At 51.5% G+C, this 70,382-nt stretch overlaps 5 protein-coding genes across 5 annotated transcripts; 3 read left to right on the top strand and 2 right to left on the bottom strand.

The window, feature by feature from the left end:
- Positions 1–7,757: 7,757 nt before the first annotated feature.
- Positions 7,758–8,702, top strand: LOC132245883 (olfactory receptor 1K1-like). The gene has a single exon (XM_059719095.1). It carries the CDS (start codon positions 7,758–7,760, stop codon positions 8,700–8,702), a length of 945 nt encoding a protein of 314 aa, XP_059575078.1.
- Positions 8,703–15,694: 6,992 nt separating this feature from the next.
- Positions 15,695–16,639, bottom strand: LOC106740043 (olfactory receptor 1K1-like). Its single transcript, XM_019497618.2, has one exon. It carries the CDS (start codon positions 16,637–16,639, stop codon positions 15,695–15,697), a length of 945 nt encoding a protein of 314 aa, XP_019353163.2.
- Positions 16,640–25,896: 9,257 nt separating this feature from the next.
- Positions 25,897–26,841, top strand: LOC132245882 (olfactory receptor 1K1-like). The gene has a single exon (XM_059719094.1). The coding sequence runs from the start codon at positions 25,897–25,899 to the stop codon at positions 26,839–26,841; it is 945 nt and encodes a 314-aa protein (XP_059575077.1).
- A 10,342-nt stretch (positions 26,842–37,183) lies between these two features.
- LOC102572631 (olfactory receptor 1K1-like) lies at positions 37,184–38,128 on the top strand. Its single transcript, XM_006267841.2, has one exon. The coding sequence runs from the start codon at positions 37,184–37,186 to the stop codon at positions 38,126–38,128; it is 945 nt and encodes a 314-aa protein (XP_006267903.2).
- Positions 38,129–54,389: 16,261 nt separating this feature from the next.
- LOC132245881 (olfactory receptor 1E1-like) lies at positions 54,390–55,367 on the bottom strand. Its single transcript, XM_059719093.1, has one exon. The coding sequence runs from the start codon at positions 55,365–55,367 to the stop codon at positions 54,390–54,392; it is 978 nt and encodes a 325-aa protein (XP_059575076.1).
- Between the last annotated feature and the right edge of the window lie 15,015 nt (positions 55,368–70,382).

Genomic DNA, 70,382 nt, shown 5'->3' with positions numbered 1-70,382 from the left:
AGACCTCAACATTTGATTAGTGAGGATGAAGCTGAACCAATTAACCTTTCGCTTACTGTGAGGTAAGAGCAAACACCTGGACATTCACAACACATTGGTTGCTCTATGGTTAGCCCTGGTCACCTTTTGCTCAATATTTTTAGATCAGGCACCCACAGGGGTAGAGAGAACACCTGAAAGGACTGCAAGGCTATTGAAAGTCTTGGGTGGGATGAGAGAGTTGGGGCTGGTCCTGCTTTAAGTAGGGGGTTGGACTAGATGTCACCTCCAGAGGTCCCTTCCAACCCTCATTTTCTAGGATTCGATGAATTCATATTCATGAAGGAATTCATAGGGTCCCAGATTTCATAGACTCCTAGAAAATGAGGGTTGAAGGGCCCTCAGCAGGTCACATCTAGTCCAAACCCCTGCTCAAATCAGGACCAGCTCCAACTATCTTATCCCAGCCAAGGCTTTGTCTGCCTGGGTCTTAAAAACCCCCAAGGACGGAGACTCCACAACCTCTCTGGGTAACCTTTTCCATTGCTTTACTACCCTCCTAATAAGAAAGCTTGTCCTAATATCTAACCTCAAGCTCCCTGTCTGCAACTGGAGCCCATTGCTCCTTGTTCTGTCATCTGTCACCACTGGGAACTGCCCAGCTCCATCCTCTCTGGAGCCCCCTTCTGCAGATACTGGCTGTACTAATCTGTGTGTATAAATCACACCTTTGCTAAGCATGTATGTCCTTTTCTCACCACCATGTTGTTCCTGAAGAGTGTAATATGTGAACCTGAGTTATCAGAGGGCATGGGGTCTGGGCGAGGTATTTAAACAAGCTGGAAATTGGGAAGTTGGTGGCACTGTGTGTGGTCAGAGCAGCTGAACAGCATGTCTTTGCTAGCTAAGTGACGATTATTTTGGTCATCTACCTGGCACTTAGCATTGTCAGGAACCCACCCCAAAAGCAGGAATGACTTGGGGGTTCATAGTATATCATGCAGAGGGATTCACCCTCTTCATCCACTCCCCTGCTCTGGATCTGCTACCATCTGTATGTATGTAGGTTTGCAATTTTACGACATAGCTTATTCAAAACGATGTATCTAGACCGAATAATAAGGGGTGATCCTCTCAAGTCAGTGCCTCTTTGCTTGTCTGAATACCTATACTTCTTATTTTATGATGCCATTAATTGTTTTGAAGTGTGGCCAAGTTACAATTTAAGACATAGTTTCATAGTTTCATAGACATTAGTGCTGGAAGGGAACTCGAAAGATCATTGAGTCCAGCCCCCTGCTCCAGGGGCAGGAAGTCAGCAGCGGTCACAGGATCCCAGCAAGATAAACACCCAAATTTCTCTTGAAGGCCTTTAAAGTAGGTGCTTAAACCACCTCCGGCGGCAGGCTATTCCAGAACTTGGGGGCTCAGACAATAAAGAAATTCTTTCTTATGTCCAGCCTGAAACGGTCTTGGAGGAGTTTGTGACCGTTTGACCTTGTCATCCCTTGGGGTGCTCTGGTGACCAGGCGTTCCCCCAGATCCTGGTCAGCACCCCTGATAAACTTAAAGGTGGTCACCAGATCACCCCTGAGCCTACGCTGTTCCAGGCTGAAGAGTCCCATAGCTCTCAGCCTGTCATCATAGGGTCTGCTTCCCTGACCTCTGATCATCCGCGTGGCTCGTCTCTGGACATGAATGATTAACCAGTTAATCACACCCTTTATCTTGCTGGGATCCTATAATCCCTGCTGACTTCCTGCCTCTGGGGCAGGGGGCTGGACTCGATGATCTTCTGAGGTCCCTTCCAGCCCTAATGTCTATGAGATCTACGAAATCTATGAAATAAATGTAACTTGGGCCATAGAGTCAGCGGGAAGGCTGGTTTCTAAAAGCGTTGAGAGATCTCCTGGAAGGACTGTGTTGTAGTCAGACAAGAGAATAAGAATCTTTATCAGTTTTATGTCTGGGCTCTGTCTCCAAACCCGGTGGTCACTTTTCCTCATCCAGCCCTTTTCTCCTGATTAAGGAATCCTTCTGCTGCTTTGTTGCCTTGCTGATTGCTGTGGTACAGCACGATCTCAGGGCAGCTGCTGTTCCAGATGTGCCGACCTGGGGAGAAAGGGGCCTATCATTCTGAAGCCCCCGGAACTGGCAAAGATTCCCACGTGGCAGCTGTGGTGGCTGGTGTGAGGGCAGGGGGAGCTGAGGCTAGCAGGGACGAGGACTCATCCCAGAAATGAACTGTAGCCTGTTCCTCCAGACAAGCAGTGGGAGAAACTTAGGGTTGTGGAAGCCCCCAGACAGCCAAGTTGGTGATGTGCAGCCAGGGGCAGGTCCAGGATCTCCCCAAAGGCTGTAGGGTCACCGACCCACATGGCAGTGGTGACTGCACCCCCTGCTCTCAGTGTCCTCTGCCCCCACCACTGCCAGCAAGTGAAAATGCCCCACCCTTCCCCTTTCTGCACAGAGGCCCCTTCCCCTCCTCTTCCACCTTGCCCACAACTCCCCTCCCTGCTGCTGCTGCTGCTTTCTCCACCGCTCAGGGCTGGGGAAGCTCCAGAGGCAGCAGGGCTGAGCAGGGGCTGGGCTCAGCTGGGGAGGGGACAGCAGCGACAGTGAGGCAGGAGAGTTGTTCCTCCCAGCCTTCCAGGAGCTGGCTTGGGGAAGGGGAACCGCCGTCCAACCCTGCTGCCCTCGTCCCTGTCCCCAGCTGAGCTCAGGCCCCGCGCAGCAGCGGGCAGGAACAGCTCTGGAGCCTCCCTGCCCACAGGCAGGAGGAGGTGTGGGAGAGAAGGGGCAGAGAGGGGCTTGCCTTGGAGCAGAAAGGGGAAGGGAGTGAGGATTTTCACCTGCTTTAGGGACATAAGGAGTTTCCAGAGGCTGCCACGGTGCAGAGCCAACCAAAATGGGGGAGCAGCCACCCCACGGCCCCCCATCTGCATGCACCCAAAGGCATTGTATCCTGGTCATGTATGAATGAGCGTGTGTCCTGCAGACAGGCAGCAGCAGACTGACCGAGAGGGCAACCTCCCATGGTTTTCCCTCAAAGAGCGGAGTGGTGAGAGCAAGGGCCTGGGTTCTGGGCCTCAATGATGTCCTTGCCCAGGGCTGGAACCACAGCTCCACAGGTTAGACACTAGCCAGCCCCTACTCCCGTGCTGCACTGGAAGCTGGGACAGCCAAGAGAGGGAGGTGTGCGAGAAATATGTGGGGCCAGGTGGAAGGGAGGAAAGCTGCGGTGTGTGGCTCAGTCAGGTGAGATCTATCTTAAGACCTAGAATCATAGGATCATAGAAGATGAGGGTTGGAAGGGACCTCAGGGGGTCACATCTAGTCCAAGCCCCTGCTCAAAGCAGGACCGGCCCCAACTTCATCATTCCCGCCAAGGCTTTGTCTACCTGGGTCTTGAAAGCCCCCAAGGATGGAGACTCCACCACCTCTCCGAGTAACCTGTTCCAGTGCTTGACTACCCTCTGAGTGAGAGTATTTTTTCCTAATACGTAACCTCAACTTCCCTGTCTGCAACTGGAGCCCATTGCCCCTTGTTCTGTCATCTGCCTCTAGCAGACCTCTAGGGCTGCTACATGTTCACAAGGGGCCTGTGCACATGCTGTGGTCACTACTATGCGTCCCTACTCAGTGATGACAAGCATCCATTCATGCCAGATGAGGTGCCCAGGAACATGCATCCAGCTGTGCGGCCCCAGGGCTGGCTGCATGTGGGCACTGGCTGAGGCCTCTGGGTGTAGCTGTTCCTCATGCCCTACACCAGATGTGACTGTACCATGGCACCAGGTGAGCCCTCCCTATGCAGCTCTGCCGTGCACCTTGCCAGCACCTCCCTGCCGAGACCTGGAGGGTGGTGAAAGGGGGTGACATAATGTTGGCACTGGGCCATGTTCCAGGGACTTCTCCTCTTCCCTAGGAGCTTCTCCTGAGCCCATTTCTACCCTCCAGCACAGTGTGGACCTCAGAGAAGTAGGAGAGGCTGCAGAGCTGGGCTACCTCTACCTTGTGGGCACCAAGACGGTGGGTGAGTGCATCTCTCTGTCTGTCTGTCTCTCCTGATTATTCAAGAGTTTCCCCTTTCCCTACCTTCTTTGACTGTCCTGTCCCTGTGACACACACAGCCCCTGTGTGCCCCCCATCCTGACTCCCTGTCCCCTCTGCATTTCAGTGTAGTGACCCCCTCCCTACCAGTGACCCAGCGCTCCCTCCCCACCTGAGCTAGGTCCCTGCCAGCTGTGGTGCATCTCTGTCTGGAGAGGGGTTGCAGCCCTTGGAGCTGTGGGTTCAGGGTACTGCTCGAAAGGGGTAAGGGTAGAGGTAGTGGCAGAAATCAGGGTGTGGGTAAGGAGGGAAAGAGCACAGACATCACCCCATCTAGCTCGAGGAGACCAGTGGGGACTGAGGAAGGGAGCACATTACTCTGTGGACAACTTCCTGAGTCCACCTGCCTGCCCTTGGTCATCCTGGCTCTGATCTTCCCCTCCCAGAGCTGGGACAGACCCCAGGCATCCTGGCTTCTTGCCTGCTCTGATCCACCAGCCCCAGCTCCCTTCCAGAGCAGGGATGGATCCCAGAACGCACCGTGTCACCTGGTCTCAGACACCATAGACTTGTCGCCCTTTCTCCCATACATGGAGCGTAATGGCTTCTGTCCACTCGCCACAGCTTTGTGTAGTGCAGCCAGGAAGGATCTGAAGCTCTTAAATAGATTCCCCACCATCCCTGGTCCTTCTTCTTACTGTGGCGAGCTGCTTCTCCGCAGCCTTGTTGAGGGAAACAAATCAGTGCTGTGTTTTTTCCAGCAGTGACCTCAAGCAATTGGGCTTTTCCTGACCATCCCAGTGCCCTTTTATGGCCAGTATACTCTTCATACCATCACAGAATCAGAGAAAATGTGATTGGAAGGGACATCAGGAGGTCACAACCTCCTGGTCAAAGCAGGACCAGCCCCAGCTACATCGTCCCAGTCAGTGGTTTTTTGAAACAGGCTTTTAAAACCTCCAAGGACAGAGACTTCACAACCTATCTGGGTAGCCTGCTCCAGTGCTTCACCACCCTACTAGTGAGAAAGATTTTCCTACTATCCAACCTAAACCTCCCTTGCTGCAACTGGAGCCCATTGCTCCTTGTTCTGTCATTCACCACCACTAAGAACAGCCCAGCTCCATCCTCTTTGCAACCCCCCTGCAGCAGGTTGAAAGCTGCTATTAAATCCCCTTTTGCTCTTCTCTTCTCCAGACTAAATAAGCCCAGTTCCCTTAGCCTCTCCTCACAACTCCTGTTCCCCAGCCCCCAAACCATTTTTGTTACCATCTGCTGCATTCTCTCTGATGTGTCCACATCCTTTTTGTAGTGGGGGGCCCAAAACTGGACACAGGACTCTAGGTGTGGCCTCCCCAGTGCTGAATACAGGGGAAGAATCACTTCCCTTGACCTGCTGGAAACACACCTACCAGTGCAGCCCAGGATGCCTTTAGCTTTCTTGGCAACAAGGGCACACTGCTGCCTCAAATTCAGATTATTGTCCACTGTAACCCCCAGGTCCTTCTCTGCCGAGCTGCTGCCCAGCCAGCCAGCCCCCGGCCTGTACTGGTTCATGGGGTTGTTCTGTCCTAAGTGCAGGACTTTGCACTTGTTCTTGTTGAACCTCATGAGATTCCGTTTGGCCCAATCCTCCAATTTGTCGAGGCCTCTCTGAATCCTAGCCCTCCCTGCCAGTGTATCTACTACTCCCCACAGCTTGCTGTCATCTTCAGATTTGCTGAGGGTGCACTTCATCTCATATTCCAGATCATGGATGAAGATATTGAATCAAGCCCTGAGGCACTCCACCTTGATACTAGCTGCCAACTAGACATCAAGTCATTGACTACTGTCCTCTGAGAACGATGCCAGTTTTCTATGCACCTTAAATTTAATTCATCCAACCTAGACTTCCCTAGTTTGCCTGTGGGAATGTTGTGGGAGACCGTAACAAAAGCTTTGCTAAAATTAAAGTATATCATGTCCACTGTTCTCCCCGCATCCACAGAGCCAGTCATCTCATCATAGAAGCCATTAAGGTTGGTCAGGCGCAGCTTGCCCTTGGTGAATCCATGCTGACTGTTTCTGACTCTTCCCAGGGAATGGGCTCAGATGCTCTCCCCACTAGACCTCCCTCCCCTCCGAAACCTGGGGTAGAACCAGCCCCCTTCCCCACAGACCTCCTACCACTGCCCTGGCAGAGCTGGGAGAGCACTGGGGTGTGTGGGCTCCCAGCCCTTCTTGCTCTCACCCATCAGACCCACCTCCCAGAACCTGGGATCTCATGGAGAGACCCACAATAACCCCTGGATCCCAGGCATGGCACTTTCCAGATGCCAGGGAGAAGAGCCCAAAAGGATTTACTTAGAGATGCCAGGTCCAGACTGTGTCTATCAGGACAGCTTCAGGTGGGTACTGGGAAGAGGTGTTGGGCACTGGAGTTGGGTCAAGGACTTGATTATATGTGCTTGGGTGTGGGGAGAAGAGACATGTGAGCAACCAAGCATGGGCCAGGACAGAGACTTTGCTACAGTTTCTCCATGATATTTCGAACACAACCCCCGTTTCCTCCTGGGGGTGTGGGGGAAGCTGTGGACAGTTGCCACCTTTCCCTGCTTCTGGAGGGGAAAAGGAGCTGCCCTTCTGGAGGGCAAATCAGCTGTTCTGCATGGCTGGTCCCTCTGACTGCCCCTGGAGGGACCACAGTCTCAGTCCATGTGCCCTGTAGCCCAGTGCAAACCCCTTTCCTCACTGCTGTTCATTCATTCAGATTCAGTTCCCGCAGACCCTTCTGCACTTCCTCGCCCACTTCCCTGAGACCTGAGGCTGCAAATTCCCAGCCAGGAGCTCCTGGCCATTGCAGAAACATTGGAGGATGGTGCCAGAGAAACACCCCCACTCAGCATGAAGGTTCTGCAGCATGGAGAACGTGCCAGGACCATAGGTGACCTTCTGCATCCTTCATTCCTCTCCTTGTCTAAACGTGCACCTCGCTTTTCTTCTGGGGTGTCTGTCTTCAACTCCGACCAGGCAGGTGTTGTTCTGCCACCATCTCCCAGCTTTAAGAGCCTTCTGCTCCCAGAAATCTCCCCCCACAGCTGGGTCTCCTGCCTCGACTGCTGTAACTTGGAAGCCACTACACAATAGCCCTGCTCTGCTGTGAAAAATGTCTCATCTGTATCAATTCCCTGCTTGTTCCTAGGTTGTCCTGCTGCTGCAGATGTTTCTTCCCTCTCTGCTAGGCTTCTGGAGAACAATCTTATTGCCTTTTTCATCGTTCACGATGATCAGCTGAAGAGTTGAATCCTGGGGTGGGAAAGGACCTCAGGAGCCTGTCTAGGAGGAGCCCTGCTCTAGGCAGGATCACCCCTGCCAAACTACCCCAGTCCAGTGTCTGTCCAACCTGCCCTTAAACACGTGGAGAGGGGAGCCTCTACACCAGCTGCTGAGAGCCTGTTCCAACTCTTAACCACCTCAGAGAAAGCGAAGTTTCCCTCATCTCCAAAGGCAATTCTGCTTGTTGCAATTTAGGATCGTGACTGCTTGTGCCGTCCTCCCCCTGCAGCTACAGGGGGTCGTCTCTCACCCCCCTATTGGGACCCCCCGTCTGGTATAGGAAGACTGTGATTAAATCTCTTCTCCAGGCTAAATAATCCAAGTTCTTCCAACCTCCCCTCCTCAGCCAGATCGTCCCAGTTTTCTAATCCTTTTTGTTTTGTGCTCCTTGTCTTCCTTGCAGCACCATGGAGCAGACAAATGCTTCCAGGCTCCCCGGCTTCATACTGCTGGGCTTCTCCTCCCACCCAGAGCTGCGGCGCCTCCTCTTCCCCCTCTTCCTCACCATGTACATGCTGACCCTGCTGGGAAACTCCCTCATGGTCCTGCTGGCCCGCACTGACCCCCGCCTGCGCTGCGCCCCCATGTACATCCTCCTGGGTCACCTCTCCATCGTGGATGTGGTCTTCTCCTCCACCACGGTGCCCCGGGCCCTGCTGGACCTGCTCTGGGGCAATGGGGCCGTGTCCTACGTGGGCTGTCTGGCCCAGACCTACTTCTTTGTGGCATTCGGCATCACCGACAGCTTCCTCCTGGCCTGCATGGCCTTCGACCGCTACGTGGCCGTGTGCCGGCCACTGCGCTATGCTACTGTCATGGGACCCAGGTGTTGCCTTGGGCTGGTGGCTGGCTCTTGGGCCATATCCCACCTCAACTCCCTGCTCCAAGTGGGACTGCTGGCTCGGCTCTCCTTCTGCACCTCACGAGAGATCCCGCACTACTTCTGTGATGTCCAGCCTTTGCTGCGCCTGGCCTGCTCCTCCACCCGTGTCAACGAGCTGGTAATCTTCAGCGAGGGCTCCCTGGTCATTATGGGGCCCTTCATCTTCATCCTGGGTTCCTACATTTTCATCCTCACTGCTGTGCTCCAGCTGCCCTCGGCTCAGGGCCGTCGCAAGGCCATGTCCACCTGTGGTTCCCACCTGGCTGCAGTGGCCCTGTTCTACGGCACCATCATTGCCGTCTACATCCGCCCAGCATCCAGCTACTCAGCTGAGCATGGTCGGGTGGTGACGGTGCTGTACACGGCACTAACCCCCATGCTGAATCCCCTCATCTACAGTCTCCGCAACCAGGAGGTGGCAGGGGCCCTACGCCGGGCACTAGACAAACTGCATGCCCCAGGCAAGTGAGGGGGTGCCTGCCATCCTGGGCTGAAAGGTGGCCCCTTCCCCACACCAGGGTCACTCCAGTACTGAGATGCCCCTCTCTGCCACTCTCCTGTGGGGAGTGCCAGGGGCCAGGGTTTCTACCTTGAGCTGGGGCATGGCAGTGCCCAAGGAATCTGAGGTCGGTGTGGTAAGGGAGATTCTTTTTTCCCAAGACTTCTCTGCTTCCTAACAGGACAAATCCAGAGTGACCTGTTGGGAAGACAGACAGGGGTGGATCTTGGGTGGTGCACTGGACTGCTTGCACCTCTCTGTGATTCCTGCTCCATCCAGAGCTTAAAAGCTACTGCCCAGAGCAGCACTAGTATTTCTGTTCAGGCAGCGCTGAGGGAGTCCCTTGACTTCATGGCTCAGTAGAATCACCTGGTTCCTTCCAAACTTTTCATTACGCAGGTGTTAATGACCCTCCCTCCTTTTTAATGCTCTTTCCTGTGTCCATAGCCCCCATCTCACTGCCCGGCAGACTGTTCTAGCTCTGGCCACACACATGAATTCTGGTGTGGAAACCTTAACTCTGGGGAACATTAACTCAGGGGTAGAAATACCTTGCAGAGAAGTATTTGTTGGCACTGGATTTATAACCCGGACACCTTGTTCTGGGCAGAACCAAACCATCAGGCTGACCATGATGTCTCCATTCAATAATAGGTGAATTTTGTTGATACACAGTGATAGTAGATAAGAATAATGTAGGCAAGGCAAGCAATATAACACCCCCAGTGCTATAGATACCAGTCCTAGCAGTGTCAGAGAGGGAAGGTACACCTGTCCAGTGTGCAAGCTTCACCCTGAGGTTCTTTCTTGAATGTCAGATGTCAGCAGCCTGAAGACTGAGGGCTGAGGCCCACCCTTTCCCAGTGGGGTAGATGACACAGGCTGGTGGTGTGCCCTCCGTCCATGGTAGTCCTGGGTTCTCCCTTCTGGGACCCTTTGCTGCTCTGAAATCCCTCCTTTTGTATCCTTTTTCTCCTCTGATGACCCTTCATTCCTGGGCATTGTTGATTGGTTTCCCTGTGGTCTTCATATTGTCCACATTCTGTCCTGTCAGCATATAGCTCAAATCCATCAAATGCACACATCTTGTTTTTGTAATTTACCAGTCTCCTGATTTAATCTATCCACCAGAGCTAGAAATCCCAATGGTTCTGCAGTTGGGCACTCGACCTGATACCAATCTTGCAGAGTCCCTTATCTCTGTTTGGGTATACTGTTCATGCTATGGAGCAGTGTGTTACATATCTTCAGTTTCCCAGCCTGTGTCTCTCCTGGTTCCAGACACAGTGACTATTGAAGGAAACTTTGTCACCAACAGGCTTTTAGAAACAAATTAACCCTTGCTGTTCCCCTGGACCATTGTTCTACTGCATATCTACATTAACAACAAGCCAGCTCCCAAAACCAAACCTCTAGATATCATTTTATAGCAGTCAGTATTGGATGCACTGTCCAGATGCTCAATGAGTCTCAATTGTGCTTTATGGATCTGCAAGAGACAGGTACATTTAATTCTAATGACCACAGGGCTAATGAGACCAAATCTTTTGATTATATTTCTGCCTGGTATGTTGTGGCTTTATACGTAATATATGATACAGCAAACAAATGCTTATGCCAATAAAGTTTTTTTCTTCCACCTTAAGCTGCACACTACAGCCCTAGACTCCATGCTTAGTATTAAAGCTTTTCCTTTTAACTGGAGAAAAAGAGGCTGTGTTTTTATGTGATGATGCACCACACCATCTGCACCACCCTTTTCCAAACCCTAGATCCACCCATGAAGATAGATCAGTGCTAGCCCCCCTCACCTATGCTGATTCGCTCAGCTGATTAAGGGAGGCTACTGTGAATGCTTCAGGCTAAAGGAAGCACCCCAGAATCTCACAGTGGGTTAAGCACCCTCAAGGTCTACAAGGTCTGTGTACCCCAGGGGGGCAGAGAGCCCAGACAAAGACCAGACCCCAGGTGGTGGCAACAGTTACTCCATGCTTGCAGGTGTGCTCCAGGAAGGGGATTAGCCAGAAGTTGGCACCCCTGGGGAGGCATCTGAAGCTCGGTTTTGGTCCAGTGCAGTGAGGCGGGTGCAGGAATGCCCCCTACTGGCCTGCCACAGTGTGATCGTGGGATCATGCACCAGATCCTATCATATGTTCCTTCACCAGCAAGTAGCAGGTTCCTGTGGCTGGCATCCCCATGGCCTGATCTGGGCTCCCGGCTGCCAGGGAGCACCTGGCCACAAGTTCTATTAATGGTATCAAAAGAACCAGACACAAAGTTATCACAGATTTTTTGTGGAATAGCTTTATGGCTTATTCCTTATTTTATGATGTCATTAATTGCTTTAACGTGGCTGTGTTAAACCTTAAGACATGATTAAGCAGTTAATCAGGCCCTAAGTGTAACTTGTGCCAGAGACCATAGAGTCAGCAGGAAGGTTGGGCTGGGAAAGCACTGAGAGCTATCTTTCCTTAGCATGTTATTGAGATGCCTGGCTCCTGGGCTCCCCTCTAGGCCTACTTAGCTTTAGTCCTGCTCCAGCATCACCTGGGGACATCTCCTCCCCCTTGGGCTCATTAGCAATGGCCTCAGACAGTGACACAAGGATTGTTATTAACAATCCTGAGATACACAATGTCCCCTGCGTGGCCTTGCCCCATGCCCAAGGGGTGCAGCTTCCCAGCTATGGGCTGGAGGGGCCCTCGGATCCCCTGAGTGGCTTGAAGCAGAGCCATACTCCTCCTGTCTGTACCAGAGCCTCAGGGTGCAGCTGCCTGGAGATTGCCAGATCTGTGGGACATCCCACCATAGAGGATACTAGGGAGCTACTGTCTCCATGGAGCCAGCCCTGGGCCAGCCTTTGCTCCTAGCTCATGTCTGCAGGCCACAAAGTCTGCCTGGGATTTCTGAACACTAGGATTTCAGATTAGCCTGGCTGTTTCCATGGGCAGATCAGGGTTTTGCTGAGAAGATTGGGATAGGTGGGAATGATTCCAATAAGAACATCAGCAGGAACAGACTGGGTCACATCAATGGTCAGTCTCGCACAGTAACCTGTCCCTGAAAGTGGCAGGGGTAGCTACTACAGAGGGAGAGCATCGAATCACATCTCTCTAGACTGATCTATCTCCTAGTCAGTGTCTTCCCTGGTGTCCATCATTATTGGGTTAGAGGAAACCTCTCCAATGTTCTGGACAGTTGAACACCCCCGACCCTCTAAGAGTTCAATCTCCATTAATATTTTGATCAACCATGAGTTTATCCAGTCCCTTGCTGACCCTAGCTCTGCTCTCAGCCTCTACCACATCCTGTGGCAATGAGTTCCATAAGTTTCCCAGAAAAGAATTTTCTCTTGTTATTTTTAAACCTGTCACCAACTAATTTCAGCAGGTGTCCCCTAGTTTTAATATTCAGGGCCTTGGTGAACAACAGATCCATGTTCACTTGGGCCTCACCTCTCGTGATTTTATAGAGCTCTTATGTATCATAGAATTTGTGGAAATTGGAGAGAAGTGGGGCTGGAAAGGACCTTCAGAGATCATATGCAATCCAACCCCTTGCCTGAGGCAAGATCAGCCCTGTCCAAACCAGGAAAATCCATCATCTAAACTTCTTCTCTCTTCCTGAAGAACCCCTGTTTTCCAGGCAGCAGGAGACCAGGGTTCAAACCCATGTCCATTGCAAGTGAGACTCAGGAATGGAGAAGCAGGGGCAGGGGAGAGCCTTTGCCTTCCCCCTAGTTAGGACACTCCCTTGGGAAGACAAAGAACTTGGGTTCTAGGTCCCCTTTTCCCAAAAGGGCTTTAACTTGAGTCTCTGACCAGGCCACAGCTCAGGCCTTCTCAAGCCCCCTTCTTCTTGAAGCTTCCCCACCCACCCCTATCTGGGGACCCCAAAGTGGGAGATCTGTTGGGATCTGGGGAAGAGAACAGGGCAGCTGGTGTGTGACTCAGGGTGGTAGCTGCTGGTGTGGCAGGAAAGGGGCCCCAATTCCAGCTCAGATCCTTTGCTTCCTGTGAGGCAGACACTTCTCCTGGCATTGCCCTCCATGCATGTCATCCCATGATTATTACAAGCAAGAGGGAGCAGCTCATGATCCAGAGAGGGCTGCATCACCTCTGGCTCAGTGGTTCGGGCCCTTTGCTGGGAAGCAGCTGATGCAATTCCATCTCCCTCTGAGCAACAGAGGAGCCAAGAAATGGGTCTCCTGTTTCTCTGGTGTGCGTCCCAATAACTCAGCTAGCTCTCAGATGTGCACTTAGGATGTGATGCACCTGCTCAGTAGTCATAGAGAGATCCTTCTTCCCCCCAGCATGTGGAGGTGGGGGGGGAAATCCAAACCTGTGAGTAAGAGCTAAGAAAGGGCCATGCTGAGGCCATGCTGCCTGGGTGCATGCAATGCAGCAGGATTCTGCCCCCAGCCTTCACACAAAACCCCCTGAGATGGAGACCCCCACAGTAAGCTGGAACTATTCGAGTGAGGCTGGAATTATTCCCCTGTGGGGTGCCGATGGGCATCATGTCCACAGTTGAACCTCTCTAGGCATCAGCACCTGGGCATGGGAGTCCTATTGTGCTCTCTGGGTCAGGATGGATGGACCTGGATCTACTGCCCTGTCTTGCTACGAGCCCAAGAGATTCAATTCCTTTTCCCTCTGATGGGTGTTTGAGCCAAACTGGGCTTGATGTGTGGGGAGTACAAGCCAAGCCCTGATCTGCCACAGGGCAGGGGCGTTGACTGGTTCAGGCAGCAGGGGATGGTGGGATCCTTGCCTTTCCAGGGGACACCAGATCTGAGCCCTGTCCAAAACAATCAATGTGTGTCAGCCCAGTTGTAGCAGACACCCCCAAAGCCTTGTGACATCTACCCCAAGAAGGGGGGTCCTGATCTAGTAAAGGATTCAGGAGAAGGGTAATAGACTTTTAGGGGCTGGGAGCCCAGGTGTCTGGGTTCTGTCCCCACTCAGGGAGGGGCGAAGGGTCACATGGGTGAGAGCAAGTGGGGATTGGGAGCTGGTGGGAGTTGAGGTAGGGTAGGAGCATAGTAGGTTGTTATCCACATTGCTCAGAAATGCAAGAGAGGGGCCTGGGCTGGCACCTATCCAGCTGGGCTCTCTGGGGTCATCTCTGGCCCTTCCAGCAGGGTTGTGGTGGAAGCATGTGAGCAAAGGTGAGGTGGTGCATACGGTGTGGTGCATCATCACATAAAAACACAACATCTTTTTCTCCAGTTAAAAGGAAAAGCTTTAATACTAAGCATGGAGTCTAGGGCTGTAGTGTGCAGTTTAAGGTGGAAGAAGAAAAAACTTTATTGGCATAAGCATTTGTTTGCTGTATCATATATTACGTATAAAGCCACAACATACCAGGCAGAAATATAATCAAAAGATTTGGTCTCATTAGCCCTGTGGTCATTAGAATTAAATGTACCTGTCTCTTGCAGATCCATAAAGCACAATTGAGACTCATTGAGCATCTGGACAGTGCATCCAATACTGACTGCTATAAAATGATATGTAGAGGTTTGGTTTTGGGAACTGGCTTGTTGTTAATGTAGATATGCAGTAGAACAATGGTCCAGGGGAACAGCAAGGGTTAATTTGTTTCTAAAAGCCTGTTGGTGACAAAGTTTCCTTCAATAGCCACTGTGTCTGGAACCAGGAGACACACAGGCTGGGAAACTGAAGACATGTACCACACTGCTCCATAGCATGAACAGTATACCCAAACAGAGATAAGGGACTCTGCAACATTGGTATCAGGTCGAGTGCCCAACTGCAGAACCATTGGGATTTCCAGCTCTGGTGGATAGATTAAATCAGGAGACTGGTAAATAACAAAAACAAGATGTGTGCATTTGATGGATTTGAGCTATATGCTGACAGGACAGAATGTGGACAATATGATGACCACAGGGAAACCAATCAACAATGCCTGGGAATGAAGGGTCATCAGAGGAGAAAAAGGATACAAAAGGTGGGATTTCAGAGCAGCAAAGGGTCCCAGAAGGGAGAACCCAGGACTACCATGGACGGAGGGCACACCACCAGCCTGTGTCATCTACCCCACTGGGAAAGGGTGGGCCTCAGCCCTTGGTCTTCAGGCTGCTGACATCTGACATTCAAGAAAGAACCTCAGGGTGAAGCTTGCACACTGGACAGGTGTACCTTCCCTCTCTGACACTGCTAGGACTGGTATCTATAGCACTGGGGGTGTTATATTGCTTGCCTTGCCTACATTATTCTTATCTACTATCACTTTGTATCAATAAAATTCACCTATTATTGAATGGAGACATCATGGTCAGCCTGATGGTTTGGTTCTGCCCAGAACAAGGTGTCCGGGTCATAAATCCAGTGCCAACAAATACTTCTCTGCAAGGTATTTTTACCCCTGAGTTAATGTTCCCCAGAGTTAAGGTTTCCACACCAGAATTCATGTGTGTGGCCAGAGCTAGAACAGACTGCCGGGCAGTGAGTTGGGGGCTATGGACACAGGAAAGAGCATTAAAAAGGAGGGAGGGTCATTAACACCTGCGTAATGAAAAGTTTGGAAGGAACCAGGTGATTCTACTGAGCCATGAAGTCAAGGGACTCCCTCAGCGCTGCCTGAACAGAAATACTAGTGCTGCTCTGGGCAGGAGCTTTTAAGCTCTGGATGGAGCAGGAATCACAGGGAGGTGCAAGTGCTCCGGTGCACCACCCAAGATCCACTCCTGTCTGTCTTCCCAACAGGTCACTCCGGATTTGTCCTGTTAGGAAGCAGAGAAGTCTTGGGAAAAAAGAATCTCCCTTACCACACCGACCTCAGATTCCTTGGGCACTGCCATGCCCCAGCTCAAGGTAGAAACCCTGGCCCCTGGCACTCCCCACAGGAGAGTGGCAGAGAGGGGCATCTCAGTACTGGAGTGTCCCTGGTGTGGGGAAGGGGCCACCTTTCAGCCCAGGATGGCAGGCACCCCCTCACTTGCCTGGGGCATGCAGTTTGTCTAGTGCCCGGCGTAGGGCCCCTGCCACCTCCTGGTTGCGGAGACTGTAGATGAGGGGATTCAGCATGGGGGTTAGTGCCGTGTACAGCACCGTCACCACCCGACCATGCTCAGCTGAGTAGCTGGATGCTGGGCGGATGTAGACGGCAATGATGGTGCCGTAGAACAGGGCCACTGCAGCCAGGTGGGAACCACAGGTGGACATGGCCTTGCGACGGCCCTGAGCCGAGGGCAGCTGGAGCACAGCAGTGAAGATGAAGATGTAGGAACCCAGGATGAAGATGAAGGGCCCCATAATGAGCAGGGAGCCCTCGGTGAAGATTACCAGCTCGTTGACATGGGTGGAGGAGCAGGCCAGGCGCAGCAAAGGCTGGACATCACAGAAGTAGTGCGGGATCTCTCGTGAGGCGCAGAAGGAGAGCCGAGCCAGAAGTCCCACATGGAGCAGAGAGTGGAGGTGGGAAATGGCCCATGAGCCAGCCACCAGCCCAAGGCAGCACCAGGGGCCCATGATGGCAGCATAGCTCAGTGGGTGGCACACGGCCACATAGCGGTCGAAGGCCATGCAGGCCAGGAGGAAGCTGTCGGTGCTGCCGAATGCCAGGAAGAAGTAGGTCTGGGCCAGGCAGCCCATGTAGGACACGGCCCCATTGCCCCAGAGCAGGTCCAGAAGGGCCCGGGGCACCGTAGTGGAGGATAAGGCCACGTCCACAATGGAGAGGTGACCCAGGAGGATGTACATGGGGGCGCAGCGCAGGCGGGGGTCAGTGCGGGCCAGCAGGACCATGAGGGAGTTTCCCAGCAGGGTCAGTGTGTACATGGTGAGGAAGAGGGGGAAGAGGAGGCACCGCAGCTCTGGGCGGGAGGAGAAGCCCAGCAGTATGAAGCCGGGGAGGCTGGAAGCATTTGTCTGCTCCATGGTGCTGCAAGGAAGACAAGGAGCACAAAACAAAAAGGATTAGAAAACTGGGACGATCTGGCTGAGGAGGGGAGGTTGGAAGAACTTAGATTATTTAGCCTGGAGAAGAGATTTAATCACAGTCTTCCTATATCAGACGGGGGGTCCCAACAGGGGGGTGAGAGACAACCCCCTGTAGCTGCAGGGGGAGGACGGCACAAGCAGTAACGATCCTAAATTGCAGCAAGCAGAATTGCCTTTGGAGATGAGGGAAACTTCACTTTCTCTGAGGTGGTTAAGAGTTGGAACAGGCTCCCAGCAGCGGGTGTAGAGGCTCCCCTCTCCACGTGTTTAAGGGCAGGTTGGACAAACACTGGACTGGGGTAGTTTGGCAGGGGTGATCCCGCCTAGAGCAGGGCTCCTCCTAGACAGGGTCCTGAGGTCCTTTCCCACCCCAGGATTCAACTCTTCAGCTGATCACCATGAAGGATGAAAAAGGCAATAAGATTGTTCTCCAGAAGCTTATCAGAGAGGGAGGAAACATGTGGAGCCAGGGGACAACATAGGAACAAGCAGGGAATTGATACAGATGAGACATTTTTCACAGCAGAGCAGGGCTATTGTGTAGTGGCTTCCAAGTTACAGCAGTCGAGGCAGGAGACCCAGCTGTGGGGGGAGATTTCTGGGAGCAGAAGGCTCTTAAAGCTGGGAGATGGTGGCAGAACAACACCTGCCTGGTCGGAGTTGAAGACAGACACCCCAGAAGAAAAGCGAGGTGCACGTTTAGACAAGGAGAGGAATGAAGGATGCAGAAGGTCACCTATGGTCCTGGCACGTTCTCCATGCTGCAGAACCTTCATGCTGAGTGGGGGTGTTTCTCTGGCACCATCCTCCAATGTTTCTGCAATGGCCAGGAGCTCCTGGCTGGGAATTTGCAGCCTCAGGTCTCAGGGAAGTGGGCGAGGAAGTGCAGAAGGGTCTGCGGGAACTGAATCTGAATGAATGAACAGCAGTGAGGAAAGGGGTTTGCACTGGGCTACAGGGCACATGGACTGAGACTGTGGTCCCTCCAGGGGCAGTCAGAGGGACCAGCCATGCAGAACAGCTGATTTGCCCTCCAGAAGGGCAGCTCCTTTTCCCCTCCAGAAGCAGGGAAAGGTGGCAACTGTCCACAGCTTCCCCCACACCCCCAGGAGGAAACGGGGGTTGTGTTCGAAATATCATGGAGAAACTGTAGCAAAGTCTCTGTCCTGGCCCATGCTTGGTTGCTCACATGTCTCTTCTCCCCACACCCAAGCACATATAATCAAGTCCTTGACCCATCTCCAGTGCCCAACACCTCTTCCCAGTACCGTCCTGAAGCTGTCCTGATAGACACAGTCTGGACCTGGCATCTCTAAGTAAATCCTTTTGGGCTCTTCTCCCTGGCATCTGGAAAGTGCCATGCCTGGGATCCAGGGGTTATTGTGGGTCTCTCCATGAGATCCCAGGTTCTGGGAGGTGGGTCTGATGGGTGAGAGCAAGAAGGGCTGGGAGCCCACACACCCCAGTGCTCTCCCAGCTCTGCCAGGGCAGTGGTAGGAGGTCTGTGGGGAAGGGGGCTGGTTCTACCCCAGGTTTCGGAGGGGAGGGAGGTCTAGTGGGGAGAGCATCTGAGCCCATTCCCTGGGAAGAGTCAGAAACAGTCAGCATGGATTCACCAAGGGCAAGCTGCGCCTGACCAACCTTAATGGCTTCTATGATGAGATGACTGGCTCTGTGGATGCGGGGAGAACAGTGGACATGATATACTTTAATTTTAGCAAAGCTTTTGTTACGGTCTCCCACAACATTCCCACAGGCAAACTAGGGAAGTCTAGGTTGGATGAATTAAATTTAAGGTGCATAGAAAACTGGCATCGTTCTCAGAGGACAGTAGTCAATGACTTGATGTCTAGTTGGCAGCTAGTATCAAGGTGGAGTGCCTCAGGGCTTGATTCAATATCTTCATCCATGATCTGGAATATGAGATGAAGTGCACCCTCAGCAAATCTGAAGATGACAGCAAGCTGTGGGGAGTAGTAGATACACTGGCAGGTAGGGCTAAGATTCAGAGAGGCCTCGACAAATTGGAGGATTGGGCCAAAAGGAATCTCATGAGGTTCAACAAGAACAAGTGCAAAGTCCTGCACTTAGGACAGAACAACCCCATGAACCAGTACAGGCCGGGGGCTGGCTGGCTGGGCAGCAGCTCGGCAGAGAAGGACCTGGGGGTTACAGTGGACAATAATCTGAATTTGAGGCAGCAGTGTGCCCTTGTTGCCAAGAAAGCTAAAGGCATCCTGGGCTGCACTGGTAGGTGTGTTTCCAGCAGGTCAAGGGAAGTGATTCTTCCCCTGTATTCAGCACTGGGGAGGCCACACCTAGAGTCCTGTGTCCAGTTTTGGGCCCCCCACTACAAAAAGGATGTGGACACATCAGAGAGAATGCAGCAAATGGTAACAAAAATGGTTTGGGGGCTGGGGGATATGACTTGTGAGGAGAGGCTGAGGGAACTGGGCTTATTTAGTCTGGAGAAGAGAAGAGCAAAAGGGGATTTAATAGCAGCTTTCAACCTGCTGCAGGGGGGTTGCAAAGAGGATGGAGCTGGGCTGTTCTTAGTGGTGGTGAATGACAGAACAAGGAGCAATGGGCTCCAGTTGCAGCAAGGGAGGTTTAGGTTGGATAGTAGGAAAATCTTTCTCACTAGTAGGGTGGTGAAGCACTGGAGCAGGCTACCCAGATAGGTTGTGAAGTCTCTGTCCTTGGAGGTTTTAAAAGCCTGTTTCAAAAAACCACTGACTGGGACGATGTAGCTGGGGCTGGTCCTGCTTTGACCAGGAGGTTGTGACCTCCTGATGTCCCTTCCAATCACATTTTCTCTGATTCTGTGATGGTATGAAGAGTATACTGGCCATAAAAGAGTACTGGGATGGTCAGGAAAAGCCCAACTGCTAGAGGTCACTGCTGGAAAAAACACAGCACTGATTTGTTTCCCTCAACAAGGCTGCGGAGAAGCAGCTCGCCACAGTAAGAAGAAGGACCAGGGATGGTGGGGAATCTATTTAAGAGCTTCAGATCCTTCCTGGCTGCATTACACAAAGCCGTGGCGGGTGAACAGAAGCCATTACGCTCCATGTATGGGAGAACGGGCGACAAGTCTATGGTGTCTGAGACCAGGTGACACGGTGCGTTCTGGGATCCGTCCCAGCTCTGGAAGGGAGCTGGGGCTGGTGGATCAGAGCAGGCAAGAAGCCAGGATGCCTGGGGTCTGTCCCAGCTCTGGGAGGGGAAGATCAGAGCCAAGATGACTAAGGGCAGGCAGGTGGACTCAGGAAGTTGTCCACAGAGTAATGTGCTCCCTTCCTCAGTCCCCACTGGTCTCCTCGAGCTAGATGGGGTGATGTCTGTGCTCTTTCCCTCCTTACCCCCACCCTGATTTCTGCCACTACCTCTACCCTTACCCCTTTCGAGCAGTACCCTGAACCCACAGCTCCAAGGGCTGCAACCCCTCTCCAGACAGAGATGCACCACAGCTGGCAGGGACCTAGCTCAGGTGGGGAGGGAGCGCTGGGTCACTGGTAGGGAGGGGGTCACTACACTGAAATGCAGAGGGGACAGGGAGTCAGGATGGGGGGCACACAGGGGCTGTGTGTGTCACAGGGACAGGACAGACAAAGAAGGTAGGGAAAGGGGAAACTCTTGAATAATCAGGAGAGACAGACAGACAGAGAGATGCACTCACCCACCGTCTTGCTGCCCACAAGGTAGAGGTAGCCCAGCTCTGCAGCCTCTCCTGCTTCTCTGAGGTCCACACTGTGCTGGAGGGTAGAAATGGGCTCAGGAGAAGCTCCTAGGGAAGAGGAGAAGTCCCTGGAACATGGCCCAGTGCCAACATTATGTCACCCCCTTTCACCACCCTCCAGGTCTCGGCAGGGAGGTGCTGGCAAGGTGCACGGCAGAGCTGCATAGGGAGGGCTCACCTGGTGCTATGGTACAGTCACATCTGGTGTAGGGCATGAGGAACAGCTACACCCAGAGGCCTCAGCCAGTGCCCACATGCAGCCAGGCCTGGGGCCACACAGCTGGATGCATGTTCCTGGGCACCTCATCTGGCATGAATGGATGCTTGTCATCACTGAGTAGGGACGCATAGTAGTGACCACAGCATGTGCACAGGCCCCTTGTGAACATGTAGCAGCCCTAGAGGTCTGCTAGAGGCAGATGACATAACAAGGAGCAATGGGCTCCAGTTGCAGACAGGGAGCTTGAGGTTAGATATTAGGACAAGCTTTCTTATTAGGAGGGTAGTAAAGCAATGGAAAAGGTTACCCAGAGAGGTTGTGGAGTCTCTGTCCTTGGGGGTTTTTAAGACCCAGGCAGACAAAGCCTTGGCTGGGATGAGATAGTTGGAGCTGGTCCTGATTTGAGCAGAGGGTTGGACTAGATGTGACCTCCTGAGGGCCCTTCAACCCTCATTTTCTAGGAGTCTATGAAATCTGGGACCCTATGAATTCCTTCATGAATATAAATTCATTGAATCCTAGAAAATGAGGGTTGGAAGGGACCTCAGGAGATGACATCTAGTCCAACCCCCTGCTCAAAGCAGGACCAGCCCCAACTCTCTCATCCCACCCAAGACTTTCAATAGCCTTGCAGTCCTTTTTGGTGTTCTCTCTACTCCTGTGGGTGCCTGATCTAAAAATATTGAGCAAAAGGTGACCAGGGGAGTGACCTAAGGGACAAAAGGGGAGCACATAAAAAGTGGAACAGGGAGAGATCACCAAAGATGAATATGCCTCCTCTGCTCGTGCTTGTAGGGAGGCAGTTAGACAGGCCAAAGCTACCATGGAGCTGAGGATGGCATCCCAAGTAAAAGACAACAAGAAATTGTTTTTTTAGATATATAGGGAGTAAAAGGAAGGCCCAGGGAGGACTAGGACCCCTGCTAAATGGGCAGAAACAATTGGTGACGGACAGGGGGGACAAGGCTGAACTCCTCAACGAGTTCTTTGCCTCAGTGTTCCTAAGTGAGGGGCAAGACAAGTCTCTCACTGGGGTTGTAGAGAGGCAGCAGCAAGGCGCCAGACTGCCATGCGTAGACCCTGAGATGGTGCAGAGTTACTTGGAAGAACTGGATGCCTTTAAGTCGGCAGGCCCGGATGAGCTCCATCCGAGGGTGCTGAAGGCACTGGCTGAGGTCATTGCAGAGCCACTGGCGGGAATATTTGAACGCTCGTGGTGCATGGGCCAAGTCCCGGAGGACTGGAAAAGGGCCAACGTGGTCCCCATTTTCAAGAAGGGGAGGAAGGAGGACCCGGGCAACTATAGGCCAGTCAGTCTCACCTCCATCCTTGGCAAAGTCTTTGAAAAAATTATCAAGGCTCACATTTGTGAGAGCCCGGCAGGACAAATTATGCTGAGGGAAAATCAGCACAGGTTTGTGGCAGGCAGATCGTGCCTGACCAATCTATTTTCTTTTTATGACCAGGTTACGAAACGCCTGGACACAGGAGGAGGGGTGGATGTCGTATACTTAGACTTCAGGAAGGCCTTCGATACGGTATCCCACCCCATACCGGTGAACAAGTTAAGAGGCTGTGACTTGGATGACTACACAGTCCGGTGGGTGGCAAATTGGCTGGAGGGTCGCACCCAGAGAGTCGTGGTGGATGGGTCGGTTTCGACCTGGAAGGGTGTGGGCAGTGGGGTCCCACAGGGCTCGGTCCTTGGACCGATACTCTTTAATGTCTTCATCAGTGACTTGGATGAGGGAGTGAAATGTACTCTGTCCAAGTTTGCAGATGACACAAAGCTATGGGGAGAAGTGGACACGCCGGAGGGCAGGGAACAGCTGCAAGCAGACCTGGACAGGTTGGACAAGTGGGCAGAAAACAACAGGATGCAGTTCAACAAGGAGAAATGCAAAGTGCTGCACCTAGGGAGGAAAAATGTCCAGCACACCTACAGCCTAGGGAATGACCTGCTGGGTGGCACAGAGGTGGAAAGGGATCTTGGAGTCCTAGTGGACTCCAAGATGAACATGAGCCGGCAGTGTGACGAAGCCATCAGAAAAGCCAATGGCACTTTTTTGTGCATCAGCAGATACATGGCGAACACATCCAAGGAGGTGATACTTCCCCTCTATCGGGCGCTGGTCAGACCGCAGTTGGAGTACTGCGTGCAATTCTGGGCGCCGCAATTCAAGAGGGATGCGGATAACCTGGAGAGGGTCCAGAGAAGGGCCACTCATACGGTTAAGGTCCTGCAGGCCAAGCCCTACGAGGAGAGACTAGAGAAACTGGACCTCTTCAGCCTCCGCAAGAGAAGGTTGAGAGGCGACCTTGTGGCCGCCTATAAGTTCATCACAGGGGCACAGAAGGGTATTGGTGAGTATTTATTCACCAAGGCGCCCCCGGGGGTTACAAGAAATAATGGCCACAAGCTAGCAGAGAGCAGATTTAGATTGGACATTAGGAAGAACTTCTTCACAGTTCGAGTGGCCAAGGTCTGGAACGGGCTCCCAAGGGAGGTGGTGCTCTCCCCTACCCTGGGGGTCTTCAAGAGGAGGTTAGATGAGTATCTAGCTGGGGTCATCTAGACCCAGCACTCTTTCCTGCTTATGCAGGGGGTCAGACTCGATGATCTATTGAGGTCCCTTCCGACCCTAACATCTATGAATCTATGAATCTAGGGGCTAACAATAGAGCAACCAATGTGTTGTGAATGTCCCGGTGTTTGCCCTTACCTCACAGTAAGTGAAAGCTTAATTGGTTCAGCTTCATCCTCACCAATCAATATTGAGGTCTTCCAGGCACCTTTTATTACTGCCAGTAAAAAGCTGCACACGGGCAGTCAACACAGAACAGCTGAACACAATAAATCTCTTAACTCAATTATTTTGCTGTCCCTATACTGCAAGTCCTGAGTTGAAATGTGGGCCACTCGGCCAGAGGACACTTTAGCCCTTCCTGGCAGACCATCCTGTTTCTGGTAGTGGAATGACTTATTTTGCTCAGACCACACACCTCTTTTAAAACACTGCTCCAATGTCTTTTCCATGGGCTGTTCTAGGATTTTGGAGAGCGGGGTGCGGGTGGTGTGGTGCATCATCACACTTTGAACACATTGCTCTGCAGTTAAAGAGAACCTGGAGGCTTTGCTAATAAGCTAGGAGCCTAGCACCATAGTATTCAGTTTAAGATCAAAGCAAAAACAAATATAACCTTATGGCGGAGGTGCTCAAAGTAGGACCATCCCCAACTATCTCATCCCAGCCAAGGCTATGTCCACTCGGGTCTAAAACATCTCCAAGGACGGAGAGTCCACAACCTCTTCAGGTAGCCTGTTCCAGTGCTTTACTACCCTCCTAATTTCTAATATCTAACCTCAACTTTTCTGTTTGCAACCAGAGCCGATTGCTCCCTGTTCTGTCATCAACCTCTAACAGCCCTCTAGGGCTGCTACATGATCACAAGGGGTCTGTGTACATGCTGCGTTCAATCATGTGTGTCCCTAGTCAGTGTTGACAGGCATCCATGCATGCCAGACGAGGTGCCCAGGAACAGGAGTCCAGCTGTGCAGCCCCAGGGCTGGCTGCATGTGGGCACTGACAGAGGCCTCTGGCTGCAGCTGTTCCTCAGTGGTCTAGGCCAGGTAGGACTACACAGTGGCACTGGGTAAGCCCTCCCCATGCAGCTCTGCCATGCACCTTGCCAGCACCTCCCTGACAAGGGCTTGTGGGCGGAGGAAGGGGGTGATGTGACGTTGGCACCGGGCCATGCTCCAGGGATCTCTTCTTCCCAGGAGCTTCCCCTGAGCCCATTTCTATCCTCCAGCACAGCACGGACCCCAGACAAGTAGGAGAGGCTGCAGAGCTGGGCTGCCTCTACCTTGCGGGTACCAGGATGGTGGGTAAGTGTATCTGTCTAACCATCTGTCTCTGTACACACACCGTCTCTCCTGATTTTTCCACAGTTTCCCTTTTCCCTACCCTCTTTGTCTGTCCTGTCCCTGTGACACGCCCTGCCCCAGTGGTCCCTGACCTGATTCCCTGTCCCCTCTGCATTTAAGTGCAGTGACCAACTCCCTATCAGTCACCCAGTGTTGCCTCCCCACCTGAGCTAGGTCCGTGCCAGCTGTGGTGCATCTCTGTCTGCATTTTTCAAGCACAACTCCCATTTCATCTTGGCGGGGACCTGTGGGCAGTTGTCACCTTTCCCTCCTTCCAGAGGGGTGAAGGAGCTGCCCTTCACTAGTGCACATCAGCTGTTCAGCATGGACGGTCCCTCTGACTGCCCCTGGAGGGACCTCGATCGCAGTCCATGTGCCCTGCAGTCTGAGTCCAATGCAACCACATTTCATCTCTGATCTTCTCTTATCCAGATTTGGTGCCCTCAGACTCTTCTGCACTTCCTCACCCACTTCCCTGAGACCTGAAGCTGTGCAAATTTCTTTTCTTTTGGGGTGTCTGTTTTCAACTCTGACCAGGCAGACATTGTTCTTCTTCCATCTCCCAGGTTTAAGAGCCTTCCGCTCCCAGAGATCTCCCCCCACAGCTGGGTCTTCTGCCTCTGTTGCTGGCCCAGATGCAACCAGCCCTGGGGCCACACAGCTGGATGCTTCTGCTGCTCCTGTAACTTGGAAGCCACTACAGCATAGCCGTGCTCTGCTGGTTCAAAATGTCTATTCTGCATCAATTCCCTGCTTGTTCCTATGTTGTCCCTTGGCTCCAGACATTTTCTCCCCACTCCGTATGCTTAGGAAGAGCAATCTTATTTCTCTTTCTCATCCTTCATGGTGATCAGCTGAAGAGTTGAATCCTGGGGTCGGAAAGGACCTCAGGAGCCTGTCTAGGAGGAGCCCTGCTCTAGGCGGGATCACCCCTGCCAAACTACCCCAGTCCAGTGTCTGTCCAACCTGCCCTTAAACATGTGGGAGGGGGGAGCCTCTACACCCGCTGCTGGGAGCCTGTTCCAACTCTTAACTGCCTCAGAGAAAGCGAAGTTTCCCTCATCTCCAAAGGCAATTCTGCTTGTTGCAATTTAGGATCGTTACTGCTTGTCCTGTCCACCCCCTGCAGCTACAGAGGGTTGTCTCTCAACCCCCTGTTGGGACCCCCCGTCTGATATAGGAAGACTGTGATTAAATCTCTTCTCCAGACTAAATAATCCAAGTTCTTCCAACCTCCCCTCCTCAGCCAGATCGTCCCAGTTTTCTAATCCTTTTTGTTTTGTGCTCCTTGTCTTCCTTGCAGCACCATGGAGCAGACAAATGCTTCCAGCCTCCCCGGCTTCATACTGCTGGGCTTCTCCTCCCGCCCAGAGCTGCGGCGCCTCCTCTTCCCCCTCTTCCTCACCATGTACACGCTGACCCTGCTGGGAAACTCCCTCATGGTCCTGCTGGCCCGCACTGACCCCCGCCTGCGCTGCGCCCCCATGTACATCCTCCTGGGTCACCTCTCCATCGTGGATGTGGCCTTCTCCTCCACCACGGTGCCCCGAGCCCTGCTGGACTTGCTCTGGGGCAATGGGGCCGTGTCCTACGTGGGCTGCCTGGCCCAGACCTACTTCTTCCTGGCATTCGGCATCACCGACAGCTTCCTCCTGGCCTGCATGGCCTTCGACCGCTACGTGGCCGTGTGCCGCCCACTGCGCTATGCTGCCATCATGGGCCCCTGGCGCTGCCTTGGGCTGGTGGCTGGCTCATGGGCCATTTCCCACCTCCACTCCCTGCTCCATGTGGGACTGCTGGCTCGGCTCTCCTTCTGCGCCTCACGAGAGATCCCGCACTACTTCTGTGATGTCCAGCCTTTGCTGCGCCTGGCCTGCTCCTCCACCCATGTCAACGAGCTGGTAATCTTCAGCGAGGGCTCCCTGGTCATTATGGGGCCCTTCATCTTCATCCTGGGTTCCTACATTTTCATCCTCACTGCTGTGCTCCAGCTGCCCTTGGCTCAAGGCCGTCGCAAGGCCATGTCCACCTGTGGTTCCCACCTGGCTGCAGTGGCCCTGTTCTACGGCACCATCATTGCCGTCTACATCCGCCCAGCATCCAGCTACTCAGCTGAGCATGGTCGGGTGGTGACGGTGCTGTACACGGCACTAACCCCCATGCTGAATCCCCTCATCTACAGTCTCCGCAACCAGGAGGTGGCAGGGGCCCTACGCCGGGCACTAGACAAACTGCATGCCCCAGGCAGGTGAGGGGGTGCCTGCCATCCTGGGCTGAAAGGTGGTCCCTTTCCCAAACCAGGGACACTCCAGTACTGAGATGCCCCTCTCTGCCACTCTTCTGTGGGGAGTGCCAGGGGCCAGGGTTTCTACCTTGAGCTGGGGCATGGCAGTGCCCAGGGAATCTGAGGTCGGTGTGGTAAGGGAGATTCTTTTTTCCCAAGACTTCTCTGCTTCCTAACAGGACAAATCCAGAGTGACCTGTTGGGAAGACAGACAGGAGTGGATCTTGGGTGGTGCACCGGAGCACTTGCACCTCCCTGTGATTCCTGCTCCATCCAGAGCTTAAAAGCTCCTGCCCAGAGCAGCACTAGTATTTCTGTTCAGGCAGCGCTGAGGGAGTCCCTTGACTTCATGGCTCAGTAGAATCACCTGGTTCCTTCCAAACTTTTCATTACGCAGGTGTTAATGACCCTCCCTCCTTTTTAATGCTCTTTCCTGTGTCCATAGCCCCCATCTCACTGACCGGCAGACTGTTCTAGCTCTGGCCACACACATGAATTCTGGTGTGGAAACCTTAACTCTGGGGAACATTAACTCAGGGGTAGAAATACCTTGCAGAGAAGTATTTGTTGGCACTGGATTTATGACCCAGACACCTTGTTCTGGGCAGAGCCAAACCATCAGGCTGACCATGATGTCTCCATTCAATAATAGGTGAATTTTATTGATACACAGTGATAGTATATAGGAATAATGTAGGCAAGGCAAGCAATATAACACCCCCAGTGCTATAGATACCAGTCCTAGCAGTGTCAGAGAGGGAAGGTACACCTGTCCAGTGTGCAAGCTTCACCCTGAGGTTCTTTCTTGAATGTCAGATGTCAGCAGCCTGAAGACCGAGGGCTGAGGCCCACCCTTTCCCAGTGGGGTAGATGACACAGGCTGGTGGTGTGCCCTCCGTCCATGGTAGTCCTGGGTTCTCCCTTCTGGGACCCTTTGCTGCTCTGAAATCCCTCCTTTTGTATCCTTTTTCTCCTCTGATGACCCTTCATTCCTGGGCTATGTTGATTGGTTTCCCTGTGGTCTTCATATTGTCCACATTCTGTCCTGTCAGCATATAGCTCAAATCCATCAAATGCACACATCTTGTTTTTGTTATTTACCAGTCTCCTGATTTAATCTATCCACCAGAGCTAGAAATCCCAATGGTTCTGCAGTTGGGCACTCGACCTGATACCAATCTTGCAGAGTCCCTTATCTCTGTTTGGGTATACTGTTCATGCTATGGAGCAGTGTGTTACATGTCTTCATTTTCCCAGCCTGCATCGCTCCTCGTTCCAGACACAGTGACTATTGAAGGAAACTTTGTCACCAACAGGCTTTTAGAAACAAATTAACCCTTGCTGTTCCCCTGGACCATTGTTCTACTGCATATCTACTTTAACAACAAGCCAGTTCCCAAAACCAAACCTCTACATATCATTTTATAGCAGTCAGTATTGGATGCACTGTCCAGATGCTCAATGAGTCTCAATTGTGCTTTATGGATCTGCAAGAGACAGGTACATTTAATTCTAATGACCACAGGGCTAATGAGACTAAATCTTTTGATTATATTTCTGCCTGGTATGTTGTGGCTTTATACGTAATATATGATACAGCAAACAAATGCTTATGCCAATAAAGTTTTTTTTCTTCCACCTTAAACTGCACACTACAGCCCTAGACTCCATGCTTAGTATTAAAGCTCTTCCTTTTAACTGGAGAAAAAGATGTTGTGTTTTTATGTGATGATGCACCACACCATCTGCACCACCCTTTTCCAAACCCTAGATCCACCCATGAAGATAGATCAGTGCTAGCCCCGCGCACCTATGCTGACATGCTTCCACCACAACCCTGCTGGAAGGGCCAGAGATGACCCCAGAGAGCCCAGCTGGATAGGTGCCAGCCCAGGCCCCTCTCTTGCATTTCTGAGCAATGTGGATAACAACCTACTATGCTCCTACCCTACCTCAACTCCCACCAGCTCCCAATCCCCACTTGCTCTCACCCATGTGACCCTTCGCCCCTCCCTGAGTGGGGACAGAACCCAGACACCTGGGCTCCCAGCCCCTAAAAGTCTATTACCCTTCTCCTGAATCCTTTACTAGATCAGGACCCCCCTTCTTGGGGTAGATGTCACAAGGCTTTGGGGGTGTCTGCTACAACTGGGCTGACACACATTGATTGTTTTGGACAGGGCTCAGATCTGGTGTCCCCTGGAAAGGCAAGGATCCCACCATCCCCTGCTGCCTGAACCAGTCAACGCCCCTGCCCTGTGGCAGATCAGGGCTTGGCTTGTACTCCCCACACATCAAGCCCAGTTTGGCTCAAACACCCATCAGAGGGAAAAGGAATTGAATCTCTTGGGCTCGTAGCAAGACAGGGCAGTAGATCCAGGTCCATCCATCCTGACCCAGAGAGCACAATAGGACTCCCATGCCCAGGTGCTGATGCCTAGAGAGGTTCAACTGTGGACATGATGCCCATCGGCACCCCACAGGGGAATAATTCCAGCCTCACTCGAATAGTTCCAGCTTACTGTGGGGGTCTCCATCTCAGGGGGTTTTGTGTGAAGGCTGGGGGCAGAATCCTGCTGCATTGCATGCACCCAGGCAGCATGGCCTCAGCATGGCCCTTTCTTAGCTCTTACTCACAGGTTTGGATTTCCCCCCCCACCTCCACATGCTGGGGGGAAGAAGGATCTCTCTATGACTACTGAGCAGGTGCATCACATCCTAAGTGCACATCTGAGAGCTAGCTGAGTTATTGGGACGCACACCAGAGAAACAGGAGACCCATTTCTTGGCTCCTCTGTTGCTCAGAGGGAGATGGAATTGCATCAGCTGCTTCCCAGCAAAGGGCCCGAACCACTGAGCCAGAGGTGATGCAGCCCTCTCTGGATCATGAGCTGCTCCCTCTTGCTTGTAATAATCATGGGATGACATGCATGGAGGGCAATGCCAGGAGAAGTGTCTGCCTCACAGGAAGCAAAGGATCTGAGCTGGAATTGGGGCCCCTTTCCTGCCACACCAGCAGCTACCACCCTGAGTCACACACCAGCTGCCCTGTTCTCTTCCCCAGATCCCAACAGATCTCCCACTTTGGGGTCCCCAGATAGGGGTGGGTGGGGAAGCTTCAAGAAGAAGGGGGCTTGAGAAGGCCTGAGCTGTGGCCTGGTCAGAGACTCAAGTTAAAGCCCTTTTGGGAAAAGGGGACCTAGAACCCAAGTTCTTTGTCTTCCCAAGGGAGTGTCCTAACTAGGGGGAAGGCAAAGGCTCTCCCCTGCCCCTGCTTCTCCATTCCTGAGTCTCACTTGCAATGGACATGGGTTTGAACCCTGGTCTCCTGCTGCCTGGAAAACAGGGGTTCTTCAGGAAGAGAGAAGAAGTTTAGATGATGGATTTTCCTGGTTTGGACAGGGCTGATCTTGCCTCAGGCAAGGGGTTGGATTGCATATGATCTCTGAAGGTCCTTTCCAGCCCCACTGCTCTCCAATTTCCACAAATTCTATGATACATAAGAGCTCTATAAAATCACGAGAGGTGAGGCCCAAGTGAACATGGATCTGTTGTTCACCAAGGCCCTGAATATTAAAACTAGGGGACACCTGCTGAAATTAGTTGGTGACAGGTTTAAAAATAACAAGAGAAAATTCTTTTCTGGGAAACTTATGGAACTCATTGCCACAGGATGTGGTAGAGGCTGAGAGCAGAGCTAGGGTCAGCAAGGGACTGGATAAACTCATGGTTGATCAAAATATTAATGGAGATTGAACTCTTAGAGGGTCGGGGGTGTTCAACTGTCCAGAACATTGGAGAGGTTTCCTCTAACCCAATAATGATGGACACCAGGGAAGACACTGACTAGGAGATAGATCAGTCTAGAGAGATGTGATTCGATGCTCTCCCTCTGTAGTAGCTACCCCTGCCACTTTCAGGGACAGGTTACTGTGCGAGACTGACCATTGATGTGACCCAGTCTGTTCCTGCTGATGTTCTTATTGGAATCATTCCCACCTATCCCAATCTTCTCAGCAAAACCCTGATCTGCCCATGGAAACAGCCAGGCTAATCTGAAATCCTAGTGTTCAGAAATCCCAGGCAGACTTTGTGGCCTGCAGACATGAGCTAGGAGCAAAGGCTGGCCCAGGGCTGGCTCCATGGAGACAGTAGCTCCCTAGTATCCTCTATGGTGGGATGTCCCACAGATCTGGCAATCTCCAGGCAGCTGCACCCTGAGGCTCTGGTACAGACAGGAGGAGTATGGCTCTGCTTCAAGCCACTCAGGGGATCCGAGGGCCCCTCCAGCCCATAGCTGGGAAGCTGCACCCCTTGGGCATGGGGCAAGGCCACGCAGGGGACATTGTGTATCTCAGGATTGTTAATAACAATCCTTGTGTCACTGTCTGAGGCCATTGCTAATGAGCCCAAGGGGGAGGAGATGTCCCCAGGTGATGCTGGAGCAGGACTAAAGCTAAGTAGGCCTAGAGGGGAGCCCAGGAGCCAGGCATCTCAATAACATGCTAAGGAAAGATAGCTCTCAGTGCTTTCCCAGCCCAACCTTCCTGCTGACTCTATGGTCTCTGGCACAAGTTACACTTAGGGCCTGATTAACTGCTTAATCATGTCTTAAGGTTTAACCCAGCCATGTTAAAGCAATTAATGACATCATAAAATAAGGAATAAGCCATAAAGCTATTCCACAAAAAATCTGTGATAACTTTGTGGCTGGTTCTTTTGATGCCATTAATTGAACGTGTGGCCAGGTGCTCCCTGGCAGCCGGGAGCCCAGATCAGGCCATGGGGATGCCAGCCACGGGAACCTGCTACTTGCTGGTGAAGCAACATATGATAGGATCTGGTGCGTGATCCCACGATCACACTGTGGCAGGCCAGTAGGGGGCACTCCTGCACCCGCCTCACTGCACTGGACCAAAACCGAGCTTCGGATGCCTCCCCAGGGGTGCCAACTTCTGGCTAATCCCCTTCCTGGAGCACACCTGCAAGCATGGAGTAACTGTTGCCACCACCCGGGGTCTGGCCTTTGTCTGGGCTCTTTGCCACCTGGGGTACACAGACCTTGTAGACCTTGAGGGTGCTTAACCCACTGTGAGATTCTGGGGTGCTTCCTTTTGCCTGAACCCGAAAGCTTGCTTAATAACTATTCTCCAATCATTTGGGTTGGTCTAATAAAACATATTAAATTCACCCAAGGAACCTTGTCCTCCTTTAGCCTGAAACATTCATAGTAGCCTCCCTTAATCAGTTGAGCGAAGGGGGGGCTAAAAGGCATACCTAATCCTGAAGCAGATTCAGCAAGGCTTGGTATAATGGACAGCTTTATTGCTTGGAGAGGGTAGGCATGGGGAGGGGGTACAAGTCAGAGAAGTATCAAAAGAAAATCCCAGAGCAAACAGAAGTAGCTTGGTAGCCTTTTGATATATTTCTAGATCACTTCATCCTACATTACTAGCTAAAATTCAAGTAAGGTACTCACAAGTATCATCCAGCAGCTGCCTGAGCTTCCTCTGGAGGCGGGCACATCTTTGTGTGCAAAGGAGTTTCAAGATGTCTCTCACCTGTCCCCCAAGATTGAGGAACCCTTAAATAATCTTTCTGACCTCATCCCTTGGACCCAATCATAAACCAGTATCCTCAGACCACAGCTGTTGCTGGTTGGTCAGTTCAAAAAGCATCAGCACCCTCAGGTGAGAATTTAGGGTTACACAAGACAGAGGATGACCCCCCCACCCTCAGGAATTTACAACCCTGCTATCTAAGTGACCAGGTTCCTCCAGCAGCCAGAGTTTGGAACCAGAGTGGCCGGGGAGGGGGGAGCCTGTGGCCCTACATCAGTGAGACAGGAAGGCAGAGAGGTTGATTCAACCACATCATGGGTGACTGGTGCCTCTTGAGTCAGGGGGGAACATGCCCCACATGACACCAGTCAGCAACTGGGGGGGCCCTCGGTGGCCAATCCCACTGACCGGGGAGTGAGGTCCCAGCAGCCAATGCCACTGACTGGGGGTGGGGGGGTCCCCTGGCAGCCAAGCTCACTCCCCTGGCTGGTGCTCGCAAGGAGGGCACTGGTGCTCCCACCTGCCCCCCTGCCTGTCAGCTAAACAGGGAATATGGCCTGACAGGGGGTGCACCAGTGCTCTCAGGGTGTGCATGTGCACCCCTGTGTACCCCCTATGTGTCACACACCTCCTGCCATGAACATGTGACACGGCAGGGAGTGCCATTGTGAGGATCACACAGCAGATCCCACCATGCTTTAACTGCATGTCTGGAGGGGCCCCATCAGCCCTGACAGATGGTGACCAGGAGTCATCTCAAGGCACGGGAAAATCCAAAGTCCACTTTGACTCAAGAGGAACCTCCAAAATGCCTTCCCCGCACTGTTGTCTCTGTACTGTCTGTTCTCTGGACAACCAGAGTCCTCCTTTCTGCCTGGGGACTCTGGGATTCCCCCATGTCAATGCCCATCTCCCTCGAATGCTCTTTTTATTGTGAAGCTCTCCTGTCTCTGCACAGGCAGATCCTCATCCACAGTATTTTGAGTTCCCTTCCCAACACTGGGTGCCTCCCTCTTTCTATAGCCCTTTGTGCCAAGAGCCTGGGGAGAATGCAGTCAATTTAATTACAATGCAACTGGCCACAACACCTAAAAGATTCCCCTTCCTCCTGTTCACTAGTTTGGCATGCCAAAGATCTTCATGATAGGCAAAGAGCTTCTGTCTCAAGACAATTGCCCCTTGTCATCGGGTCTGGCTACATCTTTTTGATTAAGCAATGTTGCACAATTGCAAAGCTACATACATTGAGACGTTGTCAGATCCAGAAGCAGGGGAGTGGATGAAGAGGGTGAATCCCTCTGCATGATATACTATGAACCCCCAAGTCATTCCTGCTTTTGGGATGGGTTTCTGGCAGTGCTTAATGCCGGGTAGATGACCAAAATAATAGTCACTTAGCTAGCAAAGACATGCGGTCGAGCTGCTCTGACCACAGACAGTGCCATCAACTTCCCAATTTCCAGTTTGTTCAAATACCTCCCCCAGATAACTCAGGTTCACACATTACATGCTTCTGGAACAACATGATGGTGAGAAAAGAGCATACATGCTTAGCAAAAGAGTGACTGATACACACGTGCCGGCCTCTCAATGCCAGAGAGCAGCAGAAGCAGGTTCCAGAGAGGATGGAGCTGGGCTGCTCCCAGCAGTGGCAGATGACAGACAAGGAGCAATGGGCTCCAGTTGCAGACAGGGAAGCAGAGGTTAGATATTAGGAAAAACTTTCTCACTGGGAGAGTGGTAAAGGACTGGAACAGATTACCCAGAGAGGTTGTGCAATTTCCATCCTTGGGGGGTTTTAAGACCCAGGCAGACAAAGCCTTGGCTGAGATAAGATAGCTGGGGCTGGCACAGCTTTGAGTAGGGGGTTGGACTAGATGTGACCTCCCAGAGACGCCACATGCCCCCAAAGGCTGGGGGGGGGGGTGGGGGGGCATGGCGAGATCCCACAGGTGGCGGTGGTGCTGTCAGAGGCGGGACCATGGCGGTGGCAAGTGGGGAGCTGCCTCAGGCAGCCGTAGTGCTGTTGGCAGCAATGGGGCATGGTAAGCACTGACTAGTGGTTGGTGACCACCTGCAGACACCACTGGTTATGGCTGCGGTGGCAGCAGCAGCCAGCAGCAATTGCGGACCACCTGCAGATGCCACCAGCAGTGTTAGTGGCGAGGAGAAGGGTGGCAAGCAGGAACCACCAAGAGGCACCGCCAACAGTGTCGGCACTGCCTTTTCACAGTGGGTGGACTGCCACCTCAGGGGGTGCACATGCACCCGCATGCATCCCCTACGCCTCACATTTTCTAGGATCCTATGAAATCTGGGACCCTATGAATTCCTTCATGAATATAAATTCATTGAATCCTAGAAAATGAGGGTTGGAAGGGACCTCAGGAGGTGACATCTAGTTCAATCCCCTGCTCAAAGCAGGACCAGCCCCAACTATCTCATCCCACCCAAGACTTTCTCTAGCCCTGCAGTCCTCTCTGGTGTTCTCTCTACCCCTGTGGGTGCCTGATCTAAAAATATCGAGCAAAAGGTGACCAGGGGCTAACAATAGAGCAACCAATGTGTTGTGAATGTCCAGGTGTTTGCTCTTAACCCACAGTAAGCGAAAGGTTAATTGGTTCAGCTTCATCCTCACCAATCAAATGTTGAGGTCTTCCAGGCACCTTTATTTTACCTCTGGTAAAGAGCTGCACACAGGCAGTCAACACAGAACAGCTGAACACAATAAATCTCTTAACTCCAAATTATTTTGCTGTCCCTATCCTGCAAGTCCTGGGTTGAAATGTGGGCCACTCAGCCCTTCCTGGCAGACCATCCTGTTTCTGGTAGTGGAATGGCTTATTTTGCTCAGACCACACAACTCTTTTAAAAACACTGCTCCAATGTCTTTTCCATGGGCTGTTCTAGGATTTTGAAGAGCGGGGTGCAGGTGGTGTGGTGCATCATCACACTTTGAACATATTATTCTGCAGTTAAAGAGAACCAGGAGGCTTTGCTAATAAGCTAGGGACCTAGCAACATAGTATTCAGTTTAAGATCAAAGCAAAAACAAATTAAACTTCTTAGCAGGGTTGGTCAAAGCAGGACCATCCCCAACTATCTCATTCCAGCCAAGGCTATGTCTACTCGGGTCTTAAACATCTCCAAGGATGGAGAGTCCACAACCTCTCTGGGTAGCCTGTTCCAGTGCTTTACTACCCTCCTACTATCTAATATTTAACCTCAACTTCCCTGTCTACAACAGGAGCCAATTGCTCCCTGTTCTGTCATCAACCTCTAACAGCCCTCTAGGGCTGCTACGTGATCACAAGGGGTCTGTGTACGTGCTGTGTTTACTCGTGTGTGTCCCTAGTCAGTGTTGACAGGCATCCATGCACGCCAGACGAGGTGCCCAGGAACAGGTGTCCAGCTGTGAGGCCCCAGGGCTGGCTGCATGTGGGCACTGACAGAGGCCTCTGGCTGCAGCTGTTCCTCAGTGGCCTAGCCCAGGTAGGACTGCACAGTGGCACCAGGTAAGCCCTCCCCATGCAGCTCTGCCATGCACCTTGCCAGCACCTCCCTGCCCAGAGCTGGTGGGCAGTGGAAGGGGTGACATCGCATTGGCAATGGGCCATGCTCCAGGGAACTCTCCTCCTCCCTGGGAGCTTCCCTGGAGCCTATTTCTTCCCTCCAGCACAATGCGAACCTCTCAAGTAACAGGAGAGGCTGCAGAGCCAGGTTGCCTCTATCTTGCAGGCACCAGGACGGTGGGTGAGTGCATCTGTCTGTCTGTCTGTCTCCATACACACACCCTCTCTTCTGATTTTTCCAGTTTCCCTTTTTCCTACCCTCTTTGTGTACCCTGTTAACATGTCACACACACCCCCTGTGCTCCCCCACCTGACTCCCTCTCCCCTCTGCATTTCCGTGCAGTGACCCACTCCCTATTAGTGACCCAGTGCTGCCTCCTGACATGAGCTGTGTCCCTGCTGGTTGAGGTGCATCTCTCTCTGGAGAGGGGTTGCAACTCTGGGAGCCGGGGGTTCAAGCTGCTGATCTAAGGGGATAAGGATACAGATAGGGGTAGGGGTGGTAGGGTTCAAGAAGGAAAGAGCACTGACCTCATCCCATCCAGCTCTAGGAGACCAGTGGGGACTGGGGAAGGGAGCACATTACTCTGTGGACAACTTGCTGAGTTCATCTAACTGCCCTTGGTCATCCTGGCTCTGATTTTCCCCTCCCAGAGCTGGGATAGACCCCAGGCATCCTGGCTTCTTGCCTGCTCTGATCCACCAGTCCCTGCTCCATAGCAGAGCCAGGATGGATCCCAGTCACCTGGTCTCAGAAACCATAGACTTGTCCCTCCTTCCCCCTTGCATGGAGTGTGATGGGTTCTGTCCACCGGCCGCAGTTTTGTGTAATGAAGCCAGGAAGGATCTGAAGCTGTCAAGAGAAATAGATGGAGGGGGGAGCCTCTACACCCGCTGCTAGGAGCCTGTTCTGACTCTTAACCATCTCAGAGAAAGCGAAGTTTCCCTCACCTCCAAAGGCAATTCTGCTTGTTGCAATTTAGGATCATTACTGCTGCAGCTACAGCAGGTCGTCTCTCCCCTCCTGTTAGGACCCCCATTCTGGTATTTGAATACCATTATTAAATCTCTTCTCCAGACTAAATACTCCCAGGTCTTCCTGCTTCCCCTCCTCAGCCAGGTGTTCCCAGACCTCTAAACTGTTTTGTTTTCTGCTCTTTGTCTTCCTTGCAGCACCATGGAGCAGACAAATGCTTCCAGCCTCCCCGGCTTCATACTGCTGGGCTTCTCCTCCCACCCAGAGCTGCGGCGCCTCCTCTTCCCCCTCTTCCTCACCATGTACACGCTGACCCTGCTGGGAAACTCCCTCATGGTCCTGCTGGCCCGCACTGACCCCCGCCTGCGCTGCGCCCCCATGTACATCCTCCTGGGTCACCTCTCCATTGTGGATGTGGCCTTCTCCTCCACCACGGTGCCCCGAGCCCTGATGGACCTGCTCTGGGGCAATAGGGCTGTGTCCTACGTGGGCTGCCTGGCCCAGACCTATTTCTTTGTGGCATTTGGCATCACTGACAGCTTCCTCCTGGCCTGCATGGCCTTCGACCGCTATGTGGCTGTGTGCCACCCACTGCGCTATGCTACTGTCATGGGCCCCAGCTGTTGCCTTGGGTTGGTGGCTGGTTCATGGGCTGTGTCCCACCTCCACTCATTGCTCCATGTGGGACTGCTGGCCCGGCTCTCCTTCTGTGCGTCACGAGAGATCCCGCATTATTTCTGTGATGTCCAGCCTTTGCTGCGCCTGTCCTGCTCCTCCACCCGTGTCAATGAGCTGGTGGCCTTCACTGAGAGCTCCGTGATTGTCATGGGGCCCTTCCTCTTCATCCTGGGTTCCTACATCTTCATCCTCACTGCTGTGCTCCGGCTACCCTCAGGTGAGGGCCGCCGCAAGGCCATGTCCACCTGTGGTTCCCACCTAGCTGTGGTGGCCCTTTTCTATGGTACCGTCATTGCTGTCTACATACGCCCAGCATCCAGCTACTCAGCTGATCAGGGCCGGGTGGTGACGGTGGTGTACACAGCACTCACCCCCATGCTGAATCCCCTCATCTACAGTCTCCGCAACCAGGAGGTGGCAGGGGCCCTGCGCCGGGCTCTAGACAAACTGCAGGCCCCAGGCAGGTGACGGGGTGCCCCCGTCCTTGGCTGCAAGGTGGTCCCATGCCTGCACCAGAGACACCCTGGGACTGAGATGCCCATCTCTGCCACTCTCCTGAGTTGTGGGAGCTGAGTGGGCAGTGCCAGGGGCCAGACTTTCCACCCTTATCTGGGAGTATCACAATGCCTGGGAACCCAAAGAAAGGGGCAGGCGGTGGAGGGAAATCTCTTTCCTAAGACTTCTCTGCTTCCTAACATGACGAGCCTGGAGTGACCTGTCAGCAAGACGGACAGGGGTGGATCCAGGGGGGTGTGCTGGAGCACTCATACTTGCACTCCCTGTGATTCCTGATCCACCGTGAGTGTAAAACCAAGTGCCTGGAGCAGCACCAGTGTTTCCTTTCAGGCAGCACTGAGGGAGTCTATTGACTTAATGGCTCACTAGAATTGACCCGGTTCCTTCCAAACTCTTCATTCAACAGGTGTTAATGACCCTTCCTCCTTTTTAATGCTGTTTTATGGGTCCATTCACCACACTACCCTTTCTTCTGCCATTCTGCTGCCTGTTGGCTGCTCCTGGCAATGTAGCCCCCATCTTACAGCCAGGCAGACTGTTTGAACTCTAGCCACACACATGAACTCTGGTGTGGAAACCTTAACTCTGGTGAACATTAACTCAGGGTGGAAATACCTTTCAGAGAGGCACTGGATGCACTGTCCAGATGCTCAGGGAGGTTCGATTGTGCTTTGTGGATCTATCCGAGAGAGGTACATTTAATTCTAATGAGCACAGGGCTAACGAAATAACATTTTTTATTATATTTGTGCCTAGTACGTTGTGTTTTTATATGCAAAATATGATACAGCAAACAAATGCTCATGCCAAAAAAGTATTTTATTTGCTTCTGTCCTAAACTGCATACTGCAGCTCTAGACTCCATGCTTAGTATTAAAGCTTCTAGCTTCTTTTTAACTGGAGAAAAGGTGTTGTGTTTTCATGTGATGATGCACCACACCATCTGCACCCCCTTTTCCAAACCCTAGATCTGCCCATGAAGACAGACCGATGCCAGCCCCACTCACCAGGGACAGAACCCAGACCCCTGGGCTCCCAGCCCCCAAAATTACCCTTCTCCTGAATCTTCTACTAGATTAGGACCCCCTTTCTTGGGGTAGATTTCACAAGGCTTCACGGGTGCCTGGTACAACCAGGCTGACACACATTGATTGGTTTCTCAGAGGAACCTCCTGGAGATTTGGACCATAAGCCGGATCCTGCCTGGATTGGGCCCCATTGCCCCCACCTGAGCCAGCCAGCCAATGCCGGGACTGGGCCCAGATCTGGTGTCCCCTGGAAAGGAAAGGACCACACCATTCTCCCTTCCCTGAGCCAGTCAGTGTCCCTGCATTATGGCAGATCGGGGCTGCAGCTTGTACTCCCACCACATCAGGCCCATATAGGCTCCAGCACCCAGTGGAGTGAAAAGGAATTGAATCTTGTGGGCTCATAGCAAGGCAGGGCAGTTGATCCAGGTCCATCCATCCTGACCCAGAATGCAGAATAGGACACCCATACCCAGGTGCTAATGCCTAGAGAGGTTCAACTGTGGACATGATGCCCATCTGCACCCCGCCTCAGCTCCAGCCTCAGGTCTACTGTGGAGGTCTCCATCTCAGGGGTCTTTGTGTGAAGGCTGGGGGCAGAATCCCACTGCAATGCATGCACCCAGGCAGCATGGGCCCAGCATGGACCTTTCCTAGCTCTTGCTCATGGGTTTGGATCCCCACCATGTGCAGGGGGGAATCAGGAGCCCCCTTTGGCTACTGAGCAGGTACATCACACTCTAGGTATGCATCTGAGTGCATGTCCCCCAGATGCCAGGCTGCTGCCCAAGGGCTAAGGGATTAGGGACTCACCAGAGAAACAGGAGACCTGATTCTGAGCCCCTCTGTGGCCATGAATTGCTTACTTTTGCATGTAATAATCATGGGAGGCCATGGGCAGAGGGTAACATGATGGGAACTGCCTCACTAGAAGCAAAGGGTCCGAGCTGGAATCAGGGTCCTTCTCCTGCCATGCCAGCAGCTACTCCCCTGAGCCACACACCTGCTGTCCTGCTCTCTACCCCAGGTCCCCACAGATCTCCCTCTTTGGGCTCCCTGGGTGCGGGCAGTTGGGGAAGCTTCAAAAGGAAGGGGGCTTGTGAAGGCCTGAGTTGTGGCCCGGTCAGAGGCATGAGTTCCTGAGTCTCACTTTCAGTAGGCATGGGTTTGAACACTGGTCTCCTGCTGCCTGGATGGGTGTCCATGGGGCTCTGCAGGAAAAGAGCAGAAGTTTAGATGATGTATTTGCCTGGGATAGTTTGGACTATCCTCAGGCAGGGGGTTAGACTGGATATGACCTCTGAAGGGCCCTTCCAGCCCCACTTCTCCCTGATTTCTATGATTTTTATGATAATAAGAGCTCTATAAAATCATGAGGGGTGAGGACCAAGTGAACAGAGAACTGTTGTTCACCAATGCCTTGAATATTAGAACTAGGGGACACCTGCTGAAATTAGTCAGTGACAAGTTTAAAAGTAACAAGAGAAAGTGCTTTTCTGGGTAACTTATGGAACTCATTGCCACAGGAGGTGGTGGAGGCTGAGAGCAGAGCCAGGGTCTGCAAGGGACTGGGTAAATTCATGGCTGATCGATCTATTAATGGTGATTGAACCACTGATGATGTTCAACTGTCCATAACATTGGCAATGTTTCCTCTAACCCAATAATGATAGACACCAGGGAGGACACTGTATAGGGGATAGATCAGTCTAAAGAAATGTGATCAGTCTAGAGGGATGTGGATAACCTGGAAAGGGTTCAGAGGAGGGCCACCTGTCTGGTTAAAGGCCTACAGAAAAAATCTTATGTAGACTGATTGGGAGACCTGAACCTCTTCAGCCTCTACAAGAGGCTCAGAGGTGATCTTGTGGCTGCCTACACACTCATCAGGGAAGGTCAGCAGGAAGTGGGGGATATGATGTTTACTAGGACAACAGTCGGGATAACTAGAAACAATGGACACAAGTTACAAGACAGCAAATTCAGGCTTGACATCAGGAAAAAGTTCTTTACAGTGAGGGTCGACAAAATATGGAATAGGTTTCCAGCGGAGGTGGTCTTGGCCCCTTCCTTGGAAATATTCAAAAGGAGATTGGACAGACACCTGGCTGGGGTCACCTGACCCCAGCGCTCTTTCCTGCCCAGGGCAGGGGGTCAGACTCAATGAACTAATAACTTCCGACCCTAATAACTATGAACCTATGAAACTCTGAAACTATGATTTGATGCTCTCCCTCTGCAGCAGCTACCCCTGCCGCTGTCAGGGACAGGATACTGGGCGAGACCGACCATTGGTCTGACCCAGTCTGGCCCTGCTGATGTTCTTATTGGGATCATTCCCACCTGTCCCAATCATCTCAGCAAAACCCTGACCTGTCCCTGGAAACAGCCAAGTTAATACAAAATCCTGGTGTGGCCACATCTCAGGCAGACTTTGCAGCCTGCAGATGTGAGCTGGAAGCAAAGGCTGGCCCAGGGCTGGCTCCATGGAGACAGCAGCTCCCTGGCATCCTCTCTGTTTGAATGTCCTACAGATCCAGCCATCTCCGGGCAGCTGCACCCTGAGGCTCTGGTACAGACAGGAGGAGTGTGGCTCTGCTCCATGCTACTCCGGGGGTCCGAGGGTCCCTCCAGCCCATGGCTGGGAAGCTGCACCCCCAGGCACAGGGCAAGGCCATGTGGGGGAGGTTGCGTATCTCAGGATTGTCAATAACAACTTGTGTCGCTGTCTGATGCCATCGCTAACAAGCTCCAGGGGGAGGAGATGTCCCCAGGTGACGCTGGGGCAGGGCTGCAGTTAAGTGGGCCTGGAGGGGAGACCAGGAACCAAACACCTCAATAACATGCTAAAGAAGAGTCTCGTGTCTGATGTCCCCGCAGGGAGCCCAGCCTGGTGGGGTAGAGGTGGGGGCCGGGAAGGCCCCACGACACCGGGGTTCTTGTCCATCTATGGGGGAGCAGGTGGGCTAGAGCAGGGGAGAGGTGCGGTGCAGGGGCTCGGCCATAGCTCTGGGACCGATGGCCTGACTGAAGTGAACCCAACCTACTGAAGGGACTTGGCCAGGGATGGGGAGGAAAACGGAAGTGCCAAATTCTGCTTTTCTGAGAAGAAATGAGGGTTGCCTGAGGGTGACAGGCTGCGGGTGAAGGACTGGCTGGTCTGAGATCTCCCCATCCCTCCTCCACCATGTGATAGCATCCCCTTCCAGCCTCCTCTCTCTTCGAGGGTTGTCGTCTCTCTCTCGCGTGTCTATCTAGCTGGTTGCGAGGCAGCCAACCCGCTGCCTACATGAGGAGCCTCAGGTAAGAAGGTGTGAATTTAACCTCTCTGTTGTTTGGAGCTCTGACCTCATGGCATGGGGGCAGGGGCTTCAGCCCATGTCACTCCAGTAGGTAAGTGTGATGTTTTTCAAATTGATTGACTGGACTCAAATAACACCTGTCCCTGACTGGGTCCAGCAGGTGAGGCCAGGAGGGCTATTTAAGAGGGTCTTTCCCAGAAGAAGGAGGTCAGACATTTTTAAAACCCACTCACACAAGTGTGGACCTCCACAGTGCTCTCTTTCATACCCAGCGTGCAGAAGTGAGTAACTTACCAGAAATTTAACTAGGAACTTTGTCGACTGTAATCTAGTCACGTATCAAAAGGCTGACAAGCCACTCAGATTTGCTCAAGGTTGGTTTTCTTTCTATGTTTTGCTATTGGTATTCCTTCCCCACTCTATCCCTCTTTGATCAATAAATCTGTTTTAGCATGCCTCACTGTGGGCTTAAGAGGGAAGGGACCCACTAAGGTGGGCTCGGCTATTTTACCTTCCTCCCACATGGGAGGCTGCTGGTGAATGCTAATAGAATCACCCCCAAATCCCAAGGTCCAGGGCCTGTGTATCCCAGGAGGCACAGGGCTCAGACAAAAATCTGAGTCCAGGTGGCGGCAGCGGTACCCCAGGCTTGCAGGTGTGCTCCAGAAAGGGGGTCGGCCACACATGAGGTGCCCCAGGGGAGACACTCGGAGCTTAGTTTTTGGCTGGCTGCAGTGGGGTGGGTAGCTCAGTGCAGGAGCACCCCTTACTGGCACCACACCGCCCAGGGCAGGACTGGTTTTATTTTCTCACACCAAGTCACTGAAACACAAGTGCTGATTGTAATAAACTTTTAATTCTGGTGGGGTGAAGAAAAACATTCCAAAAAATGTCCTAGAAATTTGAAATGGAAAATTGCAATAATGTATGAAACATGGCAATGTTTTAGCTTCTAACTCCCCTGAATTTCCCTCTTGCCTTTTGTTTTATGTATTACACAATTAAAATAAAATTTTAAAGCAAGATGTTGAATGCTTTCTATTCTGTCAAAGTCCCATATTTCAGAAACCCGGGGTGAAAATGTTATTTGATTTTTTTTAATTGACAAATCTATTACAATGTGTTTGCTTTCATTCCCTTAGGTTTCAGGATCATGGAAGAGCTGAACATCCCATATCTCTCCATGTGCCGATTAAAAGGTCTGCTCTTCTCAAAGCCATGGAGTGAGTGCAGTGATGAGGCGGCACTGCAAACCCCAACAACCCCACTGACCAGCTCCTCCTGGGTGTCTTCTGGCCATCTCCAACTGAAGAGGGACCCGTGCCTTCAACCCAAAACTTATCCCCCAGGAAAGACTCATATTCATGCTTTCTCCAAGAGTCTAGAGAGGAAGCCACCCCATGTATAGTGGTAATATTTGTAACTTAGAGATGCTCCCTAAAAGGAAACAGAGGGAGTTGGGAACTGGGAGATGGTCCTTCATTGATGGAACAGCTAGTTAGAGAGATAGAGAGAGACCAAGGGTCTGGAGAGACTGCCTGTGGTTCCACAGAAAAAAACTCACTGTTTCATTCTTCTCTTTCACGTAGTCTAGTATTTAGTGAACCCAGTGATTATGACACCATTAATTGCAGACAGACTCAGGCATGGAGTTTAGGCCATTGCCAAGCAGAGGGGCCAAGAACTGACCCTGGAGTTTAGTATCAGGCCTTTATGAGAAAGAAGGGGCAGCTGGCAAAACTTGGATGTGGGTTTTAATTCTGAAGGCCATGTTCTCTAGTGCTGTGCAAGGGGGACACCACCCAGCTTCCCTTTCTGCCCATTTCTACCCAGCACCAGCTGAAAAGCAGAATTAAATACATTCTTCAGTTTGATGAAACTGTAGTGTCCATGGGAGATGGGCAGAGGGGATTGGATGGGAACCTGCAGATGCCGTGGAGCTGAGCAGAAGGACAAGCCTCTGGCAAGGCTGGGAGAGAGGGTCCCCAGGTACGTCACAAAGTCCCGGCCCTGGCTTGGAGAAGGAACTACATAGAAGGGGGTGTGTGAAGGAGCTGGAGGGGCTGGGGGAGGAAGGGGCCACACTAGGATACTGGTCACAGCTCAGGCACCAATGCCTCAGCAAACTCAGAGAGCTGGTGGGTCTTTCTCTTCCACTCACAGGCTGGGGGGGGGGGGAGTTTCCCCAGATCAAATAGGCTCAGATTTGGGGTGAGGGGTTGCCTCCCTGCGCACTATGGGAAAGGGGGCTCTAGGCATCCATGAACCAGCCCCTTCCCTGGTGCTGTCAGAGCAGGGCATGGATACTGCCCTCATCTCTTGGCTTGGACCCATGCCCATTGCAGGGATCCCCAGTTTTGTGCCCTGGGAGGATTGGCATTCTGGAGAATACCTGGCTGTAGGGGATGGGGCTCTGGCCCAAGGGGCCCCATTCAAGTCTGTGGGCTGAAGGATCCCATCCAGGGGACCCCATTCAGACCCAGGGGACCCCATTCAGACCATATTTGGGCATTTCCAGCATGGGCCCATGGGTAAGGATCCTGACAGGCTGCACCCCACCCTGAAGATCCATCCCCCTGCACCCCTCCCCCTGTCATCCATCCCCCTTGCCTCTGCCTGGGCAGCACAGAGAGTCTCTGTACTTTGCTCTACTTATGTGGACACTGGAGTCAGAAGCGGACTGGCCAAGTTCACCGATGACACCAAACTTTGGGGCAAAGCATCCACACCAGAAGACAGGCGGATGATCCAGGCTGACCTGGACAGGCTCAGCAAGTGGGCGGATGAGAATCTGATGGTGTTCAACGCCGATAAATGCAAGGTTCTCCACCTTGGGAAAAAAAACCCGCAGCATCCTTATAGGCTCGGCAGTGCTATGTTGGTTAGCACTATGGAAGAAAGAGACTTGGGGGTCATCATTGACCACAAGATGAACATGAGCCTGCAATGCGATGCTGCGGCTAGTAAAGCGACCAAAACGCTGGCTTGCATCCATAGATGCTTCTCAAGCAAATCCCGGGACGTCATTCTCCCCCTGTATTCGGCCTTAGTGAGGCCGCAGCTGGAGTACTGTGTCCAGTTTTGGGCTCCACAATTCAAAAAGGATGTGGAGAAGCTTGAGAGAGTCCAGAGAAGAGCCACGCGCATGATCAGAGGTCAGGGAAGCAGACCCTACGATGACAGGCTGAGAGCCCTGGGGCTCTTTAGCCTGGAAAAGCGCAGGCTCAGGGGTGATCTGATGGCCACCTACAAGTTTATCAGGGGTGACCACCAGTATCTAGGGGAACGTTTGTTCACCAGAGCGCCCCAAGGAATGATGAGGACGAATGGTCACAAACAAGATCGTTTCAGGCTGGACATAAGGAAGAATTTCTTTACTGTCCGAGCCCCCAAGGTCTGGAACAGCCTGCCACCGGAGGTGGTTCAAGCGCCTTTATTGAACACCTTCAAGAGCAAACTGGATGCTTATCTTGCTGGGATCCTATGACCCCAGCTGACGTCCTGCCCTTTGGGCGGGGGGCCGGACTCGATGATCTTCCGGGGTCCCTTCCAGCCCTAATGTCTATGAAATCTATGAAATCTATGAAATCTTCTCCAAGGGGCTGGCACAGGCTGGGTGCAGGACAGGGAGCACCAAAGACCCAAAATCACTTTAGGCAAAGGAAGAAGTCCAGACCTGGGCCCAGACAGATGCCGGAGGGAGGCATCTATCTGCTCAGGGAAGAGGGGGATTCTGCCAGGGAATGGCCCAGCTAAAGGACCTTGACTTAGGCACACAGTGCAACTACAAGCCCTGCCAGGAGGCTCCCAGCAGAGTTTGAGCACAGAGCACGGCAGGTGCCCTGGTGCTCTCTTGATATGTCTTTTGATCCTCCCTCATCCATTTGTCCACTCATCTGCCCATTGTTGCCAGCCTTGGCCATTTTCAAGGGGCCTAGAGTGACCAAGCTCGGTCCACAAAGTAAAGGAAGAATCAGGGCCAGCCCACAATTTTGGAGGGTCCCCTGCAAGAAGCAGTTTTGGGAGCCCCTGACACAGGGAGTGAGGAGGGGGGAAAGTGGTGAGCAGTTGAAGAAGCTGGCAGCAGCGGTGGCAGTGGGGGGGTGGCAAGCGGCCAGAGGTGAAGCCGCCACCACCAGCCGGGGGAAGGGGGGTCAGGTGGCGAGCAGCTGGACATGGGGGTCCCTTAGCTGCAGGGCCCCCTGCGGTCACAGGTTTTGCAGGATAGGACGGGCAGGTCCTGGGAAGAATCAACATGTCTAACTAAACCGGCAATGAGATACAGTCAAACACAGCAGAAGGCCTGAAGGAGACAGTGTAAGGGAAGACCATGCCTTAAATCCAAATATACTGCATCATAGCTTCATCTTAAAATACTACTAGTAGTGATTGATGTAACCAAATGTATTAAAAGCTACTTTGTTATGATAGATAGATATTTTTGTTAAGATGCTTAGATCATTTGTAAAAACAAAACAGCCTTTGCAGAGAAGCCCATAAACGAAGGTAAAGAGGAGACAGGCCCATGCTGAACAGCATTCCACAATGGGGAAGGAGAGGAGATAAGAAACTCCCCCTTTTACTTTCCAAAGGATATAAATCCCAGATCACTGACACCTTCCAAGTCCACAAGAGATCTGGTTCAGCGCAGTTCCAACATTTTCATTGAAACAAAGATATTTAAATAAACCAATCAGAGGCCCATTTGTTAGAATATTAGCACCCACCATCTATAGTCCCATGGTATGAGCTGGAGGGAAATACAGTATAACCTCATCAATCCGGCGTTCTTAGGACCTAGTACCTGCCAGAAATTTAAAAGTTCTGCATTTTTTAAACAGTGTGTGGTGCAGCCGCTGCTCCAGGACCAGCCACCACTGCTCCCCCTCCTGCCCCCACTCCACGACCACCCACGGCCATCCCACCCCCCTGACACAGAGGGGGAAGCTTACATGCGGCAGCTGCTGCTGCTATCCACCACCCCGTGCCACCACTCCGCATGTGGCCGCTGCTCCAGGACCAGCCGCCGCTACTCCCCGATGTAGTGTATTTTTAAAAAGTGCCAGATTTTTGAGAATTCTGGAATTTTGAAAAATGGATTTATGAGGTTACACTGTACAGAGAAATCAACAGATTCAAGCAGACCTGCTGCCAACCTGCACGCCACCCTCCTCCCACCTCGCGAGTCTCCCCAGCCAGTACCGGCGAGAATCGATGGTGTGCTGTCATGGGCAGCCATATACACTTTGGGATAAATGTCTGGTTTTTGTGTTCGGAAGTCCAAGCAAGTAAAAGGTCAGGCTGTGGACCTCTCTCCACCTCTTTTATCAGTAGCCAACCCACAGAGTTACCTGTAATCTGGATAACACTGTCTGTCCATCCCTCCAGCCTCCCACACACGTTCTATCCACAGTACAGTCATTGCAACCCACACGTCCTGGATCTATCCACCCCTCCATCCTCCCCCATCCCTCTGTCTCTATGGCCTCACACCCCCCCAAACTATCCACCCCGTCATCTCCGCATACATTTTCTCTCCATCTATCCATCCCTCCATCCCAAACCTTTGCTTCACTCATGCTCCCTCCCTTCCCCCCTACATCGTTCAGTTCCTGGTCTGGGCACATGTCTCCTTTGAATTGGATACTTCTACTTGCAATGGAGCATGGCCCAGTTGGTGTCATGTTGGGCCATCATGAGGGAACCTGCATGGTGGAAGATGACTAGGCAGTCCTAAAAATGTGATCACAAGAATGGTGTTGGGAGCAGCAAATGGGTTCTAGTCTCTGGTGATAATGGGGACTTGGCCAGCCAGTCAGCTGGCTGCCTACATTCGTGCAGGGACGGAGGCAGGGGGTTCCTGGCAAGGACCCCTCCTTAGGGAGAGGGTCCCCAGTGCCCACTGGCACCAGCTTTAGGCTGACACACTGTTAAGAAGCATCAGATGGGTTGGGATCTGAGCCCCAAGGTTGTGCAGGCCCAGCCCAGCACCCGGCCACCCCAGATGCCAGCAGGGGAAATTGGGCTGTGCCTGCGCAGTGGTGGGGTTCACATGCCATCCCCACAGCCTGCCTGCTGCTGCCTGTCAGTGCTCTGGCCAGGCTGGTGTGGGCTGCTGACAGCAGCACTGCTGGGCCTCTATCAGGGGTTGAGGGAGCCCCCTCCACACACACACACACACACACACCCCTGCTCAGCAGGAAAATGTCCCTGGTGCCCCATGATACCAGTGGGGAGGGGCTACACTTCCCTAGCCCCTTCCCCCACATCACTCCCCACACAGCATATGTCAGCCAGCTCGGAGAGCATATGCGCTCCCCCTCCCTCCTTGGCTGCACAGGGAGGAGACAGAGCAGGGATAGGACACATAACCTTCGCAGGGGACTGTACACAAGTTCCCTAAGGCATTCTATAATAGAGCTCCTTCATTTACTCCCAGATGTAATGAGGTTAGTTTTTCACACGCTTGTCCATTTTAGGAGTGCGTTGCAGCCGTGCGTGTGTTATGTCATGGCCATAGAGCGCTTTCAAGGGCCAGATTGCATGAAAAACATCACTTCTGCCTGTGTCCCTGGAGTCCAGGTGGCAGCTTTGGTGTCCTTCTCTCTCCAGACTCCCAAGCCTTACCTGAATCCTGGGTCAGGGTTCCTGCATGTTGGTCTCTAATTCTTGGGTCCTGCTCACTGACGCTTTGCTCCTGACTTGACAGTTCCTGGTCCCTGGCTTCCAGACTTCTTGGCTCATGGCTCCAGTCTGGACTTCTGGCTTCTAGTCTGCTCTTGACCCCCTGGCTTGTGGTTCTTCAGTGCCCATGTCCCTGTCATACCCCTAACCCCTGTGAATCCACAGAGGAAATCCTCAGCTCCTCTCCAAGCTGTAGAAAAGCTGCCCCAGCTTTCACTCTTGGACATAGAGGCTGGAGATGGCTCCTGGACAGAGAAGGTCATTGAACCCAGCCATTCTGAGCTTGTGAATGAAACTGGAAAGCCATCAAAGAGAGGCACCTTTTCCCCTACATTCATCCTTCCCACAAGCAGCAAAAATAAGAGGTGTCACCCAGTGGAAACTGGGCATTTGGTGCTTTGAGCTGAATGTGGTAGTGCATGGCTATTAAAAAACACAACAACCTAGGCAAAAAGGCTCAACAGATGCTGTTTCATTAGTCCTTTAATCATTAGAATTAAATCTCTTTCAGGTTCATGAAACACCATCTAACCTTCTTGAGTATCTTGACAGTGCATCCAGTGCTCCACTGAAAATCATTTCCACCTGCTAAGGTTTCCACACCTTATTAATATTTTTAGCTAGAGTTAAAAACAGTCTTCAGGGCTATGAAATAGGAGCTCCATTTACCAGGAGCAATGAACAGACAGCAAAATGGCAGAAGGAAGAACACCTTAATTAGTGGAACATAAAGACCATCAAAAAGGAGAAAGGGTCGTTAACACCTGTGGAGTGAAGAGTTTGAAAAGCGTTGGGTAGATTCGAATAAGCCATGAAGTTAAGTGGCTTCCCCGCTGCTGCCTGACTAAAAATGCTGCTGCTGCTGCCAGACTTTGGGTGGAGCAGGAAGCACAGGTGGGTACAACTGCCATACTGCACCCCCTTGGATCCACCTCTGTATGTGGCCAGCCACAACACAGCTGCCTGAGCATGCTCAGTCACTGTGTAGGGTCCACTGCACAGTGAATAAAAATGCAAACTCTGGGTAGATGCCAAAAATGGCCCTTATGCAGGTGGAGAATGTCTACTTGGGTGCATACAGGTAACAGGGTTCTGTCCCTTGGGGACAGCTTCAGTGCCACCTAAAAGTCATTATGCCATATTTACTCACATATGCTGTGCAGCTTTTCCCCCAAATTGGCCCTTCACAACTGTGGTGCATATTGTGAGAAAACACCTCTAGGGCCAGTGACTCTGCCCCCTCTCTTAGGGTTTTTTTTCGTTCCTTTTTCTTTGTCCTCTCACATGTCTGTCAACCTGGTTGCCCCAGGTTACTGCATATGTGACCTGGCTAAGGTAAGAGGGGGGTAGATCTAGCCTCTCCATTATTCTGAGTTCTGATCTCATGACTTCAGGGCTAGGCTTAATCCAATATCCCTCCAATAGGTAATGCTGATGCTTTTCAAATTGTTTGGTCGGCATTAAATAACACCTGTCCCTGACTGGGTCTAGGTGGTGAGGTCAGAAAGGTTATAAACAGGGTCCCTCCATCTTGGGATGGGGAGAAGAGAGAGGCATCTTCTGGTCACTGAATCAGGCTGAAACTGTGTGTGGAGCTTGAGCCCCTCTCGCCGCTTAGTCTCTCAGGGTGTTGCCCCTCCCCTCAACTCGCCTGCCACGACTTGGATGTTAAATGCACTTTAAGAGGGGTCTACAGTGGAGATCTTTGCTTGGATGGGCCTCCCGATAGACGGTGGTACTCACTGTCGTCCGACATGATGTTCCACGGGGCTCCGCCTCCCCCACACCCAGTCCATACGCCAGCCGATGGGTGGTGCGTTACAGATGTTTCCTGGCCCTGTATGACGGCCTCAGACCGGTTCCCAGGGTTCCAGTCGCTCTCCCTCCCTTCTTGGGGAAGATTTCTTTTCTTATAGAAAATATTCCTCTGAGTCAGGAGGAGCTGCAGGGTTATCCCCCTTATTCCAGCTCCCTCTCAGATTCTCAGCTGCTTCCTCTCCCCTATCGCAAGCAGGGAGCTCCCTTGCCTCCTGAGTGTAAATCCCTTCAGGTGGCTGAAAGGGTGCCCCTGTTTGACCTACTTGTCTGCCTCCTGCTCTGCCTCCCACAGAAGGCTTAAAGCCCTTCCCTGGGCTGCCTGCTGGAGCCTCACAGGTTGGGTCGTCTCCTCCCTGTGCCGGAGCTCACCTCACAAGCTGCCAGCCCATGCTGTCTCTCTCCAGCTCTCTCCCTGTCCTCGTTCCGACGGGGTTTTTAAATCTTCCCGCAGAGGCCGATATGGCTGCTGGGATTGGCTCAGCTGCTCCCCGCGCCAGGAACAGCTGATGCCACAGCCGGCGTAATACCGGTTCACGCGGCTGCGGCCGCAAATGCGGCTCCAGCTCCCTCTGCTCTCCAGGAGGTACATATGCCCCTCTGGGGGCTTGTTCTTGGGGTCTGGGGTCTGCGGGCTCTACTTTCTCTCCCTCAAGAGCCTGTGGGGGCACCTCACCGCCACGCTGTGTAACTCCAGAATTCTCTGGTTACACGTTGTTGTAACCTATCTGAATTGTAGCCGGTAACTTAGACCTAAGTGTTCTAGACATGTGCTAAAAGCCTCTTATACTGTATTTCTCAAGGCTGTTTTCCTTCAAGGTTCCTTTTATTTATTTATTCCTTGTATTCCTTTATTTATTCCTTGTATTCCTTCCCTATGCCCCCCCCCCCACTTCCAATCAATAAAGCTATCTATCATAGCAAGCCTGGCAGTAAATGTTTGAGAGGGATTGGGCAGCCTATTTTCTCCCTTTGCTCAGCTGACTAAGGGAGGCCACTTTCTGTGCTTCAGGCTAAAGGAAGCATCCCAAGATCTCACAGTGGGTTAAGCACACCTAAGGTCTACAAGGCCTGTGTACCCTGGGGGGCACAGAGTCTGGGCAGAGACCAGACCCTGGGTGGTGGCAGCGGTTACCCCAGGCTTGCGGGTATACTTCAGAAAGGGGGTTGGTCAGACATAGGTGCCCCAGGGGAGGCACTCAAGGCTTGGTTTTTGGGTTGGGTGCAGTGAGGCAGGTGGCTCAGCACAGAAGTGCCCCCTACTGGCCCACTATACATGTCTGGGAAACTGATTTTTCTTTTTTTGGAAAATAGATGCAAGGGCCAAAGAGCAAGCAGGTACTGGCATCATAGCTGCCAAAATGACTCTGACATCTCCCTGGGGTTTCCAACAGTGGGGCAGAGTCTCACAATAATCTCCTCACAGCCCCTCGTGAGGCCACAGTCATTGATGATGTGTAAGTTCTAGCAATGTGGGGGTACAACTCCATGCTGCTGCTGCCCCCAGTGCTGCTGGGCACTGACTTTAACTGGGCTTCAGCCCCGTGCCCCATGGTCAATAAAGAAATCACACTGCCACTGCCATGACCACTGCAGCTGGCTCCAGCTGCACTGCAGCCCTGTGCTCTGTGCCCTACTGTCAGCACAGAAATCTGATCCCCCTGTGCCCTCCTAATCCATCACCAATGGCTGTAGCTTTGGGCTGAAGAGTCTTGCTACCACCCTTGCAAGGATTATTGCTGTCCTGCCACTGCAAGAAGTTCCTTCTGCCTCACCCAGACTGGCTCCTGGGGTGCTGCATTTCCTGGACACTCTGTGTTTGCAGGAGGACTAACTGTATGTCACATGACTCTGGAGAAATAATTTTTTCTGCAGTTGGTCTTCCAACAAACAAGGCACATGTTTTATTTGGGGGCATATGTGAAAAATATGATATATTCTTTCTTCAACACAGAGAACATGAACATTGTTTTTCTTTTCAGAAGAAAAGCACTGCCTGACATGTTGCACCTCCAGTGCTTTAATAGCCTTCCTCTCCTGTCTCTCCTGCATTTTGAGCAAAACAAGCATTTGTGTGTCAATAATTCAATGCTGCAGCCCAGCTCACACAAGTGTTTTAATGGGTGTAACATATACATGCATTTTATTGACATCCTTGCAGAGATCCTGGGTGACTCTATAGCCAACTGCCCATGCTGGCTGCCAAAGCAGGTGTATTACAGTGCCCAGCCACTGGCTGGCAAGGGAGACAATTTGCATGGAGCAAAATACTCCCCCAAGGTGGAACTGGGAAGGGGAGAGGACACACAGCACCTACACCATTGCAACTTTCTCCAGAGGAAACTGGCAGCAGATGCCCTCAGGAGTAACTTTAGGCTAGAAAACAGCATTCCCTCGAAAGCAAATGCCATGTATCCTCTCCATGTTTCCTTCAGAATAAACTAAAGATGCACCAGATTAATGTGTCATTAAACAGACTGGGGTAGGCAGGTATGATGGACAATCAGCTGACCATGAGCTCCCAAAGCAACACTACAGCTGAAAGAGTTGGGGTGACTCTTAAACAGGCCAACAGAAGAGTCCCCAGTTGGAGCACAGACGTTCTGTATCTGGGTCTGGTCCCTCCTGTCCCTGGGTCTGGTCCCTCCACATCAAGGAGAGTTCAGAAAAAAATGGTCAGGATGATTAAAAGATTGGGACAAGGGATTCACATAGGGAAAGACTCCTGGGGAAGGGTCTGGTTAGAGAAGGTTCCTGGGGTGACTTGGTCCCCATCTACCTGGGGAATCCAAGAGGCCTTCTAGACAAAAGCTTTGGACACATGACTCATTAACATGGGTGTAACTAGCTTTTGCCCTGGTATAGAAACAGAGTGGACCCAAAACATTCAGCCTTAAACCAGTACAATTTACATAAATCCAATATACAATTACCCTGGGATTAAAAAAATCAAGGGTAAAATTAGACTGGTTTAAATTACCCTAGTGTAGGTGCTATGTGCCCAAAACATATCCCGGTCATTATATCCTCAAAGCAAACATGGTATTTGCTGCTACCCAGAGCACTGATGTATTATAATAGCCACCTGCTGCATGCAGCTACGGCTTGGTACCTGGTCATTTGTGCAGTCTGGGCCCAAGTACAATTCCTACCAGCATACAAAACTAGTGCAAAATATCAGTATAAATGTACGGTTTCAGTATAAATGGATGGAGCCAGGCGAGGAGTCAAGAGCTGATCTTCCCCAGTGGAGCAATTCTCTGAGGACTGCTAGAAAGGCAGAGGGAGAAGGGTGGGTTCCCATGTGTTATCCCCTGAACATGCTATGGGGGGCATTTATACAGGACATTACCCTAATTACAGCTGCCTGGTGGCACTAAGTTTCTACCCCTGGGTTTCTCTACCCATAGGTAAGACTTCGCCGGACACCCTGCATTGGCCCAGAGCCCTCCTCCAGGCTGCGTGGAGGTCCTTGTTCCTAAGGGTATAGATGAAGGGGTTGAGTAGGGGTGTGATGGTGGAGTAGAGCAGAGAAGCCACCATGTCCTTCTGGGGGTTGTAACTGGAGGAAGGCCGGAAGAAAATGCCAATGACAGTGCCATAGAAGACAGCTACAGCCACCAAGTGGGCCCCACACGTGGACACAGCTTTGCGCCGGCCCTGGGCAGATGGAAGCCGTAAGATGGCCACTACAATGCGCCCATAGGATGCAGCCACAAAGAGGAAGGGGACCAGCACTGCCAGCCCACCTTCAGCAAAGACAGCAATCTCATTGGTGCTTGTGTCACCGCAAGCCAAGGCCAGGAGCTGCTGGAGGTCACAGAAGAAGTGGTGGATATGGCGGGAACCACAAAAGGGCAGGCGGGACATAAGGATGGTGTGGAGGGAGGCATGGAAATGAGCCAAGCCCCATGCAGTGCCCACCAGCCCCCAGCAGCGTCCAGGGCTGATGAGAGTGGCATAGCGGAGTGGATGGCACACAGCTACGTAACGGTCATACGCCATGACAGTGAGGAGGAAGTTCTCCAGCACCCCAAAGGTGATGAAGAAGTACATCTGGGCCAGGCAGCTCCCATAGGAGATGGCCCCACTCCCAGATGCCAGGATCCCCAGCAGCTTGGGTGCTGCAGTGGTGGTGAAGCCCACGTCTGCCAGGGAGAGGTGACCAAGGAGGAAGTACATGGGTGTACGGCACAGGGCAGGGTCCCAGCGGGTCAGAAAAACAATGAGGAGGTTGCCCAGGAGGGTCACAAGGTAAACAGCAAGGAAGAGGGGAAAGAGGAAATGCCGGAGCTCCGGCTGGAATGTGAGGCCCAGCAGCACAAAGTCTGTAGCAGCAGCAGTCACGTTCCCAGGCTCCATGGATTGGGCGGCTCTGCAAGAGGCAAGAAGGATATGACTGGTCACCTCATGTGTCCCTGTCAACTGAGATCCAGGGAACCAGACCATCCAGACAGCAAGTGCCAGGGCAGCAGGACAATGGGACCGGTTGCCCATGGATATGCTGGGGTCTCCTCCCATGGAGGGTTCCAAGAAGGCTGGGAAGGGGCCTTCCTGGGATGAGATAGGAGCAGTGACATCTGGGTCAGTGTAGGGGGTTGGGCAAGATGGCCCACAAGGTCCCTGCCAGCCCCATGATCCTCTGGATACTTGTATATCTGTTTAGCCCCATGCACATCTGTCTATCTGTCCATCTTCTACATCCCCTTTACCTACCTAACCATCCATCCTCATAGACTCTAGCTCTCCATGTCCGTCCGTCCGTCCATCCATCCATCCATCCATCCATCCCTATGTACCACCCCTCTTGCTCTCTCTTGCATATTTTCTCTCGTTCTATCACCCCATCATCCAGAAGTGATTCTGGGGTTGATGGGGAACAGGTCTCTGATGTCCAGCCCAACCCAGATGAATCCAAACTTACGGGAATGCCCCTTCCTTTCTGCCTAAGCAGAGGAGCAATGACATATCACATTGTATGATGGTTGTGGGGTGGAGGTCACCACCCAAGGTGCTGGACTTGGTGCTGGCTACAGGGGATGACTTGGATCTACTGATACAAGGTAACCTAGGGGACAGTGACCATCACATGATCGAATTCACCATCCAGAGTAGGGTGGAAAGGATAACCAGTAGGGCAGAAGTGCTAGACTTCAGAAGGGCTACCTTCAGTGTGCTCAGGAGATTAGTTAGTGAGGCACTAAAGAACAGGAGCACCGGTGAGTTGGGAGTCCAGGAAGGGTGGTCATTCCTAAAGGGAGCAATCCTTTGGGCAGAGATGGAGACAATCCCACTGCGCAGGAAAGGGGGCAAAGGAGCCAAGAAACCCCCTTGGCTGAACAGGGAAATCCAGGAAAGCCTAGGGGCAAAAAAAAAAGAGACATATAGGCTGTGGAAGCATGGGGTAGCTACCAAGGCAGAGTACAGCTACTTGGCCTGCACTTGCAGGGAGGCTGTCAGAAAGGCCAAAGCAGAAATAGAGCTCAGGCTGGCAACAAAAATTAAAAACAACAAAAAGTCCTTCTTCAGGTATATAGGGAGTAAAAAGAAGGCGCAGGTAGCATAGGACCCCCCTACAGGAGAAACTAGGGCAATGAGTGACAGATGGTGGGACAAGGCTGAGCTCTTCAATGAGTTTCTTGCCTCTGTATTCCTGAACATGGATCAGGACAAATCTCCCAATTGGATCATAGACAGGCACAAAAGGGAAACCAGCCCATCAACTGTTAGCACTGAGTTAGTGAAGGGACACCTGGAGAGGCTGGATGTGTTAAGTCAGCAGGCCCAAATGATCTTCATCAACGGGTACTGAAGGAATTGGCCAATGTCATAGCAGAGCCCCTGGCACGGCTGTTTGAGCACTCTTGGTGCTCAGGTGAGGTCCCAGAGGACTGAAAAAGGGCCCATGTGGTCCCTATTTTCAAGAAGGGGAGGAAGAAGGATCCAGGTAACTATAGACTGGTTAGTCTCACCTCTATCCTCAGGAAAACCTTTGAAAAAATTATTAAGGATCACATTTGTGGGAGTCTAGTGGGAAAAACAATGCTGAAGGGCAAGCAGCAAGGATTCATAGCAGGTAGATCCTGCCTGACTAACCTTGTTTCTTTTTATGACCAGGTCACAAAATGTTTAGACGCAGGAATCAAGGTAGATGTCATCTACTTGGATTTTATGAAAGCCTTCAATACAATATATCATCCTAGTCTCACAGATAAACTGAGCGGCTGTGATGTAGATGATTACAGTCAAGTGGGTGGCAAATTGGCTTAGGGGTTGCACCCAGAGAGCGGTGGTGGATGGGTCAGTTTTGACCTGGAAAGATGTGAGCGGCGGAGTCCCACAAGGGTCAGTCCTTGGACCGGTGCTGTTCAGTGTCTTCATCAGTGATTTGGATGAGGGCATGCAAAGTACTCTGTCCAACTTTGCACTAGAGGGTAGGGGGCGAATGCAGGTGGATCTGGACAGGTTGGAAAGTGGGTGGAACAGAATAGGATGCAGTTCAATAAGGACAAATGTAAGGTGCTGCACCTAGGGAGGAGGAATCACCAGCATGCTTACAGGCTGGGGGAGGACCTTCTCAGCAGCACAGCAGTGAAAAAGGATCTTGGAGTCATTGCTGACTCCAAGATGAACATGAGTCATCGATGTGGCAAAGCGATCAATAATGTTAACCACACTTTATCATGCATTAGCAGGTGCATGACAAACAGGTCCAGGGAGGTGACATTTCCCCTCTTTGCAGCACTGGTCAGGCCACAGCTGGAGTACTGCATCCAGTTTTGGGCACCACACTTCAAGAAGGATGTGGGCAACCTCGAGAGGGTTCAGAGGAGGGTCACTCATATAGTTAGAGGCCTGCAGGCAAAGCCCTACAAGGAGAGATTGAGGGCCCTGGATCTCTTCAGCCTCCACAAGAGAAGGCTGAGAGGTGATCTTGTGGCTGCCCATAAATTCATCATCAGGGGACAGCAAGGAATAGGAGATGCTCTGTTTACCAGGGCACCTCTTGGAGTAACTAGGAACAACAACCACAAACTGACGGAGAGCAGATTTAAGCTAGACATCCGGAAGAACTTCTTTATGTTGAGGGTTGCCAGAAGCTGGACTGGGCTTCCAAGGGAGATGGTGCTCTCCCCTACCTTGGGGTCTTTAAGAGGAGGTTGGACACACACCTGGCTGGGGTCGTCTGACCAGGGCAGGGAGTCGAACTCAATGATCTGCTGAGGTCCCTTCCAACCCAAGCATCTATGAATCAAGGCTGCTAGGCAAATCCAGCACTGAGCCCACGGGGCACCTCCAGGATGATCTGCCAATTCAGGCAGAGGGAGGGAGGTTGTTAGGATGAGGACACAGGCAAAAAGGAGAGTCACTGTGTTTGATGATGGAGGAAAGCTACCTCCTGCCCGTGCCTCTTCCTATCAGGGTCAAGACACTGGGACTGTAAGCCCCTCTGCATGGTTTGCCCAGAGAAACACCAGCCAAGAGCACTGCATTCCTCCTCCAGAGACCAGTGCCTCAACATCACTGGCCACACCAGACACCTGCTTACCTTGGTAAAGGCATGGAGAAGAGTCTTGGGCAAGTATTTTTTTGTGAAATACTTATTCAGTACAAAGTCCTCTGCTGAAGGCACTGAAGCTGTCTGGGAAATCAGTCTAAATTGAAACAACTACTTTTGGCTGGAAAAGGAAACATGGAAAAATCCAAAGTAGGTAACACCTTGTGTCCCGGTTTTCAAAAATTGCCTATATTTTTACTTAAAGAACAGTTAAAATAATCTGAAAAATTAAAATAAATGGGGAAAAAATTCAGACGTATGTGCCTTTTAGTTTCCATATTTTGACAAACTAGAAATTTAAAAAAAACCCACTGAAAGTCATAAAAAAATTAGACCAATTGGAAAAGTCCAAACTATTTTACTTTGTTTAAAACCAGGTGTTTTTGATTCATTAAAATGCCATTTTTCCCTTTGAAATGAGCCATTAGAAAAAGCTAAGAAATCAGAACATATAGAAAAGTCCAAATTCTTTGACTTTCTGGTTTTAAAATTTGCCATTTCTTAATCAAAAAAATAAAAATAAAATAAAATAACCCTCCAGGTGTTAAAACAAGATGAAAATAAACCAAAATGGTTTTGCTCTTCATTCAGAAATGAGTTGTCTTCTCCCAATTTTTCACCTCATACTGGGAACCTGGAAATAATTTGTACACAAAGCAGTCTTAATACAAACCCTAGCATGATGCAGGGATCTAATGTTTGACCAAGAGAGCAGAAAACTGGGAGGTGCATGTATTTATTCACTTCACTCTTCATTCCCCACTTGAGAAGGGGTTCAAAGAAACTGAGAAGCAAAATATTCAGGTTATATCATAGAATCAGGGCGTCCTAGAAAATGGGGGTTGGAAGGGACCTCAGGAGGTCACATCTAGTCCAAACCCCAGCTCAAAGCAGAACCAGCCACAGCTGCATCATCCCAGCCAAGGCTTTGTCATCAACACCCCCAAGGACAGAGACTCCACCACCTGTCTACGTAGCTTGTTCCAGTGTTTTACAACCCTTCCTGTGAGAAAGTATTTCCTAATATCCAACCTCAACCTCCCTTGCTGCAACTGGAGCTCATTGCTCCTTGTTCTGTCATCTGCCACCACTAAGATCAGCCCAGCTCCATCCTCTTTGCAACCCCCCTGCAGGGAGTTGAAGGCTGCTGTTCAATCCCCCTCAGTCTTCCCTTCTGCAGACTAAATAAGCCCAGCTCCCTCAGCCTCTCCTCCCAAGTCCTGTCCCCCAGCCCCCTAACCATTTTTGTTGCCCTCCACTGGACTCTCTCCAACATGCCCCCACCCTTTTTGCAGTGGGTGGCCTACAACTGGACACAGGACTCCAGATGTGGCCTCCCCGGTGCTAAATAAAGGAGAAGAATCACTGCCCTCGATCTCCTGATATAACACTCCTACCAATGCAGCCCAGGATGCCATTAGCCTTCTTGGCTATCACTGGAAGCCTTTTTTTGCCAACACATCATTTTTCTGTGGGGTTTTTTTTTTTCAATTCATTGCTGGTCAGACACTGAGTGTGGTGTATGGTGCAAAAAACAGCAACCCCCATGAAAATCAATCGTAAAGAAAGCTTATAACAGCCTGGGATTCATGGCATCTCATCTTTGATCTGGGAGAAACTCTCAGCCTGGGGCTCTAGGGGTTGTTCCATAGGATTCTTCTTTCCAAGCTTTCCTTGCATTTACTTCTAATTGGGAGCAATTCTATTTTTAATTAAGATAAGAATAAATCAATTGTATTTCACTTAAAATATTTTGCTTAAAATTAAATGGGAAATAATTTGAATTTCAAGTCAAATAAAATGGAAAAATACCATGTATTGAACTAGAAATGGAAAGACTCATATTTTATTACAGTGAAACAGAAAATAATTCTTAAGTGAAATTATTTAATAAGTTTAAAAAAAACGCTATGAATCCAAAATGAAATATTTCATGGAGGCATGGGGTCAGGGCAGGGAGGTGAATGGGCTATCCCAACCCAAAACCAAAGTCTCCCAATATATTTGGCAAAGCAGACCATTAAAAGAAATCAGGTTTGCTTCGTGCTTTCATAGTTTCATAGCTGTTAGGGGCTGGAAGGGACCTGACAAAAATTTCATTCAAATAAATGTTCCACATACTTCCAAACCTGTCAAACATCATTATTAGCATTGTCACCTATTCAGCAATATGATTGTTTATTTTATATATACGATATATGTATATTATATACTGTATGATTATTAGATTACATTACTATAATAGAGAATTGTGTGACAGTAATAGTATAATAGCATGTATATGAGCAGACGATTATCTAAATTGTAAAAATGTAATCATAATAATAGAGAAAGAGTGATGCACTAGCCATGATGGTCCAGAAGTGATGTGAGAGGTGAGGATATCTTAGGGTGATCTCTTTTCCCTGACGAAGAAGGTCTTACATTAGAAAGCTTGTCTAACTGCTACACACTAGGTCTAATAAAAGATACCACTTTAAGAAACCCTAGCCTCTCACATCATAACATCAACGACATTATATTATTACTAGTATTATGATTTTGCTTTGGATGATGGTAATGCTGATGATGATTATAGCAAGTTGTCCCCCATGGGTGCTGGCAGCAGTGAGTTTCTGGGTCTGTTTCTAGGGTAGGAGTTTAGGATGATATCTTGAGGGGTACCTGGCTTGAGATACAAACTCTGCAACACAGTGCTCCACTCCCCACAGCACAGGGACCCCGTGACAGTATGTGAACCCTGCACTGCCATGAAGTGAGGGGTCTTCATGCCATTTGGGGAGGGAGGTGGATGAATGTGGGGACCATGACAAGTCCCACAGTTTGCTCCAGCCTGGGCAGAGAGAGGCTGATGAGGGACAAGACCTGAAGCAGGGGAGTTTTCTGGGTCTGGGTCCCTGAACCGCTCTGGCCCCTACCAAACCCATCTGGAGGCTTGGTGAGACTATCATTGCCTGGTCTTGCCCATTTGCTACATGGGGAAACTGAGGCACATACGTGTCACCCCCACCCCCTCCTCCCAGTAATGCCCTGGCCTCCAAGCACCCTATGTGGTTCCCCAGGAAGGGGGGAGAGGATTTCACCATCACCCCAGCCAGGGGCAGATCTCACCAGGCAGGCTCTGAAGATGCCAGGTGTGATCCCACTGACCTGTCCAGCACGTGGTGCTCTGCAGAGGTCCAGGCATAGAGAGGATTTTGTGGCTGGTCACGGTGAAAAAAGGTGCAGGGAGCTGCAGATGGAGAGAGAGACTGAGCTGCAGAGTGAGGAACATGGGGCCCCCTTCATATGCTCCTGCCACCAGGGATATATTTCAACGCCCCTTGTTGACAGCTGGCACAGAGAGAAGGGTGGAGGGAGCTCCCCGTGGCACAGAGCAGCGGGTACTCTCTGTGGCCATGAGAAATGCCTCCTCCACACACCAATCCAATCTCGGGTTGAGAAAACTAGACTTCAATCAAAAATATTTGTCCACTTTGGGGAAGGAAAGAAAATTGGTTTTGCCTGAAACCAATAAACCAGAGGCCCCAGAAACATCAGCTTCTTTGCAAACCCTTTTGAGAGATAAAGTTCAGCTTCTGGTAAAAACCAAATAAGGAAACAATCAGGTTTGGGTTAAAAAAAAAAAAACAAAAAAAACCCTACATTTTACCTTTAAGGAACAGCTTTATGGGAAACATTTGCCATCCCCTCTGATAAAGAAAGTAAAGCAGTTCTGTGTCTGAAGAGACTCCCTCACCAGGGAAAAAAAAGCTATTGTCTGTAAAATGTTTCTATTTTTCTTGAAAAAATATCATTCAGGTCTTCAGAAAAGTGTTGCTTTTAGTAAAGTTAAAAAAAAAGCAATTTCCAGTGAGACAAAACCCACATTTTGTGTTTAAAAAAATCCGTTTTTCTCTGGAAAGAGTTAGGTTTGGGGTCCATGCATGGGATTCAGTTTTTAGTAAAAGAGCTCGGTTTTCAACCTATGTGTTTTTACACAGGAATCCCAACACTCACGGCTTTGGGAGAAAATTTCTATTCTTAGCAAAAATTTGCTTTTTTTAAAGCACGGTCCCTGTGCAGCCCGTCAAGGGGGAGGCAGAAGGATCAATCCCATTCCCCATCCTTACAGGGCATAGCGCCACACCTTTAGCAAGGAAAAGCCATGAGGAACTGACCATGGCAATGAGGCCTGGGGCCTGCTCAGGGCAAGACCCAGTCAGCACAGACCCCAAGCAGGGGAGGGTGGGCAGGGCAGAAGGTCCTGGGGGATGGCAGAGCCAGCGGTGCCCAGACTGGGGATGGGTGGGTGGGTGGATGATTCTTTTGGCTGCAGCTTCCACAGCTTCATTGCAACCCCATCCCAACTGTCCCAGCACAGGGCAGAGGGGGGCATCCCATGGAGGGCATTGTGTGCCCTCCAAGAACCCCACACCCATTCCCAGGGGGGTCTGGAGCCCATAGGGGCAGACCCCCCCCAGCTCCACTCTCCATAGCCATGTGCCCCCTTCTGTGCCCTATGTCCACCTCCCACTGACAGTATGGCACCTCTGCTCCCTGCCCCCAGTCCTCTGCCAAGCCCCCACCACTTCATCACACAGCACAGTGTGCCCTGCACACCCCTGCACTGTGATGCCCACCTGCTGATCCCAACCCCATCCAGCTCCCTGCTCTCACCCAGCCTCTGTCCTGCTGCTCACAGCACTGCACCCCTGCCGGCCAAGCCACCCTCCCTGACCCCCACCCCCTGGGCCCCCAGCTCTGTCCCCCCTCACCACAACTGGCTCTGGGAGGCACCAGCTCCAGTGTGGATGGGGTGGTGGGAGAGGGGTAACAGGTGACTCCAGTCTGAGGGGGTCATTCCCGACACACATCTCAGTGACTTGGCACCTGCCAGCCTGGGCCCAGGCTGGGGGGCCTCAGGAAGCAAAACTAGGCCCTTCCCTTAGCCAGGAGAAAGAAAACCCCAGTGAAAACCCAGCAAGAAGCCACTCTGCTGGGCCTAGGAACAGTAAGGGGAGGGGAAGGAGTGCTAATGAACCCCATGGGGGGGACAGCACTAACAAGCCCAATTATCTACCACCGCTTCCAGCATGGAGCCCCAAAGGCAATTAGAGCTGAAAGCAAAGGAAACAAGGGCCACTGAGAAAAAGCTCCTTGAGAAAATTATCCAGGAGCACATCTGCAAGGGACCAGCAGGGGAGATCATGCTTAGGGGCAACCACCACGGGTTCATTAGAGGCAGATTCTGTCAGACCAACCTGGTGGATTTCTATGACCAGGCCACAAAAGCCTTGGACACAGGTGTTGTGGTGACATAGGCCTTCCTAAACTCCAGAAAGACTTCGACACTGTCTCTCACCCCATTCTCATTAAAAAATTAGGCAACTGTGCTGCCAATGCCTACACAGTCAGATGGGTCACAAATTGGCTGGAGGGGCACAACCAGAGAGTGGTGGTACCTGGAGGGATGTGGGCAGTGGAGTCCCCCGGGGCTCGGTCCTTGAGCCCACACTGTTCAACATCTTCATCAGTGACTTGGACAATGGGGTGAAAAGCACCTTGTTCAAATTCACAGATGACACTAAGATGTGGGGAGAAGTGGACATGCTAGAGAGGGACAGGCTGCAACAAGATCTGGACAGGTTACAGGGGTGGGCAGATGAGAACAGGATGGAATTCAATACTGACAAGTGCAAGGTGCTGCACCTGGGAGGGAAGAACCAGCAGCAGACCTACAGGCTGGGGAACTCCCTTCTCATCAGCACAGAGGCAGAGAAGGATCTCGGTGTCATTATAGACTCCAAGATGAACATGGGTCACCAATGCGGGGACGCGGTCAGGAAGGCTAACTGCACCTTGTCATGCATTCACAGATGCTTCATGAGCAGGTCCAAGGAGGTGATCCTCCCCCTCTATGCGACATTGGTCAGGCTGCAGTTGGAGTACTGCATCCAGTTCTGGGCGCCGCACTTCAGGAGGGATGTGGACAGCATGGAGAGGGTCCAGAGAAGGGCCATTTGCATGATCAGGGGGCAGCAGGGCAGACCCTACAAGGAGAGGCTACAGGACCTGAACCTGTTCAGCCTCCACAAGAGAAGGCTGAGAGGGGATCTGGTGGCTGTCTATAAACTTACCGGGGGACCAGCAGGCAATGGGAGAGTCCCTGTTCTCCCGAGCACTACCGGGAGTAACAAGGAATCATGGCCATAAGTTGACAGAGAGTAGATTCAGGCTAGATATTAGGAGGCGCTACTTCACAGTCAGGGTGGCCAGGAGCTGGAACCAACTTCCAAGGGAAGTGGTGCTCACTCTCACTCCTACCCCAAGAGTCTTCAAAAGGAGGCTAGATAATCACCTAGCCAGGGTCGTTTGACCCCAGCTTTCTTTCCTGCTCAGGGCAGGGGGTCGGACTTGATGACCTGCTCAGGTCCCTTCCGACCCTACCTACTATGAAACTATGACACTGGGGTGAGCCTGGTGGAGACAAGTGGGAGGGCAGTGGCATGGGGATTTGGGGAACCTGGATGTTGCAAGATGCCCCATAAGTGATTGGGACACCCCTATATCACCCCTAGGGGGCCTAGGACTTATCCCAAATTACCCTTGGGGAGCAGAAATGGACAGACACCCACACCTTGAATTAGCCCTCTGATTGCTGTTGAACTAGATTTCCCATCACCCCCATACCACAGCTTGTGATCATGGATTCAGACCCCTCTGCTGTCATCCGCCTGCCCTCCAAGCTCAGGATCTCCCTGGTTGTTATCTAGCTAGACTGTCCCCTCCTGTCATCCCATGACACACTGGCCATTCGTGTGCATGACGTGGGTACCCTGCGTTCCAGAATGTGTCCATCTGTCTGGAGCAGGGATGTCTGAACCTGGGAGATGGCCCTCCAAGGACAATCTCTCTCTCTCTCTCTTCCAAAGTGTCATGGAACAGAGACCTGCCCAGACTCAAGGGCATGCTTCTCTAGCCTGTGCAAGAAGGCCAGGCAGATCGTCCTTCTCACACCACCTCTGGCCTAAGAACAGCCAGCAGGAAGGAGTCCCCACAGCCAGAAACCTGGTTGGGCAGTCAACATCCTAACTGGTGTGGAGGACAACTTTCTGTTCCAGAAAGTTGAGGATACAACTAGGGAATCATCTATCTCAGCTCTTGTCCCAACTAATAGGGAAGAACTGGTGGAGGAGATGAAGGTGAGGGGCAATTTGGGAGGCAGTTATCATAGAATCCTAGAAAATGAGGGTTGGAAAGGACTTCAGGAAGACACGTCTAGTCCAACCCCCTGTTCAAAGCAGGACCAGCCCCAACTAGATCATCCCAACCAAAGTCTACCCAGGTTTTTAAAACCTCCAAGGATGGAGATCCCACCACCTCTCTGGGTAACCTGTTCCAGTGCTTTACTGCCCTCCTAATGAGAAAATTCTTCCTAACATCAAACCTCGACTTCCCTGTCTGCAACTTGAGCCCATTGCTCCTTGTTCTGTCATCTGCCACTACTGAGAACAGTCCAGCTCCATCCTCTTTCAAACCCCACTTCAGGCAGTTGAAGGCTGCTAATAAACCCCTCCTTAGTCTTCTCTTCCCTAGATTAAATAATCCCAATTCCCTCAGCCTCTCATCACAAATCATGTGCCCCAGCTCCCAAACCATTTTTGTCACCCTCTGCTGGACTCTCTCAATTTGTCTTGGTCCTTTCTGTAGTGGAAGGCCCAAAACTGGACACAGGATTTCAGATGTGGCCTCACCAGTGCTGAACAGAGGGAACAATTGACCTCCTGGCAACGCTTCTCCCAATGCAGCCCAGAATGCCTCTGCCTTCTTTGCCTCTGTTTTCTTGAACAGGGACCAGGACATCCCTCCTACCAGAGGTAGGGACAATCTTGGGGATAGCTCTATCAAGCCTTCAGTCAGTGCAGATATAGTTGAGGATCTTCTGGAAGGGCTAGACATTTTAAAATCTGCAGGTCCAGGTGCCCTCCACCCAAGGGTGTTGAAGGAGCTGGCAGGGGTCATCACAGAGCCCTTGGCCCAGCTGTATGAGCATCTGTGGTCATCTGGCCAGGTGCTGGGGGATTGGAAACTGGCTAATGTGGTCCCAATTTTCAAGAAGGGGAGGAAGGAGAACACAAGTAACTCTAGGCCTGTAAGCCTCGCCTCGGTGCTCGGGAAGATCTTGGAGAGACTCATCAAGGAGCACATCTGTGGGGGGCCTGCAGAGGAGATCATGCTCAGGGGCAGCCAGCATGGGTTCATCAAAGGCAGGTCCTGCCAGACCAACCTGCTTGCCTTTTATGACCAAGTAACTAAATCTTTGGATGATGGTGTCACTGTGGATGTAGTCCTTCTAGACTTTAAGAAGGCCTTTGACACTGTCTCTCACCCCATCCTCATCAATAAATTAAGCAACTGTGGCCTTGATGCCTGCACAGTTGGATGGGTAAAAAATTGGCTGATGGGGCGCACCCAGAGAGTAGTGGTGGATGGGTTGTACTCAACCTGGCGAGATGTGAGCAGTGGGGTACCCCAGGGCTCAGTCCTCGGGCCCGCAATGTCTAACATCTTCATCAGTGACTTGGACGAGGGAGTGGAAAGCACGCTGTCCAAATTTGCTGATGACACTAAGATGTGGGGCGAGGTGGACACACTTGAAGGGAGAGAGGGGCTGCAACTAGATTTAGACAGACTACAAAAGTGGGCAGATGAGAATAGGATGGGGTTCAACGTAGACAAATTCAGGGTGCTGCACCTTGGGAGAAGGAATCCACAGCACACATACAGGCTGGGGAGCTCCCCTCTTGAAAGCACAGAGGTGGAAAGGGATCTTGGAGTCATTATTAAAGAAGACCTCTTTAACAAATACTTCACCTTCGTTTTCTTGTGCAGGGACCGGGACTCCCCCACCGTGATTCAAGACAGACTTGAGGGGAACGCCTCCAGACCGAAGGCTGAGGAGGACCGGGTTAGAGTGCTTCTGGTGGGGCTGGACGTGTTCAAATCAGCAGGTCCAGATGCTCTCCACCCCAGGGTGTTGAGGGAGCTTGCTTGGGTTATTGCAGGGCCCTTGGCACGGCTTTATGAGCGCTCGTGGTGCTCAGGCCAGGTGCCAGATGATTGGAAGATAGCCACTATGGTCCCCTTTAAAAAAGGGAAGAGGGAAGACCCGGGCAACTATAGGCCCATCAGTCTTACTTCAATCCTGGGGAAACTCTTTGAGAATAATCATCAAGGAACACATCTGTAATGGGCTGGCATCGGGGATGATGCTCAAGGGCAACCAGCACGGTTTCATTGGGGCAGGTCATGTCAGACCAACCTGATTGCCTTTTATGATCAGGTCATAAAAGCATTGGATGCAGGTGTCACCATGGATGTAGTCTTTCTGGACTTCAGCAAGGCCTTTGACACTGTCGACCACCCCATCCTCATTAAAAAAAATGGTGCAGAATAGACAGAAAAAAAAAAATAGACAGAATAGACTGAAAGAGAGCTGGGAACTTCTAAAGGTCACAGTAGCGGAAGCCTAATAAGGAACTGTTCTAACATGATGGAAGCACAAGAAGAACAGCAAGAGACTAATGTAGCTGCACAAGGAGCTTCTAGGTTGCCTCAAGTGCAAAAAGGAAAGCCTATAGGTAATGGCAAGATGGGCAGATCACCAAAGACATGTACCAGGAAATAACAAGAACCTGGAGGAACAAAATCAGGAAGGCAAAGATAAAGGAGCTGCACCTGATGAGGGAGGTTCAAGACAACAAGAGGTTTTCTAAGTATGTTGGCCAAAAAAGAAGGACCAAGGAAGCTTTGCGTCCACTCTTACCTACCATGGAAGAACTCTTAACAGAAGGTGCAAAGAAAGTGGAGCTCCTCAACAGCTACTTTGTCTCAGTCTTCACCAAAAAATTAAGCTGCAGCCAGACCCCTAATAAGGATTATTTGGATGAGGAAGGGGACAAGTTGAGGGATGAGACAACAGACAGACAGGAACCTTTTGATGGATCTGAATTTCATCCCAGGGTCCTGAAGGAACTGGCAGAGATCTTGAAGCCCTTGACAATGTCCTGGGCTCAATGAACATCCTCCCAGGTGTGAGTATGTTTATGCATTTCCATTGCCTGATCTGAATGCTACTTATACCTTGGGTTAGCTTCCCAGTACAGCGATTCTCATGAAAAGATACAGGTATAATCTCTCTTTATTCTAGAGCCAACAGAGTACGCTCCCATTTGGGGACAGAGGGCTTCTTTCAGGCAGAAGCATTCAAGGCCTTTCACTAGCCCCTGACAGAGAGACATTTCAGCTAAGACTTCCACAGGAACCAAGAAGAACTGCAGCAAAGCCCACGGCACCTGTGAAACTGCCCTGCAGAGGGGTGCACAGGGCATGCAATGCAAAAGGGGATTTTCTGGGTCTAACCTGTGGGAGAGCACTAGCCAAAGGGGGCCACCCTGACACCTGAAAAAACCAGGATCCAAGGCAGACCAGGATGCTGCATGAAGCTGTGGGGGGAGGAAGGCTCGTAGATGTCTAGGGCAGAAGAGACCATCCTGCTCTCCCCTTGCAGCCTGGAAGCTGAGAAAATGAGAGGGTCACTCATGGACTCATGAACTACCTGATCCCGCTTCTGGCTGGGGGGTTGGACTAGATGACCTTTGAAGGTCTCCTCCAGCCCTACTTTTCTATGAGGATTCTAGGATACAAGTAAGTCCTATGGCTGAGGGGTGTGAGCACTAATGAAGTATGTAGTGATAGAAGTTGTAATTTAAAGATGCTCCCTAACAGGAGTCTGCAGTGGTTAGGAAGTGGGAGATGGCCCCTCAGGCAGCAGCTGCTTAGCTCGTGAAACCAATGGACTGTAGAGGTTGCCTGCTGCTTTTAAGTAACAGGTTTTGCTTAGTTCTTCTCATTCTCATATGACTTCGCTTTTTCATCCTAGTGATCACTACACAAAGTCGAGAGCAACAAATGAGAAAACACTTGACACAATTTGAGTTCCAAACTGAAATAAAAGTTGGAAGCTGAGAGCAAGTGGAGCAACAGTCATGTGGAAGGACAAGGGCATTTGGAAGTAATCTTTCAGCAGAGTGATAGTCTTAGCTCTTCACACACCTTCACCTTTGGCAAAGGTCAAAATATGAAATTAAGTCAAATACTGTCCCAATGAGAGGAATGCTGTTCCACAAAAGACCGAGGCTTCTCACTAGGAGGGTAGTAAAACACTGGAACAGGCTACCTAGAAAGGTGGTGGAAACTCCATCCTCAAAGGTTTTTAAGATCTGACTAAACAAAGCTTTGCCTGGGATGATTTAGTTGGGGCTGTGTGGCGAGCCAGTATGGAGTGCTTCTGTGCTGAGCCACCCGCCTCATTACGCCTGACCAAAAAAAGCAAGCTTCGAGTGACTCCCCTGGGGCACCTATATCTGGCCAACCACCTTCCTGGAGCATGCCCACAAGCCTGGGGTAACCATTGCCACCACCCAGGGTCTGGTCTTTGTCTGGGCTCTGTGCTGCCTGGGGTACACAGACCCTGTAGACCCTGAGGGCGCTTAACCCACTATGGGACTTTGGGGCGCCTCTTTTAGCCTGAAGCGTTCACAAGAGGCCTCCTATACAAGAGGAGTGTAAAAAGCCAAGCCCACCTGAGTCAGCTGTGTATAGCGAGCTAACAAGGCTGGTCCCTTCCCTCTTAAGGCATGCTATAACAGGTAGCTTTATTGATCAAAGAGGGACAGGGTAAGGAAAAAATACAAAACAGAATATAGAAGGAAAATCCACCTTGAGCAAAACAGGATGGGCTTGTTGCCTTTTGATACGTGACTTAATTCAGAAGT

The sequence above is a fragment of the Alligator mississippiensis genome, chromosome 15 (genome assembly GCF_030867095.1).
Source record: "Alligator mississippiensis isolate rAllMis1 chromosome 15, rAllMis1, whole genome shotgun sequence".
Lineage (NCBI taxonomy): Eukaryota > Metazoa > Chordata > Crocodylia > Alligatoridae > Alligator > Alligator mississippiensis.
This window is presented reverse-complemented; position numbering and strand designations above follow the sequence as displayed.

Excerpts from the sequence above, each read along its gene's own strand:
- LOC132245881 (XM_059719093.1), bottom strand. The coding sequence starts at position 55,367 with ATGGAGCCTGGGAACGTGACTGCTGCTGCTACAGACTTTGTGCTGCTG.
- LOC102572631 (XM_006267841.2), top strand. The coding sequence starts at position 37,184 with ATGGAGCAGACAAATGCTTCCAGCCTCCCCGGCTTCATACTGCTGGGC.
- LOC132245883 (XM_059719095.1), top strand. The coding sequence starts at position 7,758 with ATGGAGCAGACAAATGCTTCCAGGCTCCCCGGCTTCATACTGCTGGGC.
- LOC106740043 (XM_019497618.2), bottom strand. The coding sequence starts at position 16,639 with ATGGAGCAGACAAATGCTTCCAGCCTCCCCGGCTTCATACTGCTGGGC.
- LOC132245882 (XM_059719094.1), top strand. The coding sequence starts at position 25,897 with ATGGAGCAGACAAATGCTTCCAGCCTCCCCGGCTTCATACTGCTGGGC.